Genomic DNA, 72,089 nt, shown 5'->3' on the forward strand with positions numbered 1-72,089 from the left:
ATTAATATGTTAATCTCCCAGTATCTGTGTAAAGCTCCATACTAGCCTTGGGGGTGGTGAAAGTAGGCAAAGAAGTGAAAAAGAGACACATATGGCCTTTGCCCTTAAGGATTCCATACTCTGAGAAACCAAGAAACAAAATCAACAAACATGGCAACATAATAAATGCTAACTGGTCTAGAGTCACCAATCCCAAAGAAAGTGTTTCTGACTCCCATGGCAGGGGAAAACTTTTCAGAGGAGGTGAAATTAAAACTGGATCTGAAGGGTAGGTAGTATTGTAATGTATGGAAAATGAGCAAAAACAAAGTAAAGGTATCTGAAAAATTTGAGCTACAACAGTTCTATAGAGGGAAGCTGTGGGGAGAAGGCTGAAAAGGTAGGCTGTGAAGTGTTCTGAAAAATTAAGGATAAAGAGTTATTTCATCTCAATGGCAGTGGGAAGCTATTGAAGTTTAACAAATCTTTAGATTTTACCTCCATGGAAAACTCTTGGGGTTTAATGAGATTAATACATAATCGGTGAAGGTAAAAGGAGACATTCTTAAAGAATCATAATTCCTTGGCACTTAACATACAAAAGAGCCATTCTGGTCTTTACAAATCAGTTTTCTAATCCTTGTTCTGCTAGTGGTTCATTGGTATTGGGAAAGATAATCTCTCTAGGCCATAATTTCCTCAAATGTAAAATAAAGGGGCCAATCAAGATCATTTCTAAAGTTCTTAAATCAATTATTTCACTTCAAAATCAATTATTCTCCCTCTCCTGTTTGAGAGACTTTCTCCATAACAGAAAAAAAGAAAAACTTGTTATTAGTCCATTTAATGATATGGACGTCATAGTTTTAATTACTTAAATTTATAGATTTGTTCTAATTTTATCTGCATCCCAAAGTAGAAATTTGCACACTGGAAAAGAATTCACACATGGTTTAGTCACTGCACTTTTCTTATAAAAAGTATCTATGGAGAGCACATTATTGCATTTTTTGGACTACTGGACTACTTATTTTTAAAAATAATTTTTTCTGTCTCTGCTGCTTGAATCAGGATAAAAACAATTTTTAGATTTTCCAATGTCACAGATAAAAAAATTTAAAACAAAATTGTAGCAAAATAATTTTTAAAAATGTAATTTGAATATGTCACAATGGTAACATCACTGGTTTGATCTTTGCATTTTTGTACTGTAAACAGCAATAGTAAATTTGTTACTTGAGTTTTCAAAAGAAATTGCACCCATAAAAGGACAAATTCCTTTTACTCTTCCTTAAATTGGCAAGTTGAAAAAAATTAAAGAACTTTTGTAAAAGAAGTAGGAAAGGGCTCATTATGAAAACAGAAGTGTTCTAAGTTTTGCAATCATTCTTATGATTTCTGTAGAGTACAATGAGTCAAGAAACTCCAGTTCTAATTTCTGCTTTACTTCAATTAGTTAAATGGCAAAAAACAAAACAAAACAAAACAACCTGATTTAACTGGTTTTACTTTTCCTTTGAAATACTTATCGCAATTATCATCATGCTTTCATTTATTGTTTGTTCCCACTCCACCAGACTGAAAGATACTTGAGTGCTGGGGCTTTATGTATTCACAGCTCCATATCTGGCGCATAAGTTACTCAATATTCATTGAATAAATGCATAGTTTTATTTATCCATTAATTGAAGCAGTTGGACTGAATTTCCTATGTCCTATCTTATGTTTCTGTGATATATATGAATTCTGTGACATATACGAGTTATCTAAGCCTAGATAGTTAATTCTTCCCCTTCAGTTTAATTTTTAGCCTTTTATTGCTTGTTAGTACTCTTTCCAAATAAGGACATGTTATCCTAATTCAACTTGAAGATAAAGCAGTACAAGTAGCTAGAATGACACTAAGTTTAGACAGAAAATGCTTCTCTATGGGAGTGATGTAGAGTTTGCTGTTGAAGCCAACTTCTACCTCTTGAAATTAGGGTTTGCATTGAAAACAATAAATCAAAAAACTAGCTTAAAGGTAGGTAAAGGGAAATCAAACTTAAGAACAATTTCTAAATGGAGAATTTAATGATGCTCTAAATTTCACAGATGTTAAAGCACAATAAAGTTTTGCTGGTGAATCTGCTACTGAGCCCAAGAACATAATCCACCTCTAGATAGAAGTCCTTTGTGTCAACAGAATTCCAGCAACCTCAGTGAGAAGAGACATGGCCCTGCAGTTGAGTACATACATTTCTTTAATGTAAGTCAAAGCCCATTACAATGTATCCTGTTACAATGAAAATCTGTACTTATTTTGGAAGCCCACTTAATTACTTTGAGCAACATTATATACAACCCAACAGATACAATGAAATAACTGACAACTCCTCGAAATGTGAGAGCTAAACCACAAAGAGTAATTGGATAATGTAGACAGACAACTCCAACAAAATATTTATTCTCATACTGTGCTCAACACTAGGTGATATATAAAATTCAACTGGGAAAGGGAGATCAAAGAATTGTGCTTTTTCCTTGAACCTGGCTTGGATAACAATGAGATGAGTAAATCCTAAGTGGAGAAAATTTAATTCATTGTGCTTTTTATATATTTTTTTCTTACTACCCATTTTCAATTATAAAACCTTACATCTGTGCCTCTGGGTATTATTTCTTTTAACTTAAGTACAACGTAATACTAGGCATTCTTTACAATCATTTGCTACTAACTATAAAAAGTACACTCAGGTAAGTCTATAAAATCATTTTCTTTTAGAAGATATGCATTAAATATTCCAGGAACTTTATTTTTAAAGAGAAGTCAAATAAAACACAACTTTTGTTTATCCAAACATGCATAATCCAACCTGAATATAAAATGTACTCCACTGGTAAATTACACATGAAATACAAAGGGAATGCAATTTTACATATGCAAAATGATTGCTGGCTATAGCAATTTAACAGTCAAATTAACCAAAAACATTGTACATTAAAAAACAAAAACAAAAAACACCTTGAAGCCAATTATCTATAGTAAATCAAGGGAAATTCTGATATGGAATGGTTTGACTCGAAGCAAAGAATAAGGCACCTGCTATAAATTTAGAGCAATAACTTTCATTTTTAAAGTTACAATAAAATAGCATTAGTTAACCAAGACGCTTGTTTCAAAGAGGGAAACAAGTACAGGGGTTGATTTACTGGGTGAGAAGGGCAGGTAACAATTCAGTTAAAAACCTGCTGGCCCAAGGTCAGCTGATTCCTATTCCAAAATAGTTAAGTTCTCAACCATCCTTAACCACTTATCTCCCTTACTCTTCTCCATATTTGAGGGTATCAGAAGCCCTCTATGAGGTTCACACTGTGTTATAGACTAGGTAGATTTCCCTTCTGTTCCTCTTAAAACAGCTTATTTTAAAAGACATATCCTGAGGCAATTAACAAAGCAAACATAAGCAGCTTTCTTTTTCCAATTCATTACTACATAAACACTGCTCAGGCTTTTTTTCGTCAAGTTATGGCTAAGTATATAAACAGCCAATATTTGCAGTTTTCAACAGTACTAGAAAAATCAAAACCTGCCCTATCACCCTCACTCTTACCATCAGTAAAAGAAAATTTGATCAATCATAACCTATAAAAATCATACAACAAAGGGAAGACTAAAGATTGATCCTTATCAGTAAATCCATTTAATTCCAAATGTCAATGATGTATCTAATACCTTAATGGCATTTCAATTATAAATCTAGAAAAAATATTTCCAAACTAAGCATAACTTTTTAGTTGATGTGCCTTGTTGCTATTAAAAGTGCTATTAACATGCTAAGATGTCTTATGGCACACTGCACTCAACAGCATGTCCTGATGAGACATTCATTTTTAGTAGTATTTTTCCCTAAAATTTTGTCTAGCATAGTAAATCCCTTTGATATATTAAAATAATTCTGGTAAAATCAATGTGACATAAGCAAACCTTCCCAGACTAACTTCACTCCATCATGATAGCTTTTAGTGAAACCTCAGTGACAGATTAAATTACAAAATGCTCAACCAATTTTTTTTTTTAATGGCATCTTAGGTTACTATACTCACTCATGCAAAATCCAAGGTAGTACAATAGAAACTATATTGTTAAAATAGATGTTGTGGCTATAAGCATCTCCCTTTATATTAGGCATTTAGAAGCTTTGTAAAATTTTTAGATGCTGAAAGTTGTGGTAAAACTAGGCTAACTATGTAGTTGTTCCATTTATAAGCACCTTATTACAAGACAGTTACATGACCCTATAAGGGAGTGTGCTTTGAATTCAAGAAAGAGTAATAAAGTGCCTAGCTATATAAAAATCACAAGACTCTAAATTTTAAATTAAGCTAATTGCAGTTACACATTAGGGTTAACAAAATCTAGACACTGTCTACACAGATTTAATCTAATTGCCCATTCTGCATACTATTTCAATAACCACATAAAAATCTTACTTTTTACTGACTAAATAAGTAGGGTCCACTACTGTAGCTTAACAATCAAATTTTATTGCTTTATTCATGTGGTGTTTTTGCAAGGCACTGTGGTATGGACTAGAAAACTTGGAATGACTCATGAAGAAACCTTGGAATGACACATGAAGGATGATAGGAAAGTTATTCTGAGGCAGGATGCTTTACTGAATTGTTTTTAACCAGGGTATCAAACATCAGGAATGAGTTCAAGTTAAAATTCACAGGAGAATGGAAACATCTTAAGGTCAGTCACTTCACATGCCCATCCTGATACTTTGAATAATCTGGAAAATGGCTGTAAAGAGAAAGAGCAAATATTAAAATAAGCTTTGAATAAAATAGGTCTGCCAACTGGCAAATATTTATAAAGGTAGTTGAAGAATCCAAGGATACTCTTACATTTGCAAATGCTACCTAACTTCATTGTAATAAGAAGTGAAGAGGAGCCTATCTTAATAAACAATTAAATGCCCCTAAGTTATTTTTGTAAATCTCAGTTTCCCTGAACTTTATGTCTAAGTGTCCAAGTGAGGTTTGCAGATAACTAATCATTTTTAGAAAGAACTTAAAGCACCAAAGCAAACAGGTTTTTCTAGCACAGAGTTATTTTTGGTTTATCCCTAAATAATTAAGCATCTTTTTAAGGTCTGGCCTATAATATATGCATGTTTCCTCATTCTCACAAAGCTGAAATTCAATCATCTTTAGGTTATATAAACTACTTGGCTCTTGGCCATTTATCAGGAAAGCTTCCTACTGGTAAGTTCAGGAGAAAGCCAAAGTGAAATGTTAAACAGAAATCTCAGTAACTTTGCAATGTGGAAAACAGAAATATCTACTTCAATTTTAACGGCTTGCATATTAAGATAATAAACAAAGAGAGGAAAGACATTTTGTAACTAATTTGCAGAAGCAAATGTCTATTACTGTAACAGACTGCCCAGACAACTAATTTTTCTTACCACATGTCAATTTTTTTTTATTAATTTAAAAACATTTGTCTCATACATTAAATTGTCAATCAGGTACGTTTCCTCTATAGTAAACCCATTCTTTGCACAAGCTTTATTCCATAAAACATACCCAGTTTTGACAAAAAGACATTAGGTTCTGGTACATGTTAAATCAAGTTCTAACTCCATATGTTCGTGGTGTGTATAAGCTTCTTTGCAAAGGCACTGATAATGTAGTTGCATTACATTGTAAATTCTCATTCCGTGAGTTTTTTTTGTTTGTTTGGTCTTAAATTTCTTCCAACTTGATTATCACCAAGGACCTGACCTCCTTTCTGATCTCCTGTGAGCACAAATCAAGCTGGGAGAAGTTTCTGGAGCACCACCCTCTGTGCATATGTGGGGCAAGTAATTTGGTTCATACAAAACAGAATTATATGGCGCTTCTGGCAGGTGGAATGAGAACTACGCAGGTGGGACTCACCACTGATCGGTCACCACGTCATCCCAAAACCTTCACCCAAGCCTCTCTACCCGATGGGAGCCCCCCAGGACACTTACCAGAGCCACAAACAACAAAAATGAAGAGAGCCAATAACCAGGGTCCTACAGACGCCTTCTCTTCGGGGGCATTTCTCTGCAAAAGCGAAAATCCACCGTTCAGATGCAGAGAAACCACTCGGACCCCAGGCTTCCACAGCCTGCACCCCGGGCCAGGTCGCGTCGCCAGGCCTCCTCACCTCACAGGGTTTCCCTCCGTTCCCAAGCCCCTCGACTTAGCGTCCAGCTCGCAGCCTCGGGCCCCCAGCCCTCCACGGCACCCGGAGCCCAGAGTCGGCCGGGTCTGCGGCAGAAAACTCGACGCGGCCCCAGGGCCCGGGACTCAGCCCCCGCTGTGGAACGGAGAGGGGCGCCCGCTCTTTCCTTACCGAGGTCTTGGCGACGTTGCCGCGCTGGGTGATGTTCTTGCTGTGCTTCTCGTTGGCCATACGGATCCGCTGTTTGGCAACCATTTTCGCGGCGCCGCCACCTGCCCCGACCACCCCTCCCACTCGCACGCTGGCCGATCCTCGAGCCGCCGCGAGGCTCCGCTCCGGGTGCCCGCGCCGCCGGAGCGCGGAGGCTATCGGGCCGGGCTCTCGCTACAGCCGAAGGGCCTGGGCGCGGCGAGCGCGGGGACTGAGCGCTAGCGGGGCGCGGGCTGCCGACTGACCGACGATGCCCGACCGACCAGCCGAGCTAGGAGGGGGCGCGGGAGGAAGACAGCAGGCCGCCGGGACGCCCTCGCGCCGCTGCCGGGAGCGTGGAGTGAAAGAGGAAGCAAACGCAACACAACCAGACGGTGCAGCCCGCCGCCTCGAACTACTTCGGGTTCGGCTGCCAACGTCAGCAGTAGGCGGGCTCCGCCCCGCGGAAGTGCGGGCTCCGCCCGCTGAAGACGGACGGCGAAGGCAAGCACACTCGCTCTAGTCCAGCCCTCCCAAGCTCTGTAAAGCATTGCCCCAGTGCTGCGCGTGCGCGTTCGGGCTTCTTTCCGCTTCTCTCCCCAACCGGAAGTGAATCGGCCCCGAGGCTGGTGGCCTCGGAAACACCAACTCGCAGTCTCCACGCTTGAGGAGACGTGTAGGGGCCGGGTTCGGCCCTCGTGAACTCTCACACGGGACGACATGGCGCCGTCCAGGCCCCTCTTGACAGGTGAGTTCTGAACGAGCAAGGGACTCTTGTTTCTTCAGAGCAGTTTCGTTTTCTGTCTTTGCCCTTGAGAACTTACTTGAGGACCCCTGGAGTCTGATCCACCTCTTCTTGTGCCTTGCGAAGCCAGACTTTTTGGCTTTCTTGATATCGCGTGGCAATCGGAAGTGAAGCCTCCGCCCCTGGGCTCCAATATTCCCCCTCCCTTTTACCCATCCATCATTCTTCCCTGCCTCTTGGCCTTCTGCAGGAACAGAAGACGGGGGAGAAGAACAGAAGGTGCTAGTTGAATTTGTGAACTCTGGGTCTGCAATACTGGTGTTACATGGGTCCCTGTGAAGTCATTTAACTCTATAATAAGAACAAAAGATAAACATATCTTTTAGTCCTGTAGAATGACCACACACATTAAGTACACCTGGACTTAACGTAATTCTGAATTCCGTACTCCCTGCCTTAAAGAGGTTTGTAGGACTGAATAAGGAGAGTGGAGCTGTGGTAGTGCAGGTTTCAAATGATGAAGGTGTGGTTTGGGGGAATAGTAGTGAGCATACTAGAAATATTCTAGCAACATTTGATATTGAAATGGTTATGAGCGTTTTAGTAGAGGACTCCTGAGATGTTGAAGCTGCGGAGAGTTTGTAGGGCTGAAGAAGATAGTAAACTTAGTATTGGACAGTGCCGGGGAAGAAGACACTGGACTATGGTATGCCTGGGAGTCTTTGTGTATGAGTATCAAATAAGGAGTGGGGAGTTTGGAGAGAAAAGAAGACTTTGAATAAGTCATAATAACTACATAGGAGGGAAAAAGTCATTACGGGAAAGGTTGCTTACGGTTTCAGGAAGGGGATCATTTTCCCCCCAGACTTGAAAGAAACCTTAAAAAGTTTTTGCATTTTTGCTATTCTACAATTTTAAGACCTTTGATGTTAAGCACCACGCCCACTCATATTCAATCTATCTACGACAGTTTATTCATCAGTCATTTATCAAACGATGACTATAATCTGCTAGATATGTTTCAAAGGCATAATTACATAATTAAATGAATTTTTTCTCTAGATTCATGAAGGTAGCTTGTTATTCACAATTTTTGAATACTAAATGCTTATTTGAACTCTAATAAAAAAATTAGTATATTTTAAAATGTGATAAACTTTTCAAATACTTGCAGTGGTTCCTCACTGCTTACAGGGTAAATTCCATCCTGTGTAGCATAGCATAGGGAACCTTTATAATCCTTGAATAGCTCTTGACACTCATTTATTTCCTTGCCAGCACATCTTATTTTGTGTTCCATCAATACTGACCTGCTTGTAAATCCCTTTGAATAACCTATTTCTTCAGCCTAGGAGTATTCTATTCCTCTTGTTGAGTTGACAAAGGTCTTTTCATTTGTTAAAATTCATATCAGACATCATTGTTCCGTGAAGCCTTTCCTCACTCTTGCTAGATCAGTCACTCCGCAGTCTATTTTTGTACCTCATGTATAATTGAAATTTTTTTTCACTTATCACATAGGATAATTTTCTAGATGTTCAGTTGTTTTTCTCGTCTGCTAGATTGTGAGCCGCTTGATGTCAGGGCAGGGTCTTATTCATCTCTGTCTTCTCAGTACCTAATACAGTGCCTGGTAAACAGTAGGTACTCTAAATGTTTAATGGAGAAATAAATTAACAAAGGATTGCTACTTATAGTCAAATTAACCAAGGATGACTATTTTCTTGCAGTGCTTAAAATCAAGGGCTTTGTAAGAGCGTAAAGGTCATCTATTCAGTCTACCCCTTATATTCTTAGGGATCCTGAGAAATTATGTGGTCAGATACACCCTGCAAATCGGCAAGGTCAGGATTATATGTATTCAGATCATTCAACTCCATGGTCCATTTTTCTTTCACTAAAATACACTGCTTAATTTTTTAAATTTTCTTAGTGTAGGTATTTCACTCAACAATAGATTATTTTACTTCCATAGTCTTTTGTTAAACATAGACTGATGGGATTTTAGAGCTTTGAATAATTTGGAGATTATCCAGTAAGTTTTATTAGCCATGACTCTAATTAGAAATGACAAAAAAGCCAAAGCAAATCAAAAGGGGATTTTTTTTTTTAATTCATGTAACCTAAAAGCCTCAGTATTGCCATATGCAGGTACTGACGTGCCTCAAAAATCTGTTTTTCTTCATCCCTAGATCCTTGCTTTCTTCTAGATTAAATTCATTCTCAGTCTACAACATTCAACTAGTCCAGTAGCTCTAAAGGAAAGAGCACATTTTTTGCCAGTAGTCTCAGCAAGAGTCTCAAGGCTAGCTGTCTGTGACTTTACTTGGTTCCTGTTCATCTTTGCATCAGCCAACTTTTAGTCAAATGGTCAGGACCAAATTATATTTTAACTCCTAGATAGTTCACAAAAGATTAGTGTCTCTTAAAGAAGAGGAGCTAGATGCTAGGCATGTAAAACAACAATGTTCATTACATGAAATTCATGTTGTCTAATCAGCTTTCCTAATTGAGGTCGTCAAGATACTTTATCAAAATTGAGACATTTTCCTAAACTGATATGTAGTTCAGGAAATGTAAGGTTTAGGAAAAGTATCATATTTTAAAGATTACTATATCCCTGACATAGGACCCTTGTTTGTGACACCCCAGTGTTTTTGTCATTCCAACTCAAACCTGGAGCAATAAATAGTAGATGAGTCTCTAAAAAGACTAGTAAGTTTAGAAAAGATACTATGTAATACAACTTCAATAACTGTTCTTAAACAGTTACTGTGTGAAACTCTGGCATTTATTTGTTGTTGTAATGAAAGGAATTATTTGCATTCTGGGTTTTTCTAATAGAACATATTACTAATACCGTTTGATTAAAGGAGGAAATAATTAAAAATAAGGAATCATACCAAGTCCGAATACACTGTATTAAGCTAACTATACATTATATTCATTGTTTCACATTCAGACATTTCTAATTAAAATGGATTCCTCATTAAAAGGTTATATGTAGAACAAATTTGTTTGTATATTGAAAAGAGTTTGTTTTTAGTCCATATTTATTTTTGCTTTTATTAACTTGCAGAATAGTTTATGTGCTGGTATGGACCTGATTTTGTGTTTCTCCTAATAAATTTTGTTTATACATTTATTCAGATTTGAGGCAGCACATTCAGCGGTCCCATGGATCTGTCCCTTGCTTCGACAGTGTCTGAACGGAACAGACCAAGCACTTTTTTTTAAAAAACAACAAAAAGAAAAAAAAGCTAGATTAGTATGAGGAAGCTGTATAAACTGATTAAATCTAGTAAAGTATCTTAGAGATGCAAAATGTGTTGTGGCACTTTCTCCTAGTTAGGCTTCTCTATAGGGAGGTATGGAATAAAATATTTGTTTTAAATAGTGATTTATATTTATGAACAAAACTATAATGACCCAATATGATTTTTATTATGAATTCAGTTGGTAATTACTTCAATTGATACCATAAGACTGACATATCTATCAGAAAGTATCATGTACAAGGAAGGTTGTCTAATTTAATGGAGGACCATCAATATTATCAGCCTTCATAGTAGCTTTGATATATATTTTTGTCTCTTGAAATGTTTTTGCCTTAGTACAAAAATCTTAAGTCTATTCGGTATTTGATTATAACTCCATACTTTTGTCCAGTATTCCCAAGTAAAACCCAATGTTGAAAACTTTAACTTGCAATTGGTTTAATTTCTTGTTAAACTGTGAACAAAACATTACCAAAAATGATTTTTAAAAGCTTTTCATTTTGATATAATTTAAGACTCACAGAAGTTTCAAAAACAGTAAAGAGAGTTCTGTGCACTTTTCACCCGGTTTTCTCCAATGATAACATCTTATATAAATGTAGTACATTATTGAAAACAGGAAATTGACAGTGGTACAATAGGATTTACTAAACTACAGTTCTTATTCAGATTTTACGTGTGTGTATGTGTGTGTGTAACCAAAATACTAAGAAATTTTATCACATGTATCAATTCCTGCAACTACTGCTGTTAGAATATAGAACTCCATCCACCAAAAAACTTTTGTGCAACCCTTCTATATAGTTAGATACTTCTTCCAGCTCTACCTTTTACAGTCACTCTGTCTGGTATCATGATAATTTTGTCATTTCAAGAATGTTATATAAATGGAATTATTGAAAATGTAACCTTTGGATTTTTGTTTTTAAAAGTTTTCTTTATTTCAACATGTACATGTTGAAAAGCAGTTGATTAATTTGACTCAAGATTTTTGTTTTCCAGAAACATACTAAAACGAGGAATTAGAGGCCACATGAGGCTTGAATGTTATTTGAGCAAGAAAGACAGGGCAATTTTCACACTGACTTTTCTGTTGCCTTCTGAGAGTTTGGGTTATTAGGCTGGGCACAGTAGCTCATGCCTGTAATCTCAGCATTTTGAGGAGCTGACATGAGAGGACCGCTTGAGGCCACAAGTTCACGAGCAGCCTGAGCAACATAGGAAAATCCCATGTCTACAAAAAATGTTTTAAAAAATTAGCTGGACATGGTGGTACACACCTGTAGTCCCAGCTACTTGGGAGGCTGAGACGGGAGGATCACTTAAGTCCAGGAATTTGAGGCAGCAGCAAGCTGTGATCATGCCACCGTGTTCCAGCTTGAATGATAAGACAAGACCCTGTCTCAAAAGGAAAAAGATTTAGGGTGAATGTGTGAAAAAGTGTGGGTTAAATGGATTTTCTTCGCCCATTCCTTTGGGGTCTTCTACATTTTTAGTTTGGGAAATAGATAAGAAATACAAATTTTAGAAAAGGAAAACCTTCTACTGGTTGCCCTGAATACCATGAAAGTTCTCACTGCTGTAGCCAGTCTACTTTCGTGGATTCTGGGGTATAGCTGCCACTTAAGTAATGTACAAAAACTTTTGAGTTTACCCCAAGTAAACACAATGGTTAGTGATAACAGCAAAATCAAATATGGAGGACCAAGGCTACTAGTTAAAAGTTTCAGGAGAACACAGGAAGCTGAGATGAACTGGGTAAAAGCTTTTTTCTTTTTCTTCTTTGCCAGTCAGTTTAGGCATATGTTCTTGGAGCCAGCAGTTAAGGTAACAGAACATGGTTTGATTGCATCAGCCTTTTCTAGTCATACTGCAGTTTCATTGGGACTATATTAACCATGTGCCATTTTGCTATCCTAGACCTGTGTGTGAATTCTAAGAGAGTTCTTAATGTGTTTACTTGCAGCAACAGCTTGTGGGAGGGTCCTCATGGTGACAACCTTTTATGTAATGTAGGAATAAAATGTAATCTGATAATTATGAACTCCCTCACTTGAGAAATTCATTTTTGATTAATCCCTCAGATGTTTGTTAAAATCTTAATTATAGTATTAAGAGAAAATGGCCTTTTCTCTTCTAAATTGTAATGTGTCATACTTGATATTGCAATAGATTATTGATTTGGTAATGAGAAATGGCACTACTTTGCCTATATGGTAAGAGAATTTTAGTGCTAAGAATTAAACTTTATAGTATTTAAATCTAGGAGAACATTTTCTGGCACAAAATGTTTTATAAATGTCATTAGAGATTTTTAGAGTGGATTATCTTCAGTGTTTCATTCCAGCTGTAGCAATAGGCTGAGCTTTGAAATCACTGTCTCAAGTGCAGTGATGGATTCTTTTTTTCTTTTTTCTTTATCCCTAATACCTAGCACATAGTAGAGCTATCCAGAGGCTATATCATGTAGAGCCTTGTAGGCCGTTGGTGTAAGGAGTTTGGGTTTTGATATAGGCAGAGTGCTTTGCTAGGCTCCATTCTGTTTACAGGCAAACTAGTCCCAGGGGCAACTGCTTTCCCAGACTAGCTCAGCCCAGTATTTTGCATATGAGAAAACATGACATCCATTAATATACTTGTGGATGTCTAGCAAGAAACTCATTATTCAATTATGTGTGTTTACCTATTTATTTTCCATCTCTCCACTAGAGGGAGGCTCCATGAGGACATAGGTTTCATCTTGTTCATTAGTGGTTCTTTTACTTTTGTTCTAACTTTAGATTATTTACTTTGAGATCATAGGATACCTGAAATTTGAGCTAGTTAATTCTCAGGTCAAACATCAGTGTTTTGACAACTGTCTCTTAACAGTTGAGAAGGGAATGGAAATAGAGATCAGAGTTGGAGCACCCAGGCAGGGTGGCCCCTATTTACCAACTTTGCTGCTTTCCCAATAACCGGAAGGGTTGGAGATTTGTGAATGACTGGCAGAAAAGGAAGCAGGTGTAATGTATCCAGGACCCTTAGTAAAACGTTTTCATTTCTTCAGCCCTTACACTGTTGCTGCTAGTAAGAAGTCTAACTAATGAAGCCTGGTGTGGTGGCACTTGCCTATAGTCCTAGCTACTTGGGAGGCTGAGACAGGAGGATCGCTTGAGCCCAGGAGTTCGAGACCAGCCTGGACAACATAACGAGACCCCCATCTCTAAAAAATAAAAAAATTCTGCCTGATGAAATAGCAACTCAACAATTTTTTAAGTTTCTCACCTATGTATTACATACTCATGCATTGCTTTCCATCTCCACTGCCCAACCCCAGTTCAAGTTTCCCTAATGTCTCTTATGAGACTACTGTGGAAGCATCTTGAATAGTTTCTCCACATCCACACTTAATAATCCATTCCAGTTCATTGTCTACACTGTACCAGATTAACTTTTTCAAAATGCAAATCTTGCTTTTTAACAATCTGCCTAAAACTCTAGAGGATTTCCACCATTCTTTCCACCATTCCAACATTGCTTAACGTAGGCCTCAATATCGTTCTTGTTATGAGCCCTATTTTCTTTTCCAGCTTCATTTTCTTCCTGTCACACAGGCCTTTTTTCCATCTGATGCTCAGCCATTTCTCTTACTGTGGAGTTTTGAACTCATTACTGTTCTCTTTGCTTGTTAGTTGCGATTCATTCTTTAAATCTCAATGTACAAATCACTTACTCAAGGGCACTTTCCCTAACCTTTTATTTTTAGGTCAAAACTCTGTATTTTACACTCTTTGGTACCGTATATGTTTGTAGCACTAAACACAGTTAACAATTCCATATATTTGGAATTATATTTTATTACTGTCTGCTAAGTTCAATGAAGTCAGAGACAAGCCTGATTTTCCTTCCTATTGTATCTCCAGTGCTCAACATAGGACTTAAGAGGTAGGGTTTTTTTTGTTTTTTGTTTTTTTGATTTTTTTTAATCCAGTAAGTGTTTGTTGAATAAATGACTCAATTTATTTGGGACAGCTTTAGAAGTATCTAATTCAGCCATTTAAAAAGTATAGTCTAGTTCTATAGATAGTTTAATTATTTAATCTTGAACTTTGTTTTCACTTAATTTTTCAGGATATTACTGTCATTGGGAGCTTAATAAATGAGTGTCTCATTCCACTTGTTCTTTTAGTTGGAGAAGTAGTAAATATATTAATAATGCCTTACATTTCCAAGAACTATAAATATATACTATATTTTAATATTATTATTTTATGTAAAGCATACAGCTATCTTGTGTTGTAATAGTTCCATTTTATAGATTAGGGCACAGATTCAGAGGTAGTGATGCATCCAAGGTTCCACAGCCAGTTACAAACCCAGGTCTGCCTCTGAGTTCATGTCCTTTCTACTGTACCACAGCTGCCTTTCTTTCACTGGTGGCAGTTAAAGTTTTGAGTTTATACTTGTAAAATTTATGTTTGTTTCTCAGCAATTATTAGATTTTATGTACTAGGGTAAGAAAGTATGGCCTTTTAATGCTAACGTTCTGTAGTTCAGTGAAATATTTAATGATTTTATTAATGTTTTGACTAAAGCTTTTAAAAAAACATTTGTGATAACTGCGTCTCTATTAACAAAGTAATGGTGGTTCTTTCCATTTTGTTTCTTCAGTCCGAGGCTCAGAAGGACTATACATGGTAAATGGACCACCACATTTTACAGAAAGCACAGTGTTTCCAAGGTATGGTTTATTTTGTTAAGTGGCATTATAGGGAACATACAGTATATTCTAAACTGTTTTTGTTTTGGGTATATTTTGAACAAGAAAGAAAAAGAACAGATAAACTAGTTTCTTGGAACACATATAATATTAATAGAACATGAAAAGAATACATATTTTCTGTCAAGGACAATGATCTTGACACTAAATAATTGAGTTCAAGCCTTTAGTTTATAATAGTTTTATCTTACGGAGTGAGAAAAAGGTACAAATTTTATAGCCAAACCACTGCCAGTAATCTTTGTGAAATCAGAGAATGAAAAGGGTATAAGAAAAGAAGGAAATATGACTATATGTGCATAATACAGAGCTGGCTAGATATATTTTTCCAGAAAAGAAATAACCGAAGAGTAAACCAAAAACTAGTAAAAATGCTTACAGATAGGGGAGAGAGAGTTAACAAGATTCAGGGGATATGTCTATGAATGAACTTAAGTATATATAGTTTTGACTTTGGACCATGTAATTGTTTTAAGTTAAAAAATAAAAATAATTAAAATAGGAAACTGAAACAAGTGATCCCAGCTTTATATCAAGTTGGTGGCATAACATACGAAGACCTGTAAAATTCTTAAAAGCATCCAGTTTTATTGTTAACTGAAAATTGATAGTCATTTGACTCCGTTATAGGATAAAGTAAATAAGTAATTATATTAACATAATTAGGAATCAAGATTTTTCAGCATAAGAGTAAGGAAGTAAACTTTCCTATATCAATATGAATTCGTGATTTCTTTTCCATAAAAACATTTGTATTTCCTATTTCTTTCTACTGAAAAGGCCAGTAGCAATGAATACCCCTGCCTCACAGGTTGTGATCTCTATCATTCCTCACTAAAAGAAACTAATTCCTTGGAGAATTGATCAACTCTAGACCTAGGACAGAAAATGTACATATGGAGTTAGGGACATTTTGTACCAGGAAACAAGGAAGCTATAAAATACTTACAGGGTTTTGTTAAAAGGTTATAGGAGTCAATTTGAAGGGAGTTCACACCAACCTAAGATGGGACACTTTGAGCATTAAGAATTGTAACTAAAAGGATAAAGCATGTCAAATGTATAAATCCTCAAAAACAAAACAAAACAGAAAGACCTTTCCTCCAAACCTTATTGTTCAGCGTTGATGGTTGATGGAATTGTTGCTCATTACTTTGAAAATTGATAAATAAAGGGAAGAAATCAAGTATTTATCTTATTTTCCCCATACAAACTGTCTTTCAGAGTAACCAAATAGTTGATGAGGAAAATATTTTTATTGAAGAATTCCAGTTAATAAATGTAGGGCTGATGGGATTAGACAATCACCATTTTATAAATCTAAAGAAATCATGGATCTAGGCCAGTGGTTCTTGAACTTTACCAAGAATCATCTGAAAAGCTTGTTAAAACACAGATTGCAGCTCCCTCCCTAAATTTTCTGATTCATTAGATAAGCAGTGGGGCCAAATAATTTGCATTTTAAATAAATTCCTCGGTGATGCTGATGCTGCAAGACCAGGGTCCCCAGTTTAAGAACTGCTGATCTAGGCAGATGATCATCAAAGATTCTGAAACCATTACATGAACCGTTGATGACTGTTGATGGGGAACTTTATAATCAGGCTAACATCATCTGTATCTATTGACCAATCTTTATTAGGCCCAGTTCTCTAGAGCCTTGCTATGGGAAGTATGGGCCCCAAACCAGCCATGCTGACTTCACCTGTGAGCCAGTACTGAAATGCTTCCCAGGCCCTACCCAACTTACTGACTCAGAATCTGTATTTTAACCAGGTCCTGACGTGATTTTTATGTACATTCATGTTTTAGAAGCACTGCTCTAGAAAACAGAGTTTGTGGCAAAGTTATGTACTACACTTGATTGGGGTGTGCAGTCCCCAGACAGCAGGAGTGAGGGGGAAAAGGGAAGTGAGGCAGGGAAGGAGTAAAAGCAAATATAATGGGGATGCACTGAGCTGACCACAGATCTTCAAAATATAGCTGAGTTGCTTGGTCATGTGTGCAGATTTTCTCCAGAGAGGTTGTGTGGAACCACTGAACCTGAAAACCAACCTGTTGTGGGGAGGAAGGATAAGACATTTATCTGCAGCCAGAGCTTTTTACCCTGTTTGGGTTCAATCTGAGTGATGGAGCTCCTTTCCCTGCTCTCCCATGCAGTGGGCCTGATGGAAACCATGCTGAAGTATGGCTCTTACTCCTAGAGAGTCTGAGACAACCAGTGTCATTAGATGAGGTGGCCAGTTCTCTTCGTTGAATAGTTGAGGTTTGGCAGCAGGAAGGATTAAATGGATCCAAGAAGGCACTTGACTGAATCTAGTACAATCTCAGTAGAACTAAGAGATATTGTGCGCTTCCTGGTAAGTTGCAGTAGGAACGTATGTGGTACTTATCTTCTATGAAGGCTAAAAATTTTTTGAAAAAACTCTGAATTTAATCACTTTTAGATGAGTGGTTCTCAAATTTGGCTGCACACTAGAATGATCTGGGGAGCTTTTAAACCTGGATATTCAATCCAGATACTGGCTATTAGATGATAATAAGGAGTTAATTTCATGAGATGAAGTGGCATGGTGGTGATTATGTTTTTTTAAAAATCCTCATCAGAGATGCATACTGAATTATAGAATAAAATGATAATGACATCTGGGTTTTGCTTTAAAATATTATGGCATTAAAAATAACAGAGTAGGTAAAATTGGCTTAGGGTTAATAGTTCTTTAAGCTTAATGATGGGCACATGGGTGAATTACCATACCTTTTTCTCCATTTTTGTGTATATTTGAAATTTTTCATTTAAAAAAATTATGCCAAAATGAAACAGACAAAATTTCTCAATTTCCAAGATGGGAAAGAAAATAATTGAATTCTGGATTCTATGGTCAAGCTTGTTTTCAATCCTGAACACAGTTCTAGAGTGATATATTGAAAGGACAGTTAGTAATTATTGAGATAAGGGAGCTGATTATTGGAGTCAGAATGAGCTTGCTAAGAACAAATTGTTTCAAGCTTGTCTTATTTTCTTTCTGAACAGAATTTCCAGACACATCAGAAAAATAGAACTGTAAACATGATCTTAGGAAAATATCTGAGAAATGAAGTCTTTAGGTTGCACAATGATGACACAGTTGTCATTGGTTAAGGGCAGTGAGGTTAGCTGATTAATGAATTGATTTTAGTTTGAAAGAAGGACTGTTGGTGAGCCACCAGATCTTGTTCAGAGCTCATTCAATATTCTTATAAATAATTTAGATCATAGTTTATAAATGATGTTTTATAATCTACATATTACATAAATCCGTAAAGAATGACTAATGTTTTAAAAAGAGAAAATCAAGATTTAAGTGGATCTCAGTAGGCTGGAATGATAGGCCAAAACCTCGGTGGAATTTAATAAGGATAATTATAAAATTCTGCCTTAAGGTTCAGAAATGAGTTGCACAAGGGTAGGATGAGGAACATCTGGGTCATAGCTATTTATGTGAGAAAGAGATAAAAAAAAATAGTTTCATTAACTATAAACTGAGTATAAGCTACCATTGTATGATTAGAGAAGTGCACATATTTCAGATGAATTAATGTAAAGATAATGTCCAGCTTAATAGGGAAATATTGGTCAGTTCTCAGTGCATTTATTGTTATTTAGTAATTCGAATTATGTATCAGTCATGAAGTTCTCATCTAATGTTGTGACTATATTAATGGACATCTACATGTACACAGATATACATTTCTATTTGGCTTTTCATTATCACTGAGAGATATATTCATAGTGGCCATCTCCATTTGAAAGATACAGTACTTATGGTTTTAATTACTTGATAGAATATTGCCAAGCAGATCTGCTTTGGTACAGCGTACTGCATCAGCATTTATGTAATGGGAAGATCTCTTGTTGTTGTGCTTTCTATATCTACACATGAGAAATTGATGGAAGGTCTACCTTTGTTCTTCAAATCCAGGGGCATTTGTTGGCCACATGAGGATAGTCTATCTACCATTGTTTTGTTAATGCAGGTTGTCTGGGGCATTTTCCACAAAGTCCCCATTTTGAAATCCTACAGCATTCTCAAGATTAGGGCTGATAGCTGGTAACATTTACATTCGTTACATTGGGGGGTTTCCACACAAACTTATAATGCACTCAAAAGGGTTCTTTTTCTTAAGATTTATCTGTTGGTATAAAATCAATTTTCAGCTTACTTTACGTGATTGTTAGCATTGCGTTTTAAGAGATAAAAAGTGTTTGGGCAGACTAAAACATTTTTTTCTAAAATTTGTGTAAGTTCTTAGTTATTAAGAGATTGTAGAGTTTATAATCAGATTTTTTGAAACGCATTAATACTTATTTAAACTTTTTTTTTCCATTTTCAGAGAATCTGGGAAAAATTGCAAAGTCTATACCTTTAGTAAGGATGGGACCTTGTTTGCCTGGGGCAATGGAGAAAAGTTAGTGTTCATTTATATAACATTATATTTTATGTGTGTCATGAATATAAACATAACTGGCATTATTTGAATAACACGTATTTGAATGTCATTAATAAAGTCCAACTTTTATTGTCATAATGTGGCATCTTCAGCGTTACAAAGAGCACCTTCAAAGTTGTTTGTTTCTGTGTATATGCCATGATTTATCTAGTTACTTAGAATTAAAAATTAACATATAAAAAAATTGATTTAATACTGAAGAAGCTAAGTTGTTTTAAATAGTGCTCAAAGTTATTGGTTAGCGTTTCTTAAGTTCTGTCCTGAGAAAATAATTCTCTTTGCTTGTTTATTTTAGAGTTAGTACTTTTTACCTTTGCTGTTAAATTAGTAACAATTGTACTTATTACTGTTAGTCTTATTTATATGAAAGAATGTTTAACATTCTAAAAAATTATCAGACTATAAAATTAGCCTTGCAAAGAATAATTTTGGTTAAATGCTTATATTGTACTAAAAAAAACCAGTCTTTTTTAATTTTCTAAGACTTACTACAACATTTCATTTCACAGACCAAGAAAATACCCAAATATCTGTTGCTTGGTTTAAAATTACATTGTTTTTAACCACATATAATAGTGCTAGGTTTTTTTAAAGAGAGAAAAGTATGCATTCATTCAAAAAGTGCATTTTCTTTTCTTTTTTTTTCCTTTGATCTTTTTCTCAAGTTCTGTCATCCTTATGAAAAGTGCATTTTAAATGTTCTTGACAGTGATACTGTATTCTGAAGTCTTTATTAAATAAGATTGGATTAAACAGGATTTTTAAAAACTACTAAAGAGAATCTTTGTTAAATTAGGTGGTCCACCTTTATGACTATAAGTAGCTGGCAGAATTAGCTTTTATAATTTAAAAAATTATTCATTTTTAATTTTTTTTAAGTTATTGAATCCAAGGGTCTTATCCACAATGTTAACAGTTATAATCTCAGCCTCAAAGATAGCATGTATTCTCAAATTGTCTTACTTCTTTTGGTGTAACCTATTGTGGGTATTTAAGTTTTATTTTTTAAATCCATATTTTAGTTTATACTATTTGAGTAGTGAATCCATAGAAATTTGCTGCCTAATGGGATATACCATACTTCTTTTCATTGTTACTTTTTTAAGTTATCCCTTATTCATCTAGCTTAGAGTTTGTTAAATAAGTCTATTTTTACCTTGGCAATTATTGTTAATACTTCATATTTCCACTTAGCCTTTTCTTGGGTTCAACTCTAAATCTTTTTTAACGTGTCCCCATATGTTATGTCCATTATTTTAATAGATATATTCTACACCAGTTTCTAGCATTTATTTCCTTAAAGTGCTGTGGCCACAATGATACATATTGTTGTTCGAGTGCAAGAGAACCAGATATCGTGTATTGATTGTGATCTTTGTTCAGTTTCTGGCTGAGTCAGAAACTTTAACTGATTCTTCCTTAAATATGTATTTTTTAATTAAAATAAACATCCTTCATTAAACTAAGAATTAAAGGTTATCAATGACAACAACAAAAAACAAGAAAGCTGCTTATAATTCTAAAATGTTATTTTTTAGTAAGTTGTGAAAAATCATATATGAATGTGTTTAAACAATATGCAAAAATCTTTCATTCCTACCAGTTACTGCTTATCCTAACCTTGGTATCTTCCTCAAACCTAAGTAGAACGAAGTTGCTTTCAGCAATTTCTGGAATAAGATGGAGCATAATTGTTTTTCGTTTTTTGTTTTTTGGTTTTTTTTTTTTTGACCCCAAAGAGTTTAGTGTAGTACATAAAAGCAAGTCAGGCCTAAATGATTTCAAAGCTTGGCTGTGGCATTTATCAATATTATGATCTTGGGCAAATCATCAAATCATTTGATTTTTCTAAACCATTCAACAGAGATGATGACACTTATATTGCCATTGTGAGGATTAAATGAGAAAATGTACCTAAAGGGGGTAGGTCACTGCTTGGTATATAGAAAATATCCAAAAAATGGAACTGCCTTTATTATAGTCATTTTTGTCATTATTGTACTACAATAAGTCTTATAGTCATATCTTTTGGAGCCTGCTTTTGAGATTTTAATAGACATCAAAGCTTCCCTACTGATTTCCCTAGCTGCTACAGCTTCTATTTATTCAAATTTAAAAATGTGCTCTTGCTATTCTTTCTAGCACCTGTGCCTTCCCTTTGGTTTCTCTGTAGGTTAGCTTTGTGTTCACTCAAAGGCCTTATCATTTCCTTTTCAGCTGAAGGTAGAATCATCCATGTGTCTTTCTACTAATTCTATTTTATTTCCCAACACTAATCTTCTATAGGAGCCTTTTGGTAAAATGTATAATTTTTTTTAGTTAAGGTATTTCCTGGATAATTTCTGGAACTAACTGAAAATTGATTTTAATGGAAAATGAACACTTGAAGTGATCTGTATTTGAAAAGAGGTATGAATGTTTGGGTTAGTGCTGGCTATTACAATATTTCATTGCTGAAGTAATTTCTTTTGAAACCAGAGTAAATATTATCAGTGTCACTAACAAGGGATTACTGCACTCCTTCGACCTCCCAAAGGCAGTTTGCCTTGAATTCTCACCAAAAAACACTGTCCTGGCAACGTGGCAGCCTTATACTAGTAAGTATTCTCCCATCATAAAAATATTCTGACAGGACTAATTAAATTTAGTGGGGAAAAAAAGGAGAAAGTTTATAATCTTATAAGAAACTAATTAGTCTTTATGACAGTAAATAGTGTTTGTGAATATTTATAGTCAAGAATGAGTCTTATACTTTCCAAATACAGTGCACTGCAAATAATTTCAAGATACATAGTAAGTTAGTGAAAAGATCCATTATGAAATAGAGGAAGAGAAAAAGCTCAAGGGAAAATTTACAAATTAACTGCTGGGTAGAGGAGATCTCTAAGATTAAGAATAATAATGACCTTTAAAATTAAAACATTTTAAATACTCATTGTAAGTGAAAAGAAGTACAGTTAGACACAACATCTAAGAGATGACAAAGTAGGGAATGGTATGTCATTCTCTAAATAATAATACATTATGTGAACATTTTATATAGCTGTGCTTCATCGAGTAATAAAATATAGGAAACTAGTATAGGGGCTTATTTTAAGAGACATTTTCTAATAATGTTGATATTATTGAATAAGTAAATGATAATAGGTCATTGTTGGGTTATAAATCTCCTGGGTTTTGTTCTTTCAACAGGCATGTACTCTAATGAATCTTATTTTTCCAAGTAAATAAAAGGGAAGTTGAGACTCATGAGTGTTTTTATGTAACTTTGTATGATTTAATCCATTTGACAGTAATTTATGTCAAACTTAATAAGAAATCTCCTAAGTATTCTTAAAATCTGTAGTCATTAACTCATTTCAGAGATGCTGGGTTTTTACTTAAACAGCTATCATCATGGCTTTTGGAATGGATGATTAACTTTAAGGCTAGAGAGAAAAGTTGATTTAAAGCAACTCTTTTACTTTATCTTTATAATCTCATTCAAATTTTTTCTAAGAATGAAATTATTGTTTTTATTGCAGCTTCTAAAGATGGCACAGCTGGGACACCCAACCTACAACTTTATGATGTGAAAAGTGGGACATGTTTGAAATCTTTCATCCAGAAGAAAATGCAAAATTGGTAAGTACATGCTTTAAATTACTAATTTTTTACACACTATTTCAAATATCATCACTGTACACTATGTGTTTTTCTGGTATTGATTTTTAAAATAACTTATGAGACCAAAATCTAGATCTTTTAGGATTTTGTATGTAGGAATGTAATACAATAGAAATTTGATCTTTCTTTTGTTTAGTATTTAAATGGAAATGAATAATATTTTTTTATTACATACACTGAAACTATTAGTAACTGACTTGATATCATATTTATAATTACTTTTCCTTAAAATAGTAAGAATATCACAAACTTTAACATGTTAACATGATGTTACATTCTGTCTAAATTTTTTTTTTTTTTTATACTCTTTGTTTGTGACATAGGTGTCCATCCTGGTCAGAAGATGAAAATCTTTGTGCCCGAAATGTTAACAATGAAGTTCACTTCTTTGAAAACAACAATTTTAGTATGGAAAGATTTATAAAATAATTTATTATTTACTGTAATTGTATATAGTTTTCATTAACTTTTATGGCATATAGCATTCTTCTAAATGCTGTTAATTTATTAATCAGTAATTACTGTTATTTTCATGTGCATAGCTCTATAAGTCTAAATCCAGTGAAAATCTGAACACAAAGGTTTTCTTTTACAATAACTTTTTATTATCTGATAATTGCTGTTAAATTAAGACATTTGAATACCTCTTCCTGAGTTTAATTGCTATTGAAATTCTATGACACAAAAATTTTTAAATGTTTTATTGTGTAGAATTTTAAACACAAAAGTAGATACCTAGTCCCAATGATCATCAGCCTGTGACCAATCCTATCTCATCCATACATCTATCCTGTTACATTTCTCTTACTAAGCTAAAACAAATCCCAGACATCATATAATTTTATATAGAATTTTAAATACTTCAGAATATATATATATATATATATATATATATATATGTCTGAAGATTAGGATCTGTAACTTTTTAAACTGCCATAATACCATTATCACAGATCATTAAATATTTAGTCAGTGTTCAAATTTCTAATAATTGCAAATGTTATAATTTTTTTTTAAACTAGGATCCAAATAAGGTATCTCACATTGTAGTTATTGATATATTTTTTTAAGTTTTTTTTAGTCTAGTTTCCCACTCTATCTCCCACCCCCCCCCCCCAGTAATTTTTTTTTTTTTTTTTTTTTTGAGACAGAGTTTCACTTTGTTGCCCGGGCTAGAGTGAATGCCGTGGCATCAGCCTAGCTCACAGCAACCTCAAACTCCTGGGCTTAAGCGATCCTATTGCCTCAGCTTCCCGAGTAGCTGGGACTACAGGCATGCGCCACCATGCCAAGCTAATTTTTTTTTCTATATATATTTTTAGTTGTCCAGATAATTTATTTCTATTTTTAGTAGAGATGGGGTCTCGCTCAGGCTGGTCTCGAACTCCTGACCTTGTGCGATCCACCCGCCTCAGCCTCCCAGAGTGCTAGGATTACAGGCGTGAGCCACCGCGCTGAGCCTCTCCCTGGTAATTTTTTATTTAAGAAACAAGGTTATTTGTCATACATATTTTCTCATGGTTTGAATTTTGCTTTTGTATCCCATGCTTAGAATAGGAATTGGTATGTCTCTTCACATGTACCAAAGATGGCATGCAGGCTGATTTTTGTACAGCATCCAATCAGCATAGCCATGCACTTCATTTTTCTGCCTTTGACACTTACTCCTACCCCCATTGTTTTTGGGTTATCTTGCTTTCTTGTCTTACTTGCCTCTTTGTGAGTATGTCAAATGTAGGAGATTCACCACTTTGGCCTTTGGTGTGCTACTTTTGAGCAGCCATTGATTTCTGAAAGTGAGCAAAGAATGAGTAATAGCTCTTGATCCCATAAACCAGGGTGGCAGTATTATTAATAGCATGGGCTCTGACTGCCTAGCATAGAGTAAGCACTTAATAAATAGCAGCCATTGTTATTATGGTTGTGATGATCATTATCATGTATCTATGTATCACATTAGTTACAGAATTTCCATATCCACATTCTACAGTAGCAAATTTGCTCTCCCATCTAATGGACTCTAAGACTACTTTATTTCAGAGATTAAAAAGAAGAGAACTGACATTTTTGAAACCTACCATGTGCCTGGCACCGTGCTCTTAAAATCAATCCCCTTACTTGCCCAAGCTCACGTAGCCATTAATACTAAATGACTGAGTAGGAATTGAAACCTAAATCTGTTTTGGTCCTACTCCATGCTTTTTCCACTGTGTTTCTCTGCCTCATCTATATGAGACTATGATGAACAGTATTAATGTGTAGCTATAGTAACCTTTTATATTGCATTCAGAGTTTAACATGTTCCTGTTAGCTTCTATCATCAATCTGACATTATTTACTTTCTTTTTAGACACAATTGCAAATAAGTTACATTTGCAAAAAATTAATGATTTTGTATTATCACCTGGACCCCAACCATACAAGGTAATTGCTATTCTTTTATTTGTTTAGATGCAATATTTTTAAAACTTTTCCTAGTTTTTGTGACTGTAAAAACATATCCGCCTCACTTTATATCCTTCCAAAAATTAAGTAATGATTTATGTCTGTGTATCTTAGGTGGCTGTCTATGTTCCAGGAAGTAAAGGTGCGCCTTCATTTGTAAGATTATATCAATACCCCAACTTTGGTGGACCTCATGCAGCTTTAGCCAATAAAAGTTTCTTTAAGGCTGATAAAGTTACAATGCTGTGGAATAAAAAAGGTATGATATATATATTTTATCCCTAATTTTATTTTATCAAGTGTTAATTTAGACTATGTTCCCATGTATATAAAAAAAGAGTATCGATGCTTATTTAATTTGTGTTTTGAATCTAATTAAAGTTTTTTACTGTTACAGCTACTGCTGTGTTGGTAATAGCTAGTACAGATGTTGACAAGACAGGAGCTTCCTACTATGGGGAACAAACACTGCACTACATTGCAACAAATGGAGAAAGTGCTGTAGTGCAATTACGTGAGTATTCCAGCAGTCCTACTTTTGGTAAAAACAATGATAGTAAAAAATACTATGCCATAAAGATGATATAATCTAAATTCTTTATCAAGTAGGAAAACTCAAATACTTTATAACCTTTAAGATAAAATTCCTCTGAATTAAGAAACTTAAAATCATCTTCAGACATACCTTATTTTGATAGGATCTGATTAGTTAACTGAGTTATGCCAGCACTTTAGTAGGGAAATTTTTGAGTGAGGTAATTCCATTGTGATAGCTCTTTTAGGATTTATTTAACTAATTATGCCAGCAAGTTATTTAGTATGTTTAGTACAATCTTTAGAATTGTTAATAATACCCAAGAATATTACCGCTTCGTCTGTTGTTTTGAGGAGCTAAAACTTTAAAATAATAGTTTTAAAATAATGGCAGCTTCCTAATTTTTTAATTTTGAATTGAACATTCATAAGTAGGATAACCTTCCCTACAAAAAACTTTATTCCCCTTGAAGTCAGAAACAAAATAAGGATGGCTCCCCTTTCCACTATTAATTTACTAACATTCTAAAATACCTAGTCAGTATAACTGATCAAAAGAAGTAAAATGTGCAACTTTGAAAGAAGGAAACTAAATCATCTCTGCTCGTATAGGTGAAGTCCATTATAAACAATAAGCACTTAAAAAATAATGAAAGGAAAGATTCCAAATACAGCAACAAAAATAAGAAATACGTAGGGGCTGGGCCAGGCACAGTAGCTCATACCTGTAATCCTAGCACTCTGGGAGGCTGAGGAAGGAGGATCACTTGAGCTTAGGAGTTCAAGACCAGCCTGAGCAAGAGCAAGACCCTGCCTCTACCAAAAATGGACAAAACAAGCCAGGTGTGGTGCGACACACCTGTAGTTCCAGCTGCTTGGGAGGCTGAGGCAGTAGGATTGCTTGAGCCCAGGAGTTCGAGGTTGCAGCAGGGGTGACAGCAAGATGCTGCTCCAAAAAAAGAAATATGTAGGGCCAATGGGAAGAAAACTTCTTCAGAGGAACAAACTATGACTTTTAATAAGAAGAATTTTATAAAGATGTCATTTCTTTCCAAATTAATCTAAAAATTAAATTCAAATGCCAATTGATTTTTTAATAGATAAATTGGTTCTAAAGTTGATATTAGATAATGAATATGCAAGAATGTTTTTGAAAATTTTACAAAAAAAGAGTAGGGCGGGGGGAGTTTGGGAATTTTTATATTGCCAGATGTTAAAATGTAAGGTGGTCGTAATTAAGACAATTTGGTTCTGGCAAATGAATAGAATGGTAAATCAGTGGAACAGAACAGGGTCTAGAAACAAATCCATACTTTTGTAGGCATTAATATATAATAAAGTCAGTGTTCGAATCAATGGAGAAAATAGTGGTCATTTAACATATGGTTTAGAGATAACTGGCTAGCAATTTGAAACAAAAAGTTATTACCTCTACCTCTTCACCAAAATAAATTCTGGTTGAGCCAAAAAATTATCTGTAAGACTACAAAGGAACTAGAAGAAAACATGGGATAATTTGTTTTCTAATGTTGGAGTAGAAAAAGAAGTCTAAATAAGACAGAAGTCATAAGGGGAAAAAATTATAAATTTGAACATATAAAAAGTACAGATTTCTACATTGGGGGAAGAAAAGAATCTATAAATCAAGCAAAGCAAACAAAAAATTGGGGGAAATTTTTTTTTAAGCAGAAAAGGGATGAGTATGAGAAAAGGTGAATTTTCGCAAAATAGCAAGTAAACCAAGTAATAGACCAATAACTGGAGAAAAATGGGCATGGGACAGTAAAAATTAATGTACAGAAAAATGAAATTACTCATTAAAGTATGAGTATAAATTACTGATATTAAAACTTAGCTAATAAGTAAAGAAATAGAAATGAAAAAAAGATGGGCTTATTTTAGTACAGAAGAAAAAAATGAAAACAAGATAGAAGTTTTCACTTAATAGGTTGGCAAAGATAAAATTATGAAACTACACAGTATGGGTGAGAGCAAAGGGGAAACCTCTACCATCAAAAACTATTGATAGGAGTGTAAATTGGTACAACCTCTTTACAGGGCATTTTGGGGGTATATTATCAAGTAAATGCATATGCCCTTTGACTTTGCAGTTTCACTCCTAGGCATATATTTGTGTGTACTCACAGTGGAGAATATGCAGCAAAGTTTGCAGTAGAATACAGTGCAACTGAAAAAGACTGAGACAGATCTTAAGGTTTTTATGTGGAAAAATTTCCAACATTGAGTACTAAATGAAATAACAGAGATCTAGAACTTTGTCATTTGTTTGTGTGCTTAAGAGAAAAATGTTTTGTTTTAACAAAAATTTTCTGAAAGGATATGCAGGAAATATAGCAGAGGGTTGCCTTGTGTATAGGGAACTTTTTTTTTTTTTTTTGAGACAAGGTCTCACTCTATTGCCCAGGCTGGAGTACAGTGGCCTAATCATAGCTCACTACAGCCTTGAACACCTGGGCTCAAGTGAGCCTTGCACCTCAGCCTCTCAAGTAGCTGGAACTACAGACACTTACCACCACACCTGGATAATTTTTTAATTTTTTGTAGAGTTGGGGTCTCACTCTTTTGCCCAGACTGGTCTCAAGTGATCCCCCACCTTGTACCAGGATTACAGGCATGAGCCACCTCACTCAGCTCTGAAGGACCTACTTTTTGGCATTTTTTAATATAGTTTTTATTTTTATTTCCAGGTACGTATATTATCACTTCCAAAAAAATTGTTTATTAACAGAATATTACAGAAAGCCCATTTGGGCTTCTCTGAGTCCAAGGTATTTAAAAGCAATTAAGATTCAATTGGGATTTTTAGATAAATTTATGATTATACATTAATCTCCATGGCATATCCTGTAAGAATAATTTTAACATTCTTTGCAATTTGTAGAGGTTTTTTTTTTTTTTTTTTTACTGTTTGATGCGTTTATGAGTACTATATGTTTATAACTTGTGCTAATGTTATATTCATATAATTCTTTATTGCTAATTGGGGCTTTATTTTTTTTCTAGCAAAAAATGGCCCAATTTATGATGTAGTTTGGAATTCTAGTTCTACTGAGTTTTGTGCTGTTTATGGTTTTATGCCTGCCAAAGCAACAATTTTCAACTTGAAATGTGATCCTGTATTTGACTTTGGAACTGGTCCTCGTAATGCAGCCTACTATAGCCCTCATGGACATATATTAGTATTAGCTGGATTTGGAAATCTGAGAGGACAAATGGAAGTGTGGGATGTTAAAAACTACAAACTTATTTCTAAACCAGTGGCTTCTGATTCTACATATTTTGCTTGGTGCCCAGATGGTGAGCATATTTTAACAGCCACGTGTGCTCCCAGGTTACGTGTTAATAATGGGTACAAGATTTGGCATTATACTGGTTCTATCTTGCACAAGTATGATGTGCCATCCAATGGAGAATTATGGCAGGTTTCTTGGCAACCATTTTTGGATGGAGTATTTCCAGCGAAAACAATAACTTACCAAGCAGTTCCAAGTGAAGTACCCAGTGAGGTACCTAAAGTTGCAACGGCTTATAGACCCCCAGCTTTAAGAAATAAACCAATCACCAATTCCAAACTGGTAAGTAAAGTTTTACTAATTTGGCAGGGAAGGTTTTTCATTTTTGTGGAGTTCTCCAGAATTTTCTTATGCTCTTGTGTTACTTAGCACCTGATTAGAATATAAATTCTAGGGGAGAAATCTTTGAAGATGTACTCCTGAAGATGGTTAACAGCTCATATTGTTAAGTTGACAAAGTAGTTAACATAAAGCAATTCACATTTAAATTTTCTGGGGAAGGTAACTGAGTATAACATATTGGCTTTGTAGATCGGGGGCTCAAATTCAAATGCTTGTCAGGTTAGGCCAGTTATATAAGGCCACAGTGAGTGGTGAATGAGAGAGCTTATGCCCAGTTTGAAACTATAGCAGCTACATAGGAATAGCTGACTCTTTCCATAGGAGATTTTAAGTCTAGTTTTCCAAAATGTTTGATTTTCAAGACAAAATAAGTCTGGATGCTTATGAGAAATTTCTCAATTTTTAAAACACTGTTGGTCAACCAAAACACATTTGTTGTCCTCAGGCCATTACTTTCCCACCTCTGTTGTAAAGTTATGACCCAGGTATTGGTCAAATTGCTTTAAAAATGTTGCATTTGAGAGCTCAGAGGAGAGCATTTATTAATTCCCTGAGTTTCTGTAATGGTGTTAAGAAATAAAGGTGCTCTAAGAATGAACAGTATTATTGCCGTTACTAGAAAAGTGGCCATACAACAGCTATAAACTGGGACTGTACCAAGTAAAGAGGGATCTATAGTTGCCTCATTTTTAGGCACTCAAGGAAGTAGATAGTTTTTCAAAGAATAAATATTCTTTTGCCTCTCTTGTGCCATTTCTCACCCCTACAAAAACAAAAATAAAAATAAAAAAATAACCCTTCCTCTTGCACTAAACAAAATGTAGCCGCCATCTGTAACTTCTTAACTCCTATTGAGATGTTTCTGTTTAAACACTGTTGTCATTTTAAGTTATTTAAGTAAAATTGTACAAAAATATATTTAGGTTATTAAGTGAAATGGTTTCCTTAAGTACTAAGTTTGACAGTTGATATCTCTGACATTGCTCTTTGATACTTCTTGTTTTATTTTTATTGTGAAGATACATCTTTACTCTTTCAAATGCATGTTTTGGCTTGTGATTATCTTTCAAAAAATTTTTAGAGCAATTTTTGTGAAATCATGGATAAGTCAAAAATGTGTGTTATTTTCAAATATGAGTTCCATTGTGGAACTAATGCAGTGCAGACAGTTCAAAATATCAACGAAGTGTGTTTAGGAAGGATGTGGCTAATGAACGTACAGAATGTCGATAGTTTGAGAAGTTCTGTTCTGGTGATGTTAATCTTGAAAATGAGCCACATGGGCAACCTGACATGACATCAAGGTGGATAATGATGAGTGAAGTAGTGGAAGTGAATCCATCTCAACCTATGTGTGAATTACCAGCAAGGTTTGATGTTACTATTCCAACAATAGTGGACCGTTTGAAACAAATTGTCAAGGTAAAGAAGCTGGATAGATAGGTTCCACATGAATTGTAATAGTTGCACGAATTTTTTTTATCTAAAATGAAAGGCTCTTAATGGCTACATGATGCTCATAAGTGTGGGAGAGACTTGTAACTTTCTTCTTTCATCATTTTTAATCAAAATTCTCATGAGCAGAAACATTTTCAGCCAAAGCAAGGTACTGTAGAAGAGCCCACTATTGAACAAATTTTAATGTTATGTTGTGCTCTAAATTTGTCTGTTCTACAAATGTGGGTTATTTCTCTGTATCTTAAGTGTTTGAACCCTGCCTATTTCCTTATAGGACTTACAAGCACAATGCATATTTGAGACCTAGTACTCAAGAAACTTCATAGAGAACTGGTACTTTTGAAGTGCTAAGTATGACAGAGTCTAAAAGACATGCTATATTAAAATAATAGCAATGTAGGTAGAAATCAATAAGTAGATCAATCTGATAAGGAGTTGTAGTGCCATCACTTAATACTGTATGTGTTGCTTGAAGCTTCTCAGAGGTACCTTGAACCTATACTTAATTTGCCCTTTTTCTGTCTTGGAATATAGTTATATGGTTATGTAAATATGAAATGGGTCACTAAATATGAAATTTTCAATTTCAGATCAAGAGTGTAGTTGTTATATCTCAAATAAGAGAAGTACAATTAATCAAAGTAGATGCCTAAACTATTGACACAGTTTTGCCATAATAGCTTGTTTATGCCAGCAATGAAGAAGCCTTGAGAGTGAGTGGCAATGAAATCGAAAAAGGCATTTTCCATATCTTGTTGAGAATTGAATGTTATTCCTTGCAAAGAGTGGTCCAAAGCCTGGAAGAAATGGTAGTCAGTGCAAGGTCTGGTGAATATGGTCGATAACAGAGAGTTTCCAAGTCCAGCTGCTATGGTTTGAACAACGTTGTTTGTGCAACATATGATCAGTCTGGTGTTGTCTTGCAAGAGGATTGGCCTGTCTCTGTTGACCAGTCTTGGTTGCTTAATTGCAAGCATCCTCATCATTTCGTTCAATTGGTTGCAGTAGACATCCGCTGTAATCCATTGACCAGGTTTCATGTAGCTATAGTGGATAATACCAGCACGGGACCACCAAACAGACACCGTTAGCTTTTTTTTTGATGAATATTCGGTTTTGGACTGTGTTTTGGCACTTCATCTTTATCCAGCCATTGTGCCGAATGCTTGCAATTGTCAAAAAGAATACATTTTTCATCACATGTAACAATACAGTGTAGAAATGATGCACCTTTATGTCATGACAGCAAAGACAGGCAAGCTTTGAGACGATTTCTCTTAGGCTTGTTTAAATCATGTGGAACCCATCTATCCAGCTTCTTTACCTTGCCAATTTGTTTCAAATGGTCTACTATTGTCAGAATAGTAACACCAAACCTTGCTAATTCACTCATAGGTTGAGATAGATTCGCTTCCACTACAGCTTTCAGCTCATCATAATCCACCTTGATGTCAGGTTGCCCACGTGACTCATTTTCAAGATCAACATCACCAGAACGGAGCTTCTCCAACCATCAGCGTACTGTGCGTTCATTAGCCACATCCTTCCCAAACACTTCACTGATATTTTGAGCTGTCTGCACTGTATTGGTTCCACGATAGAACTTATATTAAAAAATAACACGCATTTTTGACTTACCCATGGTTTCACAAAAAGTGTTCTAAAAAAAAATTTGAAAGATAATCAGAAGCCAAAACATGCATTTGAAAAAGTGAGGATATATCTTCACAGTATAAATAAAACAAGAAGTGTCAAAGTGAAATGTCAAGGATATCAACTGTCAAACTTAGTACTTAAGAAAATCAGACATTTCATACTTAATAACCCAATATTTGGTGATGGAAATGATTATCTTCATTGTATAGTCTGACAAACCATTTAATTTTTTGTTGGCCTCTTCATTATGTTAATCTCAGGTTTATCATTTTGCAGTTACCCCTTTCTATTTGATTTATTTTCTTAATTGTTTTTTCATTTGTTTTTTTTTTTTTAATCTTGTAACCTCTGGTTTTACAAATAAAGATCTAGCAAGTAATCGTTTGTGTGAAAAAAAGAAACAAGGCAACTAGGCTTCTGTTGACAGTAGTCAGAACCAAAAAGACTTCAAAAGAAGTTATTATTGGTATCTAGTTTCATAAGAATCTGCAGTAGTCATAAGAAAAGTGATATTGTTTGAACAAAACTTAAGTGAATTTTGCCAGCTCTTATGTAGTTGAAAAATACCTATAAACTACTAGGAAGACCATTAAATTCGTCGTGGCAGTTGGAGTGTGCCACTACTAATGAGTATTGAAATAATCTTTACTGGTAATCTTAAAATAAATTTGATAAAGTAAGTTTATCCTGTACTAGCAAAAGTATAATTTTGTTGTGTATGTCTTTTAAAACGTGGACTTCATTTCAAAATTGTTTATTTTACATTTCCATAGCATGAAGAGGAACCACCTCAGAATATGAAGCCACAACTGGGAAATGATAAGCCATTATCAAAAACAGCCCTTAAAAATCAAAAGAAGCATGAAGCTAAGAAAGCTGCAAAGCAGGTATTTGGGGCACTAATCTCTTCAAAACAAAACAAAAAATCAGTTAAATTAGCTGTGAGCCTTAAAGTTTAAAGAATTGTGGTACTAAAATCTTGACTGTTATATTATAAAATGTAGTTGGAGTTAGAGTTAAATAGGCAGAATATTTTGTGTTTACCTATGAATTTCTAAGTAGTCCTGTCTGTATAATGGGTGATAAAGGAATTGGACCTGACTTTAAGACCTGAGACCCTAATGAGGTCCCACTATTAATGGGGTTATGTAGTAGGTTACTAGCTGTAGACCCTTATGGTTGAACCTGTGTGAAGTAGTATAGTTTGCTTTCTTTTTTTTTTTTTTTTTTTTTTTTGTTTTTGGAGACAGAGTCTCACTCTGTTGCCAAGGCTAGAGTGCCGTGGCGTCAGCCTAGCTCACAGCAACCTCAAACTCCTGGGTTCAAGCAATCCTCCTACCTCAGCCTCCCGAGTAGCTGGGACTACAGGCATGCGCCACCATGCCTGGCTAATTTTTTCTATATATATTTTTAGTTGTCCATATAATTTCTTCCTATATTTAGTAGAGATGGGGACTTGCTCTTGCTCAGGCTGGTCACGAACTCCTGAGCTCAAATGATCCACCCGCCTTGGCCTCCCAGAGTGCTAGGATTACAGGCGTGAGCCACCACGCCCGGCCTAGTTTGCTTTCTTTAGAGTATGTACTTATCAGTAGAAGCTGGAAATTATATGACTATAAAGCCATTTCAACATAGAGTATTATATTGCTATGTGAAATGTCCATATTATTCAGCTGGGAATCTAAATACCAGAAGTGCCCAAACAATGAAATTTTTAAAGACAGAATCTCTCTCTATCGCCCAGCACTAGAGTGGAGTGGTGTCATCATAGCTCACTGCAACCTCAAACTCCTGGGTTCAAGTGATCCTCCTGCCTCAGCCTCCCGAGTAGCTGGGACTACAGGTGTGCACCACAATGCCTGGCTAATTTTTCTATTTTTTTAGTAGAGACAGGGATCTCACTCTTGCTTAGCTTGTTATTGAACTCCTAGTCTCAAGGGATCCTCCCACCTCGGCCTCTCAAAGTGCTGGGATTACAGGCATGAGCCACTGAGCTCATCGTATTGGAATTATTCTAAAAATAATTTTTTTATTTGATTTTAATGTTGAAAAACCACATCAGTGTAAAAAATGACAAAAATTGTGATAGTGTATGGCTCATGGTGATATTGTAATGAGCTGGGCTGGAAATGTCTGGTTAGTGAAGTCATGATAACTGCATTTTTGCAGTTCAGAGTGTATGTCTTGGTCCATTCAGACTGCTATTACAAAATACTAGGTAATTTATAAACAACAGAAATTTATTGCTCACAGTTCTGGAGGCTGGGAAGTCTTAAGTGCAAGGTGCTGGCAGATTTGGTATCTGGTACTCATAGATGGTACCTTCTATGTGTCCTCACGTAGCAGATGGGCAAGGGATCTCCCTTCAGCCTCTTTTATAAGGACATTAATCTCATTCATGAAAGTGGAATCCTCATTACTTAATCACTTCCCAAAAGCCCCACCTCTTAATACATTGGGTATTAGTTTCCAATATATGAATTTTGAGGGGGATACCAATATTCAGACCATAGCAGTAAGGTAGATTTTTAACTGCTGATTGCTGTATTACCAATACAATCTTGCTGGTAATTCTTGAATTTTGACAGATCTAGGTTGCTTATGTGTTTTGGTAGGCACTTGCTATTTTAAGGTGTAGGATTGCATTATATAACCATATTCTGCTAAAACATGGGCTTTTTAAAAAAAAGTCATTGTGCTCGTTTGTAGCTAATAAATTTCATCTCTAGCTAGGCGCAGTGGATGATGTGTAAATGCCTGTAATCCCAGCTATTTGAGAGGCTGAGGTGGGAGGATTGCTTAAGCCCAGGAGTTTAAGACCAGCCTGGGCAACACAGTGAGACCCCATCTCAAAATTTTTTAAAAAATCATCTCCAGAAATATCTTAATTGCTCAGGTTTAGGTTATTCCAAGTAAAATGATCTATTCCATGCATTGTATTGGTATAAAAGCAAAACTTGTCCCTTCATCAGTGCAGATAGGGACTTCTGCTGTTCCTAGATATTATAACACATTAGTAGTATCCTTATAACTTTTTATGCCTTCTAGTTGAGATTTAGGGCCCCCCCGAAACCCACACAACTTAGAATTCTATTTTTATAAGTAAGCTTTCTTCCTCTTTATCAGAGGATATTTTTAATATGACCATCACTGGTATTGACCTAAGATCCCTTTGTAATAAAACATTAGTTGTTTATTTTGTATGCTTTTCTGGTATTGGAACATGTAAAAATTTTTTGGGTTATAGAATCAGTATGTCTTATTCAGAAAAATGAATTTTAAAATAGTTGACTTGACTAAATAGAGCCTTGTGGCTCTTTTAACAAAAGCATCAATGTTGTTAATATAAAACATAGTAATTACAAAATCAGTCCCCCTCCAATCCAGTCATATAAGCACCTACACATAGTGTTTACTAAAGACAATACCATTAATCCACCATTATGGAGTTGCTTTTTGAGTGTTTTTCCAGTAATGGCAAAAGATTTTCAACCTGTAAGATAATCCTTTCAATATACGTTTTTGAGGTGCCTGGCTGGATTTAGTAAAAGTTACAGCTGTGTGGTAGAACAGAGCTAAATGTCCCATGATAAGATCTCACCTTGAGCAGGCCTTCTCAGTCTCAGACTTGAATTAAGTAACCAAAGATAGAACAGTGAGATGTTTATAATCTAACTAGTGTTTTTATAAACTGGTAATGGTTTTATAAGTTTGTTGACTTTACCAAAAAAGGATTGAAATGTAAGAATTTAGTCTTACCATACATACATCCTTTCTAGAGAGTGACCAGAATTTAAGTATCATAATGCAGACATTTTAAATTATTCTTGATTAGTTTATGGTAGAAAAATAAGTTTCTTATTTCACTTAACTTTATGGTTTTTCACAGTTATAACATTAGTCTTTCTTCCTAGATGAAATGTTATATTCTTGGCTCATTACAAACAACTAAAATTTTATTTTATTTTTTTATTTATTTATTTTTTTTTTGAGACAGAGTCTCACTTTGTTGCCCGGGCTAGAGTGAGTGCCGTGGCATCAGCCTAGCTCACAGCAACCTCAGACTCCTGGGCTTAAGCGATCCTACTGCCTCAGCCTCCCGAGTAGCTGGGACTACAGGCATGAGCCACCATGCCCGGCTAATTTTTTTGTATATATATTTTTAGTTGGCCAGATAATTTCTTTCTATTTTTGGTAGAGACGGGGTCTCACTCTTGCTCAGGCTGGTCTCGAACTCCTGACCTCGAGCGATCCACCCGCCTCGGCCTCCCAGAGCTAGGATTACAGGCGTGAGCCACCGCGCCCGGCCCTATATTTTTTTATCTGATATCAAAAATGAATTTTGGTAGGCAAAGTATCCCCCTTATCTTTTTTATCTACTCTTCCACTTCAGTTTTATGTTATGAAAAATACCTAACTGCATATCATCAGAACTTACAGTTTTCTTAAGAGTAGAAACTAAGTATTTTCTTTCTGAATACTCAGAGTGCCCAGTAATGTGTTTTTACACAGAAAGTAAGGAATTAATGTTAGTTGAATTGGAATGTACATAAAAGTGAAACCAATATGACTTTAAAAAGAAAAACTGACTCCAATTCTGTATTCTCTAAAAACTTGTAGGCAGACTTTTTTAGAGCTGGAGATCTAGGAGTGTTACCCTGTTCCCCCTCGATGCTTTGAGAGTTTAGAGTATCATGCCCACAACTCTGAATAAAAGGTTTTGGAGACCTGGGGCATTATATATTCCACTGAGAACTCTACAAGGAAGTAGAAACCTTACCTTGGGGCTAATAAAGATTTAAATAACTTTTTTCTTTCTTATAAAAACATGTATCCTGTCATAATTACAAAAGGAGAGTCATTCTTTTGCTTTTTTATTTACTTAACCCCTAAAGCAAGTATTATGCTAAGGGCCCAAGTCTAATGGGGGATAATACTATAGGGTGTTACAGTAGGGTTAAATAGTGGGTATTGTGGGAGTCTGAGAAGAGTGCCACTAATCCAGTCTTAGGGTGGGGAAATTTTCTGGGAGATTTAAAGAATAAGTAGAGTTCAGCCAGGTGACTTGTGAGGGGAAGGTGTTCTAGGCACAAGGAACAGTATACAGTAGTCTCCCCTTATCTGCAAGGGATAGGCTGGAAGACCCTCAAGGGATGCCTGAAACCATAGATAGTACCCAACCCTAGATATACTATGTTTTTTCCTATACATACATACTTATGATAAAGTTTAATATATAAATTGGGCATAGTAAGAGATTAATAACAATAACTGGTAATAAAATGGAACAATTATAACAGTACACTGTAATAAAAGTTTCGTGGAGGTGGTTTTTCTCTCTCTCTCAAAAAATCTTACTGTACTGTACTCACCCTTCTTGCATTGATGTGAGATGGTACAGTGCTGGCGTGATGAGATGAAGTGAGATGCATGACTGTGGCCATAACTTTTGTAGTTTGAGGAGTGACTGCAAAACTAGCATGGATGTTTTTCCTTCTTCACAATTTCACAGACAGAAGATTCATTTTCACTGTAGATCTTAGCAAATCAGTGCACAATTTTTTTGTTTCTTATTAACTCAAGAACTTTCACCTTTTCAGTTAAAGGAAGCTCTTTATGGCTTCTCTTTGGCATATCCAAATTGCCAGCATCACTACTCTTGAGCTTTGGGACATTATTAAGTAAAATAAGGGTTACTTGAACACAAGTGCTAGGATTCCATGACAGTCGATCTGGTGACGAGACGGCTGCTGAATGAAACACGGGCAGGGAGCATATACGTCATGGATATGCTAGATAAAATGATGACTCTTGTCCTGGGAGGGACATTGAGAGATTTTATCATGCAACCCAAAATGACATGCAATTTTAAGTTTATGAATTGTTCATTTCTGGCATTTTCCATTTAATATTTTCAGACCACAGTTGATTGCAGGTAACTGAAACCAAGGAAAGAGAAACTGTGGATAAGAACTACCGTACACAAAGGCCAGGAGGCAAGAGTATATGACACCTTAGCAGAAGGAAAAGTGGTTCAGAATCAGTGGGTCCTTCAGTGAGGAGGGATGAGTCTAGAAAGGTTATCAGAGGTCTGATCATATTGGAAGCAATGTTGCATCCCTTTAAGGGGAAAAAGGTTTTCCATGGCATTTTGCTACAGAGCTGAATTGATCTATAATGATTACAAATAAATCTCTATTATAAGATTCTTATTCTCCATCATCGATTACATGTCCTTGATCATAATACTCTTTATAGTTTTGGAGAGGGCATTTTAAGAGTGAAACTTTAAACACTTTCAGTAGAAAAGCCCTTTCACATTTTCAGACCATCTGTATAATGGCACATTCTGGAATATCTAAAACTTTGGAATGCTTTTTGGCTGATAACTCCCAGTTTACTCAGATAAAGTTATTTCATTTCATATCTATTATAAGAGTATGTAGCATATTTTATGAGGCCTTTAATTCAGATTCTTTTTCTAAAGTGTAGATTAAAATCATATATTTAGTTTCTGTATTTTATGTAAAAGGACTGTATTCATTGAAATACTTTAATGTTTTTAATTATGAAAATTGAATTTTAAAAAAAGTATTTCCTACAGGAAGCAAGAAGTGACAAGAGTCCAGATTTGGCACCTACTCCTGCCCCACAGAGCACACCACGAAACACTATCTCTCAGTCAACTTCTGGAGACCCTGACATAGACAAAAAAATCAAGAACCTAAAAAAGGTGAGAGACTTAAATAAAAAACAGATGTGTATGTTGAAAGGAGTACATGAGACTTATGTAAATATGGCAGTACTTAGATGCCTACAGACAGGTTTGTAAACAGTTTATAGCAGTTCTCATTGTTGCTTTCTCACTGTGAAATACTGTAACTCAGGAATGGTACTGATTTTAGTTCTAGTCACAAGTGTTTAAAAGCCAGTAGGACTTTTATTATTGATTTTTGAAGAAATAAAAAATAATATGCATTCATCTAGAAATGTGCTGAATATTTTTATACTCAGTATTTCATTAGATAACTGTGAGATAAGTAGGAACAGATATTTATCTCAGTTTTAAAGATGAGGAAACAGATGGGGCGTGGAGGCTCATGCCTGTGATCCCAGCATTTTGGAAGGCCAAGGCCAAGGATCACTTGAGGCCAGGAGCTCAAGATCAGCCTGGGAAACATAGCAAGACCCCTGTCTCTACCAAAAAAAAAAAATGAGATGGAGTCTCGCTCTGTCACCTGGGCTAGGGTGCCGTGGCGTCAGCCTAGCTCACAGCAACTTCAGACTCCTGGGCTCAAACGATTCTCCTGCCTCAGCCTCCCAAGTAGCTGGGATTACAGGTGCCCGCTACCATGTTCGGCTAATTTTTCTATTTTTAGTAAAGATGGGGTCTCGCTCTTGCTCAGGCTGGTCTCAAACTTCTGACCTCAAGTGATCCTCCCACCTCAGCCTCCCAGAGTGCTAGGACTACAGGTGCAAGCCACTGTGCCTGGCCTACAATTTTTTTTTTTTTAAATGAAGAAACAGACAAAAAGAAGCTTATTAACTTATAAAATTACAACCAGTGTGTGGTGTTGACTCTGAGGATAAAACCAGGTCTCTAGAGTCTCAGCTGCATTTTGAGGTTTCTTTTAAAGCCAAAGACATCATCCAGGTACAATGGGGTGTTGAAATAAATTGTGAAATTAGTGATATATTTCCATACACATATGTATATACATGATAACATTAATTAAAAGCTTGAGAAAAATATTTTGTCAAATCCTATGTTTTTAATGTATAAGGTTTACATTTAACGTTAAAAAAATAGTTTACCCTAGCATTTTAACAGACCATTCTTCATACAAATGTAAGATGATTGATTCTCCTTATTCAGGTTTCACATTCATGTGTTGAGTTAATAAGTAAATTTGCATTTGAAATGACTTTTTCTTCCTTCCTCTTGACTCATTTGATATTTACAGAAACTGAAAGCAATCGAACAATTGAAAGAACAAGCAGCAACTGGAAAACAGCTAGAAAAAAATCAGGTATTTTCTGCATTTTTCATTTGGGCTGGTAGTCACTGCCACCCTTCCCCTTTTTATTACAAACAATTATTTAGTCATGGAAAAGAGCACAAAGATTTTAAAACTTGTTTTGAAAACCACATGCCATATTCTTTTTAATGTTTTTACTCTTAAACTTAAATAGGGGAAGATATTATGTAGATTATGGTGATTGAGAGAGTCACTATTCCTAAGAGGCATAGTATGCTGTTGCTGCTGAAAATAATGGAATTTTCTTATATTAGAGAAATATAAGATTCTGTTCCTTCTCATATCTCAGGTTGTACTCCCCGTTTGCCTTTCTCCTGCTTTTTTCCTCAGCACTTTTAAGCCCAAATATAGAATGGAAAACTTACTGGACCTAAATGGATGCAGTAAGACCATATCGGTTCTTTGCCCCCTTGATTCATACCAGATAACAAATTAGAATTTGTTTCTGATCTGTATTTTTTAATTTGTGTTTCCTAGTGGATCTGATAAAGTGTCAAATATTCTTTCTCTAAATTTGTCCTCCTGTGCTGTTTCGGTTACCAATCCAATAATTGTTTCATTTCCTATTTAATAACTTCATTGTTTTAAACTTTTCTAGTTGGAGAAAATTCAAAAAGAGACAGCCCTTCTGCAGGAGCTGGAAGATTTGGAATTGGGTATTTAAAGATTCAAAGAAAGCAAGTTGGTGACCAGAAATCAGTGCAAACACATCTTCTGTTAAACTCATTTGTATACACAGGGTATTCATGTGCCCATATTTAATGCTGATCTATGATTTTAACCATTCATCCAAGATTCTGCATTAGTGTGAAGTTATTTAATAATGTCTATTAAATTGATGTTTATATCCTGCATCCTATATCATGTCAATATGTGATATAGAAAAGAAATACATGAATGTTTTAGCTAAGCTTGACAGATTGAAATACAAATGTCATTGCTTTTTAGTAGGGGACAGTATTTACCTTATAAATAAATAAAGACATTATAAATTTAATCACTTTGCTTTTGTTACAAGTTCCTTAGCTAAGAAATCCTTTATTAATTTATAAGGCATATATTAAATTATTTAATCCTCACAGAAAGACTCTATGAGGTAGATGTTATTATATTTTATAAATGAAGAAACTAAGGCCATAAAATTAGAAGCTTGCTGGTGTCTCAAAGCTAGGAAATGGGATTTGAACCCAGCCAGTCTGATCCCAGAGCCTATGCTCTAGGTTACTTAGGACACATTGCTCCTACACCCTTAGGTAATATATTCTTCAGTAACACTAAGCACCCTGTTTAGTGTTACTGAAAGAGTTCTGTAAGTATGACTGTAAGTATGGATTATAAACTGTGTACATTTGAATTTTCATGTATTCTACCAAATTGCCCTCTTTCAAGGTTTAAACTTTTACCAGTGAAAGTTTTCCATGCTCTTACCAATATCAGGAGTTTTAAGGCTTTCAAATTTTTGTCCCATTGATTAAGGGGAAATGACAGTTTATTGTTCTATACATTTCTTTTTATTAGGGATGGATTATGTACTTTTCCACATTTGACAGTTGTTTGTATTTCTGTAGTGAATTGTTTTTCCTTTTCCTCTGCCCATTTCTTTATTTGGTTGTTTTCCTCTTAGTTTATGAGAATGTCTTATGTGGTAACATGTAAAATCCTGTTTTTAAAAAAATCATAAGTAGGAAATACATGCATAGGATTTTTTAAAAGAGTCAAACAGTACAAAAAGACATACAATGAAAAGTAAGTCTCCTACCTCTGTTCTAGAGCAACAATTACCAGTTTTGTTTTGTTTTTGTTTTTGTTTTTTTTGGTGTATCTTTCTAAAGTTAAATAGCATATATGTATTCAAGTATACATATATACACATTTTTTAAAAAACAAATGATGGCATATATGCACTGTTCTCTACCCTTTTAACCCCTAAAATATTTTGGAGATCATCCCATATCACTACATCTTCTATATAGCTATTTTTTTATAATGGTACATGGTTTAGAAGATAATTTAACTAGCTTCACACTGATGCACATTTATGTTATAAAACTCAAATATATACACATGCATAAACAACAACAACAAAGTAGAGATGCTTATTTGTTCTGGGATTGAGTTTTGTTGAAGTTTTGAGAAATTAGTTCCATGGATGATCAGTTTGGTGGTCATTTTCGCAGTGTGACTATTTCTTTGAGTTAGTGAGATGCTGGGAAGGACAGTTAGGAATATTGAGTTTTTATTCAAGTGAGGTTTCAAAACAGTTCTTTAGCTCATCCACCCGTGTAAATAAATCAAAATCCAAAGCCAGGGCAAACTGGCAAGAATTTATAAGTAGTAAAATGGCAGGAATGACTGTGACAGCCCTGCTGTGCCATTCTTACCAAAATTGTTTTGTTCCGAAAGGAAAGAGGAATGGGATAAGCCCGTATCAGGTGCCTACTTCTCTAGGTCATACTTAGTTATGAAGACCATAAAATCGAACCTAATTTAGGAGGAATAACCTTCACACTTGTTCTAAAATTACATTGATCATTCATCAAGTGTTTACCGGATACAATGCAGGTTACAAAGGAAATATAATTAGAAATATATATCATTGAGAAATGTCAAGTTATTTGTAGGTATATATGTATATTGGTTCATGAAATGAAACAGAAGACATTTCAAGATTCAAAACCCGAGCCGGGGGCAGTGGCACTTGTCTATAGTCCAGCTACTCAGGAGGCTGAGGCAGGAGGGTTCCTTGAGCCCAGGAGGTATCTAGCCCAAAGAGTTCAAGGCTGTAGTACACTCTGATCATGCCTGGGAATATACACTGCACTCCATTCTGGGCCAGATAGCAAGAACATAGCAAGACCCTGTCTCTTAAAAAAAAAAAAAGATTCAAGACTTGGTACCAAAAGATGTGTCCAGGGGACATTATAAAAACAAGCATTGATTTGAAAATATGGGAACATTACTGTACTCTGCAGTATTTCTTGTTCTTATCTTCTTCTGGCCATGTGGGAGAATTATACTTCCCCATCCCCATGAAATTAGGCATGGTTGAGTGACTTGCTTTGACTAATGAAATGTTACAGGGGGCAAGTGAGGTGTGTTGTTTCTGAGCAAAAGCATTTACAAGCCAGTGTATATTTCTTCATGCCTCTTACCTTGTTGTGGTGGAGCCTGAGGCCTGGGGTTGAGAAGGCAGTGTCATTGGTGCCAGGCCTCAAGTGACTATGAAGATGAGCAAAATTCCCTTTCTGCCTCAGTTTGGACTTGTAGCATGAATGAGAAATAGACTTGTTTTTTGAGGTTTTTGTTTTTGTTTTATCCCCAGTGATGCTCAAATTTTCTTGCCTGTTAAAATCTCTTTGAGAGCTTTTACAATTCCTAACGCCAAAGTCCCCATTTATACCAATTACATAAGAATATCTAGTGTTAGAAACTAGGCATGAGTATTTTTCTAAGATTTGGACTTTTGACTTGTAAGTTGATTCTGGGATGAGTTAAGATTTTTGGAGCTATTGGGATGAAAATAAGCAGGGACAGAATGTATAGACTAAGTATATCCCCTTAAAATTCATGTGTTGAAGCCCTGACCTCCAAAGTGATAGTATTTGGAGATGAGGCCTTTAGGAGGTAAGTAGGATTAAATGAGGTTATGAAGGTGGGGCCTCATGATGGTATTAGTGCCCTTGTAAGACACCAGAAGACTTGTTCTATCTCTCTCTGCCATGTGAAGACACAGTGAGAAAGCCACCGTTTGTCTGTAAGTCTGAAAGAGTGCTCTCACCAGAACCCAACCATGCTGATACACTGATCTCAGTCTTCCAGTCTCCAGAACTTTGAGAAAATAAATTTCCTTTGTTTAGGCCACCTAGTCTATGACATTGTGTTATGGCAGCCTGAGCAGACTAACATAAGGTGTGTAAATTTCAGTTTGTTAGAAAAGTCAGGGACAACCAATTAATCAGGGAAGACTTAATTGGAAAAACTAAGTTTTTCTGTTTTGGGGGGCTCTATATAGAAAAACAATTTGCTTTTTGTTTAAGGTTTATCAGGTTTATCATTATGTTTATCATGGTTGGCAGCTAAACAAAGGAGGGGCCAAGTCCAGAAAGAATCTTAACATTTGGGCTTCTTCCCCATATAAACAGTGATAGAAATACTTCATATTCCTATTCTTTTTCATTTGCATATCACAATATTTTTATTCTGCCAGTCTACTACACAAATACTGGGTAGAGTAATCTTTAATTGTAAACTCCAGGAAAGTAGGGACAGCCACACTTCATAGCCTTTCTCAGCTTCAGTTGAGTAGCTGGGCCAAAATCAGTTGGGCCAGTGATGTGTCCACTAGCCTTGAGTGTAAAAAGGTAACCTCAGAGAGGTAAATCAGAAGAACTAGAACTGAAAGAAGATAAAATAAAAGTGGGTGAGGTGAAGAAAAGACAAGGGAGGTAAGAAAAGTCAAAAGAATATAACAAAAAGATAAGAAAGGTAGGGGTGCTTAGAATTTTACCTATCTTTTTGACCCCGCAACTTCACCTCTAGGAATTTATCTGAAGGAGATAGTTAGAGATGAATGTAAAACTATACTACTAAGAAATGTTAACCCTAGTGATGTTTACATAACTTCAGCTCGGAATGGAATACATACACACAGTCTTTAATAAATGATTCTATAGAACAGAGTTCAGCAAACTATAGTCCTTGAGCTAAATCCTGTCCAGCACAGAGTAGTTTTTACATCTTTAAATGGTTGAAAAATCAAAAGATTATTTAATGACATATGAAAACTGTATGAAACTATATGAAATCCAGTGTCCATAAGTAAAATATCACTGGAACACAGCCATTCTCATTCATTAACTTATTTTCCATGGCTGCTTTCATGCTACAACTGCAGAGGTTAATAGTTGCAACAGATCATGTTTTTGCAAGGCCTAAAACATTTACTCTCTGGACCTTTACAGAAAAAGTTTGCTAACCCCTACTGCAGAAGAATACAAAATAACATGGAAATAGTCATAATATATAGCTATTTTGCTGCTTTTGTTCTCCACTATACAAACTCCTAGAAGTGGAATTGCAGAGTCACATCATATTAGAAAATGTAAACACTTTATTATTAATATATTACTCTGATTTTTTTCCTTCACCAACCTCACCTGTTTTGGGGTTTGTTTTTTTTCTTACACACAATCTGTTTTCACATTTGGTACTGCTATCACTCTGAGACCATTGTTTTCATTTAACGGAAGCATGATCAAGTTATTTAAGTTAATCTGGTGAATGACTGCAAATTGGCATTTTAACACCTAAGCTTTTTTTTTAAAGAAGTAAAGCAATAGACCAGATTGATTTTGATATTGATTGAACCATTTATAACATTTATTGCACAAAACATTAACGAAAGAAGGTCATGGCCACCAATGTGCTTCAAATTGTTATATCATTTTTTAAAACTAAACTGAACACTTCCTAAACTTATACCTGCTGCCAAATAAAGAAAAGAAATTTTGTATCAGAAAGTCTGTGATGTTTGTGTTGCAATCCAAAAACATGAAAAAAAAAGTAAGATGTTGAGCTTTCCAAAAGTAAATTGTAAGGTGAGCATTTTATTCTTGGCTCTTTAGCTCTCTACGTAGAGATACAATCCATTAATAGCCGTAGACCTGAGACTGTCAAATCAGTGGTCAGTTACAGGCCCAGTAAGATTTCAACTCTACAGGGACAGCTCAGACGTGTAGAGTTGATGAGATTAGGTGGCAGGCAGCAGGCATGGGCACCACTGCAGTTGTGAAGACCTGTTTATACCTAAGGCCACCCCTGAATGGGGGGAGGGGCAGTTGCCTTCTTATGGTTGATCCTGTTAACAGGCAGGTGGCCTGTTGTGGTGGTGACAGGATGGCAAGGGACCCCCATAATTTCCAAAGAATATGCTTTCTTCTGTCTCTAGTAGTGGAGATTTCTTTTACTCTTCAGGACTTTGAGGTGTTCTGAATCATCTGAGGCTCAGTACTGTCTTTGGAAAGCAGTTTGTAGGACTCCAGTCAAAGCAAATGCTGTAATCGTTTGTACTCCATATGGGAGAAGGTCCGTGCCCTGCAGTGCCACAGCTAGGGCCCTAATTAGCTACAGTCATATGCCGCATAATGACATTTCAGTAAATAACAGACCACAGTGGTTCCATAAGGTTCTAATGGGCCAGGCGTGGTTGCTCACACCCATAATCCTAGCACTCTGGGAGGCCGAGGCAGGCGGATTGTTTGAGCTCAGGAGTTCGAGACCAGCCTGAGCAAGAGCGAGACCCCGTCTCTACTAAAAATAGAAAGAAATTATATGGACAGCTAAAAATATATAGAGAAAAATTAGCCAGGCATGGTGGCACATGCCTGTAGTCCCAGCTATTCGGGAGGCTGAGGCAGTTAGATTGCTTGAGCCCAGGAGTTTGAGGTTGCTGTGAGCTAGGCTGACACCAGGGCACTGTAGCCGGGGCAACAGAGTGAGACTGTGTCTCAAAAAAAAAAACCAATAACAAAAAGATTATAATGGAGCTGAAAAATTCCTAGCGCCCAGTGACATCATAGCCAATTGTAACATCCTAGTGAAACACATTTCTCACGTGTTTGCAGTGATGCTGGTATAAACAAAGCTGCTGTCCTGCTAGTCATATCAAAGTATAGCCCATACAATTATGTATAGTATATAATACTTGATGCTAATAATAGATAATTATGTTACTGGTTTATTTATTATACTATACTTTTTATCATTATTTTATAGTGTTGTCCTTCTACTTATTAAAAAAAAAGTTCACTGTAAAACAGCCTCAGGCAGGGCCTTCAGGAGGTATTCCAGACGAAGGTATTGTTATCACAGGAGATGACAGCTCCATGTGTGTTATTACCCCTGAAGAGCTTCCAGTGGGACAAGATGTGGAAGTGGAAAAGGGTGATATTGATGATCCTGACCCTGTGTAGGCCTAGGCTAGTGTGTGGGTGTGTGTGTATATGTGTGTGTGTCTTAGTTTTGAACAAAAAAAAAAATTCAAATAGAGAAAAACTTTTAGAATAAGGATTTTTAAAATATTTTCATACAGCTATACAATGTATTTGTGTTTTAAGCTAAGTGTTATAAAAAAAGTCAAAAAGTTAAAAACTTTATAAAGTAAGTAAGCTAAGGTTAATTTATTAATGAAGAAAAACATCTCTTATAAATGTAGTATAGCCTATATGTACAATATTTATAAAGTCCACAGCAGTGTACAGTAATGTGCCAGGTCTTCACATTCACTCACCCAGAGCAACTTCCAGTCCTGCAAGCTCCATTCATGGTAACATCCCTAAACAGGGGTACCATTTTTTAATCTTTATATCATATTTTTACTGTACCTTTTCTATGTTTAGATACATTTAGATACACAAATACTTCATTGTGTCACAACTGCCTACAGTATCAGTACAGTAACATGCCGTACAGGTTTGTAGCATAAAAGCAATAGGCTATACTGTATAACCTAGGTGTGTAGTAGGCTATACCATTTAGATTTGTGTAAGTACACTCTGATCTTTGCACAATGACAAAATCACCTAATGACGCATCTGTAAGAACATATCCCTGTTAAGTGACGTGTGACTATACTTGAGCCACTGCTTCATAGCCCACTCCTTCCTTCTATAATGCTCCATTTTGTTCTTGGAACCTCTCTATTAGAGGGACTTCACCAGCTCTAACCTTCACTACACCCCTGGTATGTTGTGGAAATGATAGGTAAGCCAATTAGTATGATTCCATCTACTTTCTATTTTCTAGAGTTTTTAGACAGTTTGTAGAGCACTGGTCCTTCTTTTCAGTGTTGCCATGAATGTATTGCTTATAACACTTCCCTGTCATGTCCCTGAGATCCTAAGAAGAGTGAGGCAAATGCATATGCTTATTTCGTTCTCTTAATCTGGAAGTCAGAAAAGCACACTTCTAAAGATTTTTTATATTTTATAAAATATATATATTTTAAATGAATTTGAAAATTGAAGGCATTTTCCGTGGTTCACCTAAACCAATTCCTTATGTGGCCACTAGAGGGTTCCCAAGATCTGGAATATAGGGAAATCAATGAAGAATTAGAAATTTTAGAAAGTATCTGAAAAATTTGCTCACTCAAAACTTGCCATTTTTGTAGCCTGATTACTGTTCTTTCTTTTCTTATTGTCAGATTCCTTCAATTAACCCTCTTTAGCCTTTTGCCATCAAGCTTATTACCACCCTTCTCCTAAATTTGTTCTATAATAGTGATCTCTTATTGGCTGCAAATGAATCATGTTCCAAGAGTTTGTTTATAGCTCAACTATTTACAAAATGGAATATGTTTTCCCATTGAGGGATTTTTTTCTTTTTAAGAGACAGGGTCTCACTCTGTTGCCCAGGCTAGAGTACAGTGGCATGATTATTGCTCACTGTAACCTCGATTCCTGGTCTCAAGTGATCCTCCCATCTCAGCCTCTCAAAGTGCTGGGATTACAGGTTTGAGCCACCATGCCCAGCTATTGAGGGAATATTATAAATGTTCACTGGTTCTGAAGTAAGACTATGAAAACCTTAAATGGAAAAACTGGGTATAGGCTCATAGGCTCATTAAAAAAAAAAAAAAAAAGTTTAAAAATTACTTAATTTTTCCGGAGAATGAAAAGACAGCCACAGAAAATGTTTGCAAAAGATATATCTAATAAAGATGTATCTTTATCTTTGGATATCTGTTATCCAAAATAGACAAAGAACTCTTAAAACTCAACAGTAAGAAAACAACCTGATTAATAAATGGACCAAAGATCTTAACAGACATCTCACCAACGAAGAAGATATACAGATGGCAAATAAGCACATGAAAAGATACTCCACATCGTATGTCATCAGGGAAATGCAAATGAAAATAATAGTGAGGTACCACTGCATAACTATTACAGTAGCCAAAATCCAGAACATGGACAATATCGAATGCTGGTGAGGATATGGAGCCATAGCAACTCTTACTCATTGCTGGTGGGAATGCAAATGGTACAGCCACTGTGGAAGGTAGTTGGCAGTTTCTTACTAAACTAAACATACTTTTAACATATGATCCAACATGACACTCTTTGGTATTTACCTAAAGGAGTTGAAAACTCAGGTCCACACAAAAACCTGCACACAGATGTTTATAGCAGCTTTATTTATAATTACCAAAACTTGAAAGAAACCAAGATATCCTTCAGTGGATGAATAAACTGTGGCACATCCAGACAATGGATTATATTTAGTGCTAAAAAGAAATGAGCTATCCAGCCATGAAAAGACATAGAGAAGACTTAAATGCATATTACTAATTGAGAAAAGCCAATCTGAATAGGCTACATATTACATGATTTCAACTATATAACGTTCTGGAAAAGACAAACTATGTAAACAATAAAAAGATCAGAAGGTGACAGGGATTAAGAAAGAGGGAAGGATGAATAGGCAGAGCACAGAGGATTTTTAGGGCAGCAAAAATATTCTGTATGGTAACTATAATGGTGAATACATGTCATTATACCTTTGTCCAAACCCATAGAATATGTAACACCAAGAGTGCTACCCTAATGTAAACTATGAACTTTGATTATGATGTGTCAATATAGGTTCATCCATTATAATAAATACCATTCTGATGTGGATTGTTGATACTGAGGGAGGCTGTGCATGTGTGGGGGCAGGGGGTGTGTGGGATATCTGTACCTTCTGCTCAATTTTGCTATGAACCTAAAACTGCTCCTAGAAAAGTCTTTTAAAAATTACTTAATATTTAAAAATTAATGCCAGAATAAAAAAATAGAATGAAAATTCTTTTCGAAAGTTTGAATGCTATTTTTTTTAAGAAAAATCAAATTAAAATGAATGAAAAAGTAGAAGAAAAGAATTTTCAGGAGATTCCTAAGGATGCTTTTGTTTGCTTTAGATAGTTTCTTTACAACAAACATATAAACTTTTCTTTTTTCCTTAATATAAATTTTCACTGTTCTCAACAGTGATTGAGATCATTCAGTGTTTACAAATGAAATGAAAAGAGGGAAAGGAAAGCAGATTTCTCCAAGATCACTAACTAAGCAAAGAATGGAATTGAGGGGAGGAGAGAAAGATCTGTATGAGAAGGACAGAAAAAGAGGGAGGAAAAGGGAGAGGTGAGGGCAAGAGACATTCTGATCAGGTGGGAGCCGTTGTGCCCAGGACACCATCTCAGTTTCTTGTTTGAGGGCGGAGAGGGAGAGTTGGGGGCACTGAGCACTCTCGGGAGAGGAGAGAGGAACTGTGTAACCCAGAGATTTAGCCCTGGAATAGTTACAAAGCAGGCATTATGTGACTTGGCAATACATCCACAAATCTTTTAGGACTGAAATTCCTTTTCAAAGAAAAGTCAGCTACATTTCTAGAGCCTCAGGCCTGGCAAAGTAGAGCTTTTTGCATTTACACTATTCGGAAAAATCACTTCTAGGCACACAGTTGTATTGGTCTATGTTCAACTGAGTTTAAATGGCATATCCTAGAATTGTGATCTCACTGGAGAGAATCTTTTATTGTGCCCACCCTGTTTTGTTTTTGCATCTTCTTCCCCGCAGGGACATCTGGCCTCCATTTAGGGAACCTGAAGTCCGGGCTTGTGCTTCTCTCACTCCCCCATCATATCTGAGATAGTACATTCATACTTATTTAATGATTGAAATAATATATTTAGGATTGCTTGAGCCCAGGAGTTTGAGGTTACTGTGAGTTAAGCTGATGGCACAGCACTGTAGCCCGGGCAACAGAGTGAGACTCTATCTCAAAAAAAAAAAAAAAAAAAAAAGAAGAAATAATATATTTCGATCACAAAACTTAAGCAGATAGTTACATTTTAAACACCAGCAGTGAAAGACTTTTTCAAGGAATTTCAAATGGAAAGTTTGGTGATATTGATGGTGGTATAGAAGTGATCAGCCTTGGGTACAGAAGTAGAACCAGCTACATAATTTGCAGTGCCCAGTGCAAAATAAAAACACAAAGTTCTTTGTTCAAAATTATTAAGAATTTCAAAACGGTGACAGCAAAGCATTAAACCAACTACAGGGCCCTGTGCAACTGCAGAGGTCACATACCCATAAAGCCAGCCTTGCTTAGAAACTGCTGAACTTCCAACTCCCTCTGACCTATAAGAAGCTCTTTAGTTTGCTTCTGGACACAGAAGGAGGAAAAGGAAGAAAAGGCAGTGGCCAACCCCACCAAGACTGCTGGCAGTCTTTGAGTTGGGAATCACTGAAGAAAGAGATTTTTGTTTTCTATTTCTCTTTTTTTTCTTATTACCAAAGTAAGATACATTTAACATAGAAAATATAGCCAAGCAAAACATTTCAGTCCATATCTTCCTTTTTATGTACTGTAAAAAATATATAGATAATAGTGTAATACTTTGCTGTTTCATAATCCAATTTTTCTTAACATATTTTGAGAATTTTATTTTTGATTAAATTCTAAAATGTTTATTTTATTTACCTTTTGAATAAGTATTACATGACAATAGAACAAAATTTTAAAGATACAAAAGTTACTTATGCAATAAAAAGAACATCTCTCCCTCCCAACCACCCTGTTCCCCTCTCAGGAATCAACCATTTTTTGGTTCCTTATATATTTTTTTGCACATGCTTATACATATATAAAAACTATGTCACTTTAATGGTTGTTAAAGTGCTATTAAATTAATGTACCATAATTTATTTAATTCAATGTTGAACAGCAAGATTATTTCTGATTTATAAATTTATAAAATAACATTGTGATGAACATTTCTGTAACTAAAATCTTTACTCATATGTTATTATTTCTCTAGGTTAGATTTAGAAAGTGGAAATGCTGGGTCAAAGTTTATGTACATTTTAAGGCTTTGGGTTTATGTTGACAGATTGTGGTCCAAAAGAACTGTACCCACTTATTCCCTACAGCTAGTATTTTCCCATAATGTCAACTCTGAGTATAGTCTTTTTCCCTTCCACAAATATTACAGCTTGGTAAGTGAATATGTTTTGTGTTTTCCTGATCAGCTTCTAAGGCCTGAGGCTCATCAGGTTTTCATTTGTCCTCCATTTCCTGAACTCCTCCCATGCTCTCTGTTTCAGAGGTCATGACCCAAGTTCAGTGATCAGGTAGAAGAGCTCACGAGATGGAATAGCAAGTAATGCTCATGGCTAAGGCTTATTACAGCAAAGGTTACAGAGCAAAAGCAGTGGGGAAAAGATATACATCAAGGGCGTTCAGAGAGGCCAGGCACAGGCTTCCTCTTATTTCCCATTGGGGGCCACAGAGGGGTGCCCTCTCGCACTCTCTAGCAGTGAATGTGTGTGGTATGTCTCTGCCCAGAGAAGCCCCTTTGAGATTCAGGGCCTGAGGCTTTTATGGAGGGGCTGGTGACTTAGGAATATCCTACTATGTATCCAGCTGCGAGCAACCAAAACTTAAGACCCCAACAATAAGTTATACATGATATTTGTGCAAAACAACCTAATGTATTAGAGCTCTCCAGAGAAACAAAACCAATAGAACACATATAGATCATAGAAAGAGATTTATTACGAAGGACTGGCTCATGTGCTTGTGGAGGCAGAGAAGTGCCACAATCTGCCATCTTGCCATCTGCAGGGTGGAGAACCAAGAAAGTTGATGGTGGATATACTTTAATCTGAGTCCAAGGGCCTGGAAACCATGGGGGCCAAATGGGATAAGTAAGTCTCAGTCTGAATCTGAAGGCCCAAGAACTAGGAACACCAATGTCTGAAGGCAGGAAACGATAGATGGCCCAGCTCAAGCAGAGTGAGAAAATTCACTCTTCCCCCATGTTTTTGTTCTATTCAGGCCCTCAACAGATTGGATGATGTCCAGCCACATTGGTGAGGGTGATCTTTGTGCAGTGTACCAATATAAATGCTAATCTCTTCTGAAAATATCCTCATAGACACGCTTAGAAACATTATTTTATCAGCTATCTGGGCAACCCTTAACCCAGTTAGGTTGACACATAAAATTAACCATCACACCTGACAAGCTAGTGTGGCATGGCCCATTGCTGCAGGTGTATATAACAAAATCATCAATCACACTCTGAGGAACACATTCCCATGGCTCCGTCAAGGGTGAATCGTGGTTCCAGATTCACTTGCAGACAGCAAGGAGTAAGCACCTAGACCTGCTGTGTTAGCTTTCTTTCCTCTCACTCTTCCTACCCTCAACTGATTTCAGGGCTTGTTCTTCTTGTTGCATATTAGAGTAGCCTGAGCCACTGTGTCCCAAACCCAGAGGCTTAAAGAACAAAGGAGTTTATTTCACATAAGAGCTCTAAGGAGAATGTTTCAGACTGGAGAGCAATTCTGTTCCACTCAGTTTTCCAGGGACCCGGACTTACAGGTTCTGCCATCTTCAACATGAGGTCTCTAAGGTTGTTCTCACCATTATCATTCCAGCAGAGATGGGGAAAGAGTGGAGGTCCATGGAAGGGGATTGTCTCTTGAACAAGAGTTGTAGCTTAGTCACATGGCCACACCTATCTGCAAGGAGACTGGGAAATATAGTCCGTAACTGGGCAACTAGGTAGCTCATAGAATCAAAGGCAAAGGTGAAGAATGAGGTCCTGGAGAAGACAAAAACCAGAGTAAATCTGGGTCTAGAACTCTCTTCAGAGTTCTTCTACCAGAATTAATCAGCTTCAATAGTTTTTGGCTTTGGACACAGGCACACCTCTAGCTGGGAAAGTTTGGGACATCTTGATTGACAGTCCCAAGACTTGTGCATTGGGGTCTGGCTGATCCCCTGAAGGGAAACCAACGTGTTATTACCAGAAGAAAAAGGAATAGATGCTGGGGAGAAAAACAACATATATCCACTTTATTAATATTATGAAAAAGCCACCACAAGACTAGACTTGCCCACTGAACTTGCCCATCAATCAATTTTTGTACAGAGTACTTTATTTCCTTTGATATTGGAATGGATATATTTGGTTCAAATATTGCTTTTACATATAGATTGTGTTCTCTGGATATATTTTTAAATTCAATTTTAGCTGATTATATTAGTTTGCTTTGCATCTTATCCTTTTAGTTGAGGCTTCCAGAATATTGTACATTTTGTATGTTATTTCAGTTTTTAGCTACCACATACACTTAAATGGTTCTCAAATATATGTGTACATTTTCTCTCTCTGTCTAGTCCCATACTACTATCTTCAAGCATAGGTTTATTTTGAGTCTTTAGCCAAAAGTTGAAATTTAACATGTTGACAATCAAATTATCTTCTTTGACTGCTTGCCAATTTTTCCATTAGCATTCATTGCAATAAAAGTTTATGTAACTTCCATGTTCACAAAAATGTGTTAGGTTCTCTGGGGATTGGAAGACAAATAAGACCAAGTCTGAGCTGGGCATGGTGGTGCATGCCTGTAGTCCCAGCTACTCAGGAGACTGAGGCGGGAGGATCACTTGAGCCAGGAGCTCAAGACCAGCCTGGGCAACATAGGGAGACTCCATCTCTTAAAAAAAAAAAAAAGTAAGACCAGTCTATACTCTCCAGAGACAGTGCACCAGACTTGGCTGCACATTGGAATTATCTGAGGAAACTTTTAAATACATGGGTGCCCAGGCCCCAACCTACACCAATTAAATCAGAACAGCTGCATTAAAGTAACAATTATTGGTTCTTCACTCATCTAGATTCCTCATCAGCATTACCAAATAGCAATATTTTCTTTGAAAAGTCTCTTAGTTGTGTCTCTTCCTTTCTCTTTACATTTATCTTCATCCATATTCAAAACTTTAGAGAAAGCAATAATCACAGTCACTGTCACTTACTGAGGCACTAGGCTAAATTTTTACATCTATCATTTTATTTACTCTAATCCTTTTAAAACTGAGGAAACTCACAGCCACATGGCTAGCAAAACAGAAGAGGATCTGGCTTCAAAGCCAGTGATCATCAACCCTCTGCCCTGCTGTCTCCGTTCTCTCTCTCTTTTCCAGTCCATCTTGCACGAAGACCTTCCTCAGAAATGTTCTGCCACACTTTTCTTTGCTCAAGAACCTGTAGTACCACCATTGTCTGCTCCATTTGTTCTCTGGTTTTTAGTATGGCTTTCAAGGTCATCAATTTTATGGCCCTTTCTCATATTACTAATTGTATTCTCCAAGGAAATTCCTTCAGGCCAGTTCTTTTGTTCTTTTTATGGACCTGGGCTACTTCTCTGTAAAGTGAATTTCAGACCAAACATCTGGGCACATTTACCATATCACACCCCTGATATGCTAGAGCCCGTTTTGTGCCAGAGCTTTGTCTCTGGATAAAATGGAGAATGACCCTCTTCCCTTAGCATTATGCTCTTTTGTTGGGAGAGGGTTGTTGAAAGCTGTGCTTCTGGGGTCCCCATGTTGTGCAGCAGTTTTAGACTTTTACCTGTCACTATTTTGAGTCTAGTCAGGCTGGGATGAGGATGCAATCTGAGTGCCAGTCACTATGCTGAGGTTGGAATTATCCTCCCTACAAAGATAGTGCTCTCTTGCTATTTGGTCCTTTCTTCTCCTAAGTTTCATTATTTCTCAGGAGCATTCATTCCACATCCCCTCAACCTAGATACACATCTATCTGCCAGCCACACCTGACACCTCTGAGCCCCAGCACTGCAAACGTTCTAGGTATATTGGGATTCCCCACTCATCTACTTTTGCAGTTCTTATTTGTGCCACGTGAAATTGTTAGGGTAGAAAGATTAGTGGCTCTGGTGGAGAAAGATTTCTCACACAGACATTAAGTTATAAAAGTAAAAAAAAGTTTATTTTATCCTTTAGAAGGACAGAGACAGAGAAAGAGAGAAGGAGGGGAAGAGAGCAGAGAGCAGAGAGACAGGTGGTATCCCAAAGAAAGAGAAGGGAGATGCCAGCAGTGAGGCCAAGTGGCTCACTGATTCTAATGGGGACAGAGAGTGGGAAAAAAAATAGCGATGGCTGTCAGTTGATAACAAAAGAGGCAGCAGGTAGATAACAAAAACTGCAAGGATGTCAAAGTCCAAGAGTTGGTTTCCTGCCTTTTCTTAGAGAAGGGATTATCACAGGAGATGTGACTCTATCCTCCAGATACGGTTGAGGTTGTAGCTCTTTCCTCTGCTGTTTACTCAGGAACTCTGTAAAAGCAGATTCTCACTTGACAATTTTGAAAGAGAGAGATTTACAGAACTCCTGCGGGTACCTGTTAGTGAAAGAACTCATAGGATTGATCTTCAACCATTACTGGGGAAATTGTCAAATTAGGTATTTTCCTGTTATTTTTGCAAGGCCACCCCTTTCAAAATATTTTATTACCCTGTAGGATCTTCTTTAAGTCTTTCCTCATGAATCCACCAAATCTAATTGTTTATGCCCTGGCTTTGTGCTATATCAGACTATTTTTTGTTTGTTTTTTGTTTTTCTTTGTATTTCAACAGCTATAAATTCCAGGGGTTTTTTTTGTTTGTTTGTTTTTTGGTTTCTTTTTTTTTTTTTTTTTGAGACAGAGTCTCACTCTGTTGCCCTGAGTAGAGTGCGGTGGTGTCAGCCTAGCTTACAGCAACCTCAAACTCCTGGGTTTAAGTGATCCCCCTGCCTTGGCCTCCTGAGTAGCTGGGACTACAGGCACATGCCATGATGCCTGGCTAATTTTTCTATTTTTAGTAGAGATGGGTCTCCTCTTGCTCAGGCTGGTTTCGAACTCCTGAGGTCAAGTGATCCTCCCGTCTTGGCCTCCCAGAGTGCTAGGATTACAGGCGTGAGCCACCTTGCCTGGCCAAAATTTCAGGTTTTTAAAATTTATTATTTTTATTATTTTAGAGACAGGGTGTCTCTCTGTCACCCTGGTTGGAGTACAGTGGCACAAGCATAGCTCACTATACAGCCTTGAACTCCTGGGCTCAAGCAACCATCTCACCTCAGCCTCCTGAGTAGCAGGGACGACAGGCGTGTGCCACAACACCCAGCTAATTTTTTAAAAAAAATTTTGGGCCAGTTGCAGTGGCTTGAGCAAGAGTGAGACCCCGTCTCTCTCTCTCTCTCTCTCTCTCTCTCTCTCTCTGTATGTATGTATAAATAAATAAAATGAAAGTAAAAAAAAATTTTGTAGAGAGAGGATCTCGCTATGTTGTCCAGGCTGGTCACTCCTGGCTTCAAGCAATCCTCCTGCCTTGGCCTCCCAAAGTACTACAATTATAGCAAGTGAGCCACTGTGCCTGGCCCCAGGTGGTTTTTAATAGCTATTAGCCCTCCCTGCCTCTAGCCACTCTTAACTTCAGTCTTTGTGTACACAGTTGCTTCATCAGTCTTCCTAAAAGGGCTGTGATAATGAGCCCAATCTTCAATGACTCCCATTTTCTACAGGAAAACAATTCAAACTGCTTAGTCTGGCATTCAAGTCCTTCTACAATCTGTCTGCCCTACCTATATTCCCAATCTGGTTTCCCATTCTTGCCCTAGAGGAGCCTCCCTTCCAGCACAGCAGTCATGCAATGACTTAAATTGGTACTTTAAGACTGGAGTCTGTCGTTTGCCTCATTTGCCAGCAAATTAATAAATCTCCCTTTCCTTTTCCTCAAACCACTTGTCCTTATTCTTCTGATGTGGCCTTGGGGACAAGTGCCAAACTTTCAGTAATAGTATAGTGTTTGCATTTTTTTGTTAGATACTTATAATCAAGTTAAAGAAATTTCCTCCTCAATTTGCTGAGAAATTTTATGATGACTGGAGTTGGATTTAATCAAATATTATTCCATCTATTGAAATGATAATATGATATTTCTCCTCTAGTCCATTATTATAAAGAATTCCAATAATGGGTATTTTTAACTTAAGAAAGTTTAGGCTAGGCATGGTGCTATGGACCTGTGCTCCCAGCTACTCAGGAGGCTGAGATAAAAGAATTGCTTGAGCCCAGGAGTTCGAATACAGCCTGGGCAACATAGCAGACCCTATCTCTAATAAATGAAAGATAATTTTAAAAAAATTCTATACTCTAAAATTATCTCAACTTTCTCGTTATATATTTTTTAATACATTAACTTAAATCTGTTTCGTTTCGCCAACTCCAAAAGTTCCATTCCCATTCATTAGGGTGGAGCCCTCATGACCCCATTAGGCCCCATCTCCCAACACTGTTACATTGGGTGTTAGGTTTCCAACATATGCTTTTTGGGGGACATATGGTTGGGATTCAGAAAATACCCCAAAATGAAGGCCTCAGAAGCAAAAGTTTTTCTCTGACCTTCTCCTGCTCTCCTGTCCCTCAGTCCCATTCTACCTCAAGGCTAGTCATAGAAACTAGAATCCTTCCCCAGGGCAGGTCATAAAAACCAGAACCCCATTATCCCAAAGCTAGCCATAAAACCCTGAAAACATTAGTCTATCTAACTTTTCCTCTGCCCTATCTGTGTAAAAACTGGCCATAAAGAAATTATTTTACTCACCTTGTTTGATTATAGGTCATAAGACCTCCATTCCAGAGAGTGTCCTGCCCCACACCCAGAAGGTAGGAATGCATGCTCAGAAAGCCCAAAAAAGGCTGGGTGAGGTGGCTCACACCTGTAATCCTAGCACTCTGGGAGGCTGAGGCAGGAGGATCACTCAAGGTCAGGAGTTTGAGACCAGCCTGAGCAAAAGCGAGACACTGTTTCTACTAAAAATAGAAAGAAATTATCTGGACAACTAAAAATATGTATAGAAAAAATTAGCCGGGCATGGTGGCACATGCCTGTAGTCCCAGCTACTCGGGAGGCTGAGGCAAAAGGATTGCTTGAGCCCAGGAGTTTGAGGTTGCTGTAAGGTAGGCTGATGCCACGGCACTCTAGCCCAGGCTACAAAGACTCTGTCTCAAAAAAAAAAAAAAAAGAAAAGAAAAAGCAAGCCCCAAAAGAATCTAGACAGACAGGCCTTGCTGGGTATCCCCACTCAGCCTATTAGCCTTAGATCTTATTCTTTTAGTCCAATCATATTTTTGCATGGCTGTCCATACTTTGTCAAACCTAAGCATAAAAATGGATAATTTCCTCTATATCTTTGGGTCTTAATCCTGACGGCTCCCATGTATATATGTTAAATAAATTTGTATGCCTTTTCTCCAACTAATCTTTCTTTTGCCAGATGAGTTTTTCAGTGAAACTTCAAGGGGCCAAAGACCTTGGCCCCTACACATTCAAACCATAGCATCCCTCTTGCTGCAATTAATAATAAATGAAATTGTTCAATTACTGGTGTGTTCCTTGTCTTAAAGGTTTTGACAAGACCTAAAAGACATATCAACTAATGACAATGTGTGAATTTTATTATGATTCTGATTAGAACAAATGAACAGTAGAAAAGCAGTTATTAAGACCACAGGAGAAATTTGAACACTGATGACAGAATATTTCATAGTAAGCAATTCATGTCTTCTTTAAGAGATGACGTCTCTCTATGTTGCTCAGGCTGGTCTCAAACTCCTAGTTTCAAGTGGTCCTCAGGGGTGGGAGCCACTGCACCCTGCTCAATTAGTTGTTTTTAAAGGTGGGATAATGGTACTGTGGTCATTTATTTCCCCCCAAAGAATATCTTTTAGAGATATGTGCTTACATAATTATAGGTACGAAGTCTGAGATTTGCTTGCAAATATCCCTGGGGAAGGAAGAAGTGTCAAAATGCCGGTAATTGTTAAAGCTTGTTGTTAAGTATGGTAATTCTTCTATTCTTATGTGTATCTGAAATCTTGCAAAGGTTTTTCAAAATTTATTTTTAATATCCTTTTAGGAGACAGCAATATTGTAAGACCAAAGAAAAGGCCGTATCTGGGCACCCAAAAAGGTTGGCATTACTGTTCCACGGGCTAGGGCTTTCCCTTCTGTCTTCCACATCTGAATCAGGGCTGTCAAGTAGAAGGTGTTCCTAAGTATCTCAGGAAAATAAAGCACAAATTAATAAAATAGGATGTAGAACTCAAATCTGTCAGAGGCAACAACTGATAGGCTCCTCAGACACCCCACCAGCTCCTTCACTCCCCCTCTACCCAGTCTCTGCAAATGTCCAAGATGGTGGTGTATCAGGCCAGTGAAACGGGTCAGCGCTCCCTCCCAGAGTGTGCGCAGGCGCCGGGCTGCGCAGGCGCATTCCTGCTTCCCTCGCCGACCTTGGCGGATTGCGCCTGCGCAGTAGGGAGCTGCTCCCGGCTGAGCTTTGGGCTGGCTGCGGTCTCAGTCTGAGGGCGGCTGAACTGGCTGTCTCATTTAAGATGAGGCTTCTGCTGCTTCTCCTGGTGGCTGCGTCGGCGGTGGTCCGGAGCGAGGCCTCGGCCAACTTGGGCGGCGTGCCCAGCAAGAGATTAAAGATGCAGTACGCCACAGGGCCGCTGCTCAAGTTCCAGATTTGGTGAGTATGTGCACCGGACCCGGGCCGCCCCGCCGCGCCTGTGCTCGGCGCCGCTCGCTACGCAAGGCCCCGGCTTCGCGGCCTAGCTGGCTACATCTTCCCGAAGAACGGCGCCCTTCCGCAACATGCCTTCCCTCAGGCATTACTGTGGGACCGTCAGGCCGCCCTTCTTCCTTCCAAGTACAACCGCTCGCTTCTTTTTTACCTCCTAGAATGGTGGGAATGGGAAAGGAGGGCACGAGAAGGTTAAACGCTGAAAGGCGAGGACTAGGAGACTCTTTATCAGTACCGAGGACCGGTTGGCGGCGTCACGCCATAGCTACCCTGGCTGCCTGCAAAGATGGGCACGAGTAGGCGCTGCGTCGGCGGAGGAGAGCCAGGCGTTTGTCATTCAGTTCACTTTTCCTCTCCCCTTTTCCGGGTCTGCCTGGCTAGGTGTCGGTTAATTCGGGTCGTTGGAGAGGGTCCGGGATTGACAGACGCCTCTTTCTCCTGGACCTGCTGGGGCGACTATTGAGTGAGGGAGTGGGTTTCTGACAGCTAGAGGGCTTGGAGAGGCGATCTGGGGATGCTGGTTCTCGGCTTGCGATATCCAAAGTGTCAGAAAAGGAGCAATGCTCCTTTCTTCTAACTGACGGTTCGCTCCCAAACAGCCAGGTTTTCTCTCCCATTCCCCTCTCACCCGCCTCTCAAGAGTTGCCTCTGGCATCTCATTCTACCTTTCACCTGTGTTGTGCATTCAGAGAAGTAGGAAAAGAACCTGGCGGTTTTCGACATTGTTCTGTAAGTGATTTTGTTATTAGCTAATAGTTAAGGGTTAGAAGCAGTGCAGTGATGCATTTTATAAGGTAAGTGGGGTTGGGGAAGGTTTGAAAGGCTCAGAAGATTTTTTTTTAAAATCCATAATTGTAAAATTGCAGAATGAGAATCTCACGGCCTAAAAGATGACGTTTTCTCAGGATAGAATGGTCAGATTGGTAACTCGTCAGAGTCCTGATCCTTTGGAATATTGGTATTGGACATAATTCATTTAAAGTCATCTTTTTAAAACTTCATGTTTTAATATAACTGTACTAAAGTTTAGATTTTTTACTTCTCCAACTAGCTTTTTTGCTTAATCATTGACGACTAAGCAAATCTTGAAAATTAAAAAAAAAGTCAGTTTAAGGTGACATTTAAGCCAGAGAATTAGAAAATGAGATGGTCAGACTTTATTTTTGGAGTGAAAACTAAAAACATTGTAATTTTTTCTGATTTAAAACAAGCAACTCCCTAATACAGTTTACTATGTACCTGGAATATATCATCTTTCATATAATACTGCAAATGTGGGCATGATTTGACCATTCTAAATTTTTTCTCTTAATTTCTTCTTTTATTAAAAAGCGGTAATCACTTTACCAGCCTAAAGATTGTTAAGGATTGTGATACTTTTGGATTTAAAGAATTAAAAAAAGACTGCAGTTTTCAAATTATGTAATTTTTCTATATCATACTTTACTATCTCTTCTTTGCAGTTTTGCTTTTCCAAAATGCTCCTCTTTTACATTTCCTTGTATTGAAATACTTGTCACAGTAATTTACCAGATATGTCTTCCACTGAGGATGTTCATAGCAAGGTTTTCAAAATGTGTAAACAAATGTGAAGAAGGACATTCAGTCCTTCAAATTAAACTTTTTATAAACGTCCTAAGTACTTCAGTTGAACTTTTGACAGTTTTTCTTTGTTTTTGTTGTAAGCACAGACTTGCCCCAAAAGTCTAATAAGTTTTCTTTTGCAGTCACCCTGAGCATTTACAGAACAAAAATGTTTCAATTTTTTAAAGTATAGATGGGAAATAACTTTATTAATATGCCTTACCAAATACAAATAAACTTAGCTTGTTTGTTGCTTTTCCCCCCAGAGATTAATCTGTTTATAGTAAAGTGAATATTGGGTTGCTGGTTTTGGTAGAATCTCTTGGATGTTGGTTTGCAAGTTTGTGGAAGTAGAGGAAGCTAATATAACTGAGGATAAACCACATGAAGAATTTATTTATTTATTTATTTATTTATTTATTTTATTTATTTATTTTTTTGAGACAGGGTCTTGCTCTGTTGCTCAAGGTAGACAGGACAGAGTGCAGTGGTGTTGTCCTAGCTCAGTGCAACCTCATACTCCTGGGTTCAATGATCCTCCTGCCTCAGCCTTCTGAGTAGCTGGGAATACACACATGCACCACCACGCCTAGCTAATTTTTCCACTTTTTGTAGACGTGGGGATTTGCTATGTTGTTCAGGCTGGTCTTGGGCCTCAAGCGATCCTCCTGCCTTGCCCTCCCAAAGTGCCAGGATTATAAGTGTGAGCCACTGCGCCTAGCCACATGAAGAAATTTTTAAATTCCATTTGAGTTCAGTGTTAGCAAATGCAATTTTTCATTAATTACCACTGTTAGTCAAAAAACTATTTTTACTTTAGTTTCAATTGATTTTGTCCCTTATGAGTACTTTTTAAAAATAACTATAGCTCAGCATATCACCTGGTGATTGTAGTACTTTTGTAGTTGTTACTACAACAAAATAGCAACACAGTGCAGAGATCAAGCTTGTAGAATAGTTTAAGTTTCTTATTGTAAGTTCATGTGTTTTTTTCAATAAATTTTCATTCAATACCTGCTATTTGCCAGGAACCAAAGATATGGTGAACAAGACAGATACAACCACCTCATGAAGCCTACAAAATTAACACAGTAGTACTCTATGTACCTGAGTCTTTGGTTTATTATGTCAATTGATTGAGGAATGTTAATAGAATTAGATAATTTTGATGACATTGGCTTCATATTTGGGACAGAATTTATCCTGTTTATTTGGACATTTAAACATTGAACATAAGAAATTCTCTAATCACATTTTCTTCCTTTTTTTCTTTTTCTTTTTTTTTTTTTTGAGACAATGTCTCACTGTGTTGCCCAGGATAGAGTGCAGTTGGGTAATCTTAGCTCACTGCAACCTCAAATTCCTGTGCTCAAATGATCCACCTGCCTCAACCTCCCGTAAGCTGGGACTACAGGCTTGTGCCACCTAACCCAACTATTTTTTTTCTATTTTTTATAGAGGTAGAGTCTCACTGTGTTGCTCAGGCTGGTCTCAAACTCCTGGCCTCAAGCGATCCGCTTCCTCGTCCCAAAGTGCTAGGATTACAGGCATGAGCTGCACCCGCCCACATTTTCCTCTTTTTGATTTTTATGTATAATGTATTCTGATAGCTACTTTTAGGTATGATGTATGACATGCATGCTTACTTCTTATACATATATATGATTTAACATGTAATTAGATATATAGAATTTAATTAGTTGTTGCAGTTTAAAGAGATTAAAATAAAGGCCTAAAACTGATTTGGATGTTGATACTGATCAAAATTAGTAAAATGCTTAACTGGAGAAATTATGAGTTATAGAGAGCGTGTTAGTTATTGTAGACTTGATATTTGCATATTCAAATACTAATATTTGAGCACCTACTCTATGCAGGCACTTTGATGCAGGGAATTGAATTCACTGCTCTCATGGACTTTACAGGCAAGAGCAGATACAGCCATTAATCAATGGACCACACACACATAAAATTACAGTTGTGCTGAGTGCTATGAAGAAGAGTTATGTGGTGATATGAGAGAGACTTAAGGGATCAGGGAAGGCTTCCATGAGGTAATGAACTTTGAATTGAGATTTGAAGGGTAAGATTTATGTAGAGAGCTTTCCAGGCAATGGGAATAAAACGTGCAGTGGGCTTACAGTAGAAAAGAACAGTTTACTTGAGAAGCCTAAGGCTATTGACCTCTAAGACCAAAAAGAATGTGGCACACAACCTTGAGGGTCTGGCAGGCCATGCTTAAGAAAGACCAGTTGGTTTCATTGTGGAAAAGATATTCCAAGGGACAAAGAATAAATAGGAAACCATTTAGGGGGGCTTTCAGGGTTGTCCAGGCAAGAGATGATGGAACTTGGAATAGAAAGGTGGTGGTAGGTGTAGAAAGTAAAGAGACAAGTTTGAAAGATATTTAGGAGGTAAATTTAGCAGCTCTTGATGATGAAGTATATATTTGGGAGCAAGGAGAGGTGGCCTCAAGTGAGAGATGTCAAAGATGATTCCTGACTCCTGGAGTGATGCTACACCATTCACTAGAAACTAGAAAATTTAAATTTATAGTTACTGTATTTCACCAAATCTAAAATATATAGGATTGTAAGATGTATCATTACTTTATATACCACTTAGATGAAAAAGATACTGCCATTTAAAACTGTAACACACTAATGATTATAAGGTAAATCCTGATTTGTGTGTGTGTTGCTCAGGCTGGAGTGTAGTAGAGGGATCATACATCACTGCAGCCTCAAACACCTGAACTCAAGCAGTCTTCCTGCCTCAGCCTCTCAAGTAGCTGGGATTACTTACTACAGGTGTCTGCCACCATGTCTTTTTTTTTTTTTTTGTAGAGAGGAGGTCTCTTATGTTACCCAGGATGGTCTCCAACTCCTTGCCTCAAGCAATCCTCCTGCCTCCACCTCCCAAAATGCTAGGATTACAGTGTGAGGCACCATGCCTGGCCCTGATTTTTTTTTTTAAGAGATGCTAAATATGGAAAAATATGCTTCTTGGTATCAATGAAATAAACGAGTAGTAAGAAGTTGGTCCAGATAGCAGATTAATAGTAATAGTGTTACTAGAGAAGAAATAAAATGGTGGCTGCTACACCTACCAATAGGTTAAATTTTTTAAATTCTGTAGAAATGTTCACATGGAATTTAGCCACCATTTTGTTTTTTACCATTTTTTTTTAAACAAGTAGCTGCGGCATCTAATTGAACACAATGCACATACATACATAATGGTTTTCACTTAATAATGAATGAAGTATTTAGTTCAAAGCTTTAGATGTAGGTAAAACATGACTGAATGATTTTGAAGGTTTTATATTCTCTTACAGAAAATTGAAGCATTATTTCCTTACAGTTTGCTGTTAAGGTAAGTGGTGGAAAATCAAGTTGAATATATCATTTAGAAATACCAAGATAGGCTGGATATGGTGGCTCACACCTTAATTTTAGCATGCTGGGAGGCTGAGGCTGGAGGATCACTTGAGGTCTGGAGTTTAAGACCAGCTTGAGCAGGAGCGAGACCCTGTCTCTACCAAAAATAGAAAAAATGAGCCAGGTGTGGTGCATACACCTGTAGTACCAGCTACCCGGGAGGCTGAGGCAGGAGGCTCACTTGAGCCCAGGAGTTTGAGGTTGCAGTGAGCTACTATGACGTTACTGCTCTCTAGCCAGGGCAACAGAGCAAGGCTCTGCCTCAAAAAGCAAAACAAAACAACAACAAAAAGAAACACTAAGATAATCTCAGAAGTTTTGGCTAGTATAGTTATTGGGAAACTGCTCATTTACTGGACTAGCAGTTTAGAGGCCAGGTTCTTATTAGATGTGCCTTGTACCCTTGAATGACATTAGGTAAATAGTATTAAATCTCTTTATTCTTCTATGATATTTTCTTTAAAAAAAAATCTGTTTAGTGCTCAACTTGTTCATCTGCAAAGTGAGGATGGTTGTATTCCATTTACCTCTGATACTGTATTCTATTTTGTACTGTTGGGAGGCTTAAAGGAAAAAAATAAAAGTGTGTGTATGTGTTTATCTTCTTTTCTGTCTTTGCCACTTAAGAGTGTAGCTGGGGGACTCTGGTTTCTCTGCTGGTCACCTTCCTTGCTTTCCAAAAAGGGCAATCATGTTCTCATACACTGTGACTGGGATGCAGCTTGGGATTGGTGAGGAAGAAATCTTACGTAGGTTTTTGCATGAACTAAATTTTTGTTTAAGCCTTTTTTTTTCAATGCCACTTGTTTCCCCTTTTTTTGTCCAAGCTTTAGGAGGAGGATTTTTTTTAACAATAAGGTTTGAAAATCAGTTGTCTAGTGGAGAGACAGTCATAAACTATATTCACAGTAAAACAGAATAAGTGTTCTAAAAGAGGTTGTTAACAGAGGACTGTAGAAACTCAGAGGAAAGAAGGATTATTTATTCAGGGGGAGTTGGAAGGCTTTGAGAAGAGGAAATGAAATCTTGAAGGGTATGGGGAACGCTACCAGGAAATACAGGGAAAGGGGTAAGTGAAGCCTGACTTAGCATATAGGAGGGGGTAGGGACAGAAAATGAGGAAAGCGGAAGTCAGGTAATCAGTGTAAAACACCTAGCACAGTCTATATATGCTATCATTTATCAGTTGCTTATTATTTGTTATTTTCATTATTATCTTCAATGCTGTGTTGAGAACTTTGAAAGATTTCCTTTTTGACTTTTAACTCTAAAAAAATGAAAATAGCTTTCTGGTTATGAAAATAATATATTTTATTATAAAAATAATGAAGTAAAAGGAAGTAAAAAGTCCTGTGTACTATACAATATGGTATGTGCCTATATAAGGTATGTGCCTACATAGACACATTCCATATGATGTAATTTTATATAAATTAGTTTATAGTTGTATGCTTTTTAAAAATTTTGCCTCCTCCCCCACATTTACCTTTTCATGTCAGTAAATACAGATCTGCATCATCAGACACAGTATTCCATAAAATGGATATGCCTTTACTTAACCAGTGCCTTATTAACATTTATGTTGACCCAAATTTTTTACAGAATTACTTTGCTGAGAGAATACCCTCAAATACCTTTGTGTACTTGTCCAATTATTTCCACAGAATAAATCTGTAGAAGTAAAATGTTAACGATTATGTCAAAGGGTATCACATTTTAAATTTTGACATAGTTGAATTAGTTAATACTGCTACTAGACAATCATAGAGCGAATTGGGTTTTTAAAAATTTCTATTTTGGGCCGGGTGTGGTGGCTCATGCCTGTAATCCTAGCACTCTAGGAGGCTGAGGCGGGAGGATCGGTCAAGGTCAGGAGTTCAAGACCAGCCTGAGCAAAAGTGAGACCTCATCTCTACTAAAAATAGAAATTAGCTGGACAACTAAAGCCTTACAGAAAAAATTAGCCGAGCATGGTGGCACATGCTTGTAGTCCCAGCTACTTGGGAGGCTGAGGCAGAAGGATTGCTTGAGCCCAGGAGTCTGAGGTTGCTGTGAGCTAGGCTGACGCCATGGCACTCTAGCCTGGGCAACAGAGTGAGACTCTGTCTCAAAAAAAAAAAAATTTCTATTTTGTTCCATTATAATCTAAGAACAACGTTTGATATTTCTGCTTACTGAGTTTTCTTTGTGACCTAAAATAAATGGTCAATTTTTGCAAATGTTTTGGGGACTCTCAGAAAGAAGATGTTTTCTATGGGAAAAAAATCTCACTATTGAGATTCATCTATTAATGATACTCTTGAGAGCTTCTGTAATTTTTGTTTTTTCATCTTCTGTCACTGATTTCTACCACATCACTTTTTTTTCTTTAGGGGCTCAAGATATGTTTTTTAAAAGAAAAGTGGTAAAAATCACATAACGAAACATTTACTGTCTTAACCTTTTTTAGGTGCATAGTCCATTGATGTTAAATATATTCATATTGTTGTGCAACGTATCTCTACAACTTTTTCATGTTGCAACACTTAGACTCTATACCCACTAAACACTAATTTTCCCCTTTCCTTCTTCCAGCCCTTGGCAACCTTTCTACTTTTACTTTTCTATGATTTTGACCACTTCATGAGCGGAATTACACAGTATTTGTCCTTTTGCCACTGGCTTACTTTGCTTAATGTAATGTCCTTGAGTTTTATCTGTGTTGTAGCAAATGGGAGGATTTCTTCTTTTAAGGCAGTATAATATTCCATTCTGTGTATATACCACATTTTCTTTATCCATTCATATGTCAAAGACAGACATTTGGGTTGCTCCACGTCTTGGCTATTGTTAATAGTACTGGGATCAACTTACATGTGCAAATATCTCTTCCTGCTTTGAATTCTTTTGGATATATACCCAGAAGTTGGATTCCTGGATCATATGGTAATTCTATTTTTAATTTTTTAGGAACCTCCATACTGTTTTCCATAATGGCTACACTGTTTTACATTACTGCCAACAGTGCATAGGGGTTCCAGTCTTTCCACATCCTCACCAACACTTGTTATTTTCTGTTCTCTTGATAGTGACCATCCTAATGGATGTGAGGTCTTATCTTATTATGGATTTGATTTGCTAGGGCCTCAAAATATGTTTTAACTCTGCTTTTTGGTTTAGTTTTCTTACAGTTCTTTCATATCTCTCTTATCCTTTTCTTCTGGCTGTTACAGAATATTTTTGGATATAGGCTCTTATTTTGAATCTTTTGGTTACTGCTTCTGCTCTTTTGTGATGTTTTTTTCCATAGTTCCTTAGAGTTTTTTTTCTTCCTATTTTCTGAAGCAAGACAAGAGAAACAGCTTCCGATATTAATTAACAAACTCTGTCTTCTCCATTAGAATGTTGCCAGCACCAAAAAGGCATAGATTTTTCTTTTACTTGATGATGTATTTATAGAGCTTAGAACAGTATCTATCATCAGTTTAATATTTGTTGAAAAAATGAATACACTTTGTTGTAGTCCTTTGTGGTTGGCCCTGTGAAAACCTATCCTTCCCATTCTTCCCCCCACTTTTTAAATTCCTAAGTGGAGTATAGATTGATATTTCCCAGTACAGTTTCTTTATGGTAGGTTTTTACCTGGTTGGCATCTGCTTCAGCCTGTTAGGTGTTATACATAGGATGTGATATATGTAAGACTTCTATTTTGAATATACTGTGCTATCAGTAACCTTGGCTTGGCCTCTGTGCCTCCACAGGTGGGGTTAAACTTCCAGAATTCACTTGCTACTGCCAGTCCTCTTCCTGCTGCCCTGTGACCCTGATATACTCTCACTACTTGTCCTCTTGGTGTTATCTTTCTTTTTAAAACATCCTCTGCCAGGATGCAGAAAGTTGGGAATGGGAGAATGCATAGTAACTGAGTTCACTGAAAGTGAAGAACAACTATCTATACTATCCATTTCTCCTGGAATGGGCCTTAGACCTGTGAGCTTTTAGGTAGGAATTTTCCTGAAGCAGAGTTTAGGTAAATTTTCTTAATCTTACCCTTTCTGTCTGTCTCATAATTAATTCATTTTCTCCTAGATTTTGTCATTAGACGTTGATTACTGTGTTTGGTGTGATTCGTTTTTGTGAATTTCTGTGATTTCAGAATTTGAATAATTTGATAGAGGTTATGCATCAAAAGATACATTAAAGATTTTTAGTAGTTTAATATTTTAGAAAATTTTGACTGGTAGGAAAAAAATGAGAAATAGAGAATAAATGGTATCAAAGGTTCCTGTTGTAGTCATTGTATGCATGAAAATGGAACCCAATTGTTTTAATTATGGTTGATCTCTATTCTAACATTACAGTACTTGCTTGTGAAGGTGACTTAACTAATTTTGTTATGGTTTGGCTTTATGAAACCTAGCATTTGTACTACAAGCAAGACAATTTTTTCATCAGGTTTAAGTTACCTTTTTTCCCCCACTTTGACTAGGGGTTCATTTGGGAAGTAGGTGTGTCATTGACCAGAACTCTACTTAGGGTTGATTTGACCTGGTTATATTATTACTACAAATTCAAGATGCCACCCTGTGTTTGGTGTATCTTCAAGTTTGCATCTTGATTACTAAATACAGTCTTAATGTTTCTATCATTCTAGCAGACTGCGTCTCTGTTTTATTATTTTCAATTTTACTAGTAGGGAGTTTGTGATCTAAGAGAAGTATGACAGAAAGATACACCAGTGAAATTACAATTCATGTTCTCCTTGCTCTTTTACTTTAACATGTGTGGTTATAATTTGTACATTGCTCTATGGGCTTGCTTATATTTTACCTTATAATTGTTCCCCAGGGTTTGCTGTGTATGTCTTTCTAAAATAATTAGATTGGGAACTCCTTTAGGAAAGGAGACTATGAAATGTTTTACTCATTTAAAGTATCTAAGTGTTGTTAACATTTTCTAATGGTGGTAACTTACATACATACATGTGTCACTTTCACATGCTTTATTGGGAGTTGGATACTGCAGGTATTATCCTACTTGTTATACCGGAGAGGATACTAGGGCAAAGATTAATGGACTCGGCCATTGTCTTGTTGGTCAGTGAGAAAGCTCATGAGTCATAAGTTTTTTATGTTGGTCATTCTTTCTAATATTAAGATCCTTTGTCTTAGTCTCGTTTGAGGAGGATTGGATTTTGGAGTCTTATAATTTGGGTGATCTCACATAATCTGGATTCTAATTCTGAATCTGCCACGTACAGACTATGTGACCATAAACAAATTAACCTCTTGAGTGTTTGCTCATTTATAAAGTGGGGATAATAAAGGATTGTCTTTTTTTTTTTTTTTTTTTTTTTTTTTTTTGAGACAGAGTCTTGCTTTGTTGCCAGGGCTAGAGTGCCATGGCGTCAGCCTAGCTCACAGCAACCTCAAACTCCTGGGCTCTAGCAATCCTTCTGCCTCAGCCTCCCAAATAGCTGGGACTACAGGCATGCGC

At 36.7% G+C, this 72,089-nt stretch overlaps 3 protein-coding genes across 4 annotated transcripts in view; 2 read left to right on the top strand and 1 right to left on the bottom strand.

The window, feature by feature from the left end:
* Positions 1–2,749: 2,749 nt before the first annotated feature.
* Positions 2,750–6,471, bottom strand: SERP1 (stress associated endoplasmic reticulum protein 1). Its single transcript, XM_045539465.1, has 3 exons — positions 6,356–6,471; positions 5,988–6,063; positions 2,750–4,768 (listed from the first exon to the last, which is right to left on the bottom strand). The coding sequence occupies exons 1-3, from the start codon at positions 6,437–6,439 to the stop codon at positions 4,728–4,730; spliced, it is 201 nt and encodes a 66-aa protein (XP_045395421.1). The 5' UTR covers positions 6,440–6,471; the 3' UTR covers positions 2,750–4,727.
* Positions 6,472–6,954: 483 nt separating this feature from the next.
* On the top strand, positions 6,955–42,100 carry EIF2A (eukaryotic translation initiation factor 2A). 2 transcript variants are annotated; one of them, XM_045539462.1, is made up of 14 exons: positions 6,955–7,121; positions 15,050–15,119; positions 19,533–19,607; positions 22,128–22,246; positions 23,174–23,273; positions 23,639–23,721; positions 25,666–25,739; positions 25,875–26,019; positions 26,158–26,274; positions 29,319–29,890; positions 33,838–33,951; positions 39,669–39,797; positions 41,029–41,094; positions 41,702–42,100. In XM_045539462.1, exons 1-14 carry the CDS (start codon positions 7,094–7,096, stop codon positions 41,765–41,767), a joined length of 1,758 nt encoding a protein of 585 aa, XP_045395418.1. In that variant the 5' UTR covers positions 6,955–7,093; the 3' UTR covers positions 41,768–42,100. The 2 variants fall into 2 exon arrangements, with proteins under 2 accessions (XP_045395418.1, XP_045395419.1); XM_045539463.1 differs by lacking the exon at positions 22,128–22,246.
* A 19,203-nt stretch (positions 42,101–61,303) lies between these two features.
* SELENOT (selenoprotein T) overlaps positions 61,304–72,089 on the top strand; it is a 26,085-nt gene continuing 15,299 nt past the window's right edge. Inside the window, exon 1 of the mRNA XM_045539466.1 lies at positions 61,304–61,536. Within this exon, the coding sequence (XP_045395422.1) occupies positions 61,400–61,536 (137 nt within the window). The 5' untranslated portion in view covers positions 61,304–61,399. The remainder of the gene's footprint in view (positions 61,537–72,089) is intronic.

This window comes from Lemur catta, chromosome 1 (assembly GCF_020740605.2).
Source record: "Lemur catta isolate mLemCat1 chromosome 1, mLemCat1.pri, whole genome shotgun sequence".
Lineage (NCBI taxonomy): Eukaryota > Metazoa > Chordata > Mammalia > Primates > Lemuridae > Lemur > Lemur catta.

Bases quoted from the DNA above. Each gene is read 5' to 3' on its own strand.
- EIF2A (XM_045539462.1), top strand. From the start codon at position 7,094: ATGGCGCCGTCCAGGCCCCTCTTGACAG. The intron at 15,120-19,532 runs GTATGGTTTATT...TTCCATTTTCAG, and splicing joins GAAAGCACAGTGTTTCCAAG to AGAATCTGGGAAAAATTGCA. The intron at 22,247-23,173 runs GTAAGTATTCTC...TTTTTATTGCAG, and splicing joins AACGTGGCAGCCTTATACTA to CTTCTAAAGATGGCACAGCT.
- SERP1 (XM_045539465.1), bottom strand. From the start codon at position 6,439: ATGGTTGCCAAACAGCGGATCCGTATGGCCAACGAGAAGCACAGCAAG. The intron at 6,064-6,355 runs GTAAGGAAAGAG...TCGCTTTTGCAG, and splicing joins GCAACGTCGCCAAGACCTCG to AGAAATGCCCCCGAAGAGAA. The intron at 4,769-5,987 runs GTAAGTGTCCTG...TTCTCTTTACAG, and splicing joins TTTTGTTGTTTGTGGCTCTG to CCATTTTCCAGATTATTCAA.